Raw genomic sequence first — 72,089 nt, forward strand, 5'->3', positions numbered from 1 at the left:
AATACAATGAGAGAAAATGTCAAGCACTGTACTTATTGATGTTTGTGTTTGACTGATTAATTTTTTTTCAAAATTTTACTATTAATTGGGTTTGGCTCTGAAAATTCTGATCTCTGGAATTTTTTTTTCGCTATATAATGTCTTTGTTAGCTTCCGATTAATTCTCTTGGACTTTCCTGGTAATGTGTGTTTAAATATTTCAGGCTTTAGCTCCTGGTTTGAGTCTCTATAGTTTGGTCTGTGCTGAGGATAGTAGTGGCTAATACAGTGAAATGAGAAACCTCAGGCGATAAGGTGAGTCTCATCTAGAACTTTTCTGACGGGATGTTGCATATCTGCATATAGTTGGCATATAATTTACAGGCGCTTCCTGTCTTTTATGAGATATTCTCAATTTGAGGCTTCTAATGGCTCCCCCTTAGGACACTAATTTTCCTGGTTCTCAATCTTCTACAGTCTTTCTTCTATCTGACTCTATGAGTTGTTAATTTTTTTTTCTGGAGGTGGAGGCAGATTTTATAGATGTATATGTAGTGGGAGGAGAGAGGGGAACAGAGACAGGAGACAGAGGAGAAGCAGTGTGGGGGCAGGATAATCATTTGTGAACATTTAGCCTATTTATTCTAAAGGTTGGATTGTTGTTGTATTTGGGTCTTCAAAATATTCTGGAGCAGAGAATTAGATTTAAAGACAAGTTGGTTTAATGTTAGTCATCGGTAAAGATATGACTCTCTCAATTTGGGACTGTTTAGTAAATGTGAGCTCGTGAGGCAGGGGTTACTGGTGTTTGTCTATTTTCATAAAATTTATTACTAAACATTTATGTTTATATGGAGGCTAATTTCAAGTTTTTGAGACATCTCACTATGGTATTATTGATTACTTTTTCTGGGATGCTAATTCTTGCATTAGTGGTAATAAAGTTTATTGATGTTTAAAGTGTGAAATAGTATAAAATAAAGGAGGTAATAGTTGATCTATCTATACTCATTTAAATTAAGCAAGAAAAAATGAAGGCATGTTATACCACATTTTAATATGTATACCAAGATTATTTAGATAAACTTTCAGGGTGTAAATATAGTTGATTAAACCTTCAGAATATGAAGTAGAGTGCATTGTATAAATCAAATCTGGGACCACCTAGGACATGAAGTGTCGACAAACATCGGACAAGTAAATGTGGATAGTGTTGCTGAGTTCTCTTATTGGTATGTTGAGGCACATATATTTGACAGTGGGCTTTCATTCAAGTTAATTCTCTCATTCTATGTTTCCCTCTCATTGTGAGTGTTCAGCGTTTGAACTTGGTATGTTTGTGCCTGTCTATGGGTTCATATCAGGCTGACTGTTGTGGGTTACTGAAGGACCCTGTTTGGGTTGAGTTTAGTTAAATTACTAGGGTTGGCTGACCAGTATTCTGGTGGTATGACGATGTGGTCGTCATTCTTTCTGTTTTCAGTGAGGAGATGTGAATCACCATGATGGCTGAATACACCTATAAATGACATCAGTTCTATTTGGTAACTAAGAGATGTGAGGAGGGCTAAATGTATTTTGTGTAGGACTTTACATTGTATATGATTCAAATCCGTTGAAATCTTCGCAAAATATTGCTTCTAGCTCTTTTTTGATAATTGTTAGGGTTAGTATTTTGCTTTAATCTGACTGTGTTTGAATTTTAGTTTATTGTCAGCTGCCAGTTTAGAAGAAGATGCTGGAGTGGATAAGGCATAGAGTTGAGAGGGGGCCGGTGCTAGCTGGGCCTGTGAGGTTTCTCGGATTTTACAGGATGTTGGTTGATTGTGGGGGAACTAAGCAAGCACCCACTTTTGGGAGTCGTTCATGCATCAGCATTATCTTCATGAAGATTTATAATGGCTCTTTGTCAAGTTCTTTGAATGTCCTGTATATTAGTCTAAAAAGCCTTCGCTGAAAAGATTCTTTTGTATGAAATGTCTTTCAGAGATGGTGGGTGTGAACTCTGCTCTTCTCTAGTAGCTGTGGACGTGGTGAAAATTTTCTTTCTTATAAGGGGAGGAAATAGCAGGATGTGGCGGACAGGAGGATCGATCTTGAGAATTCTCCAGTTCAAGGTTTTTACAGGAATTTCTCTGGAGGTTGAATTTTGAATAGAATAGGAGAATAACTTGGGACCTATGGTTTCCTTTGCTGACTGGGTAGAGGAAGGTGAAAGAGGCGTTGGGTTCTAGTGGGATTGTATCTGAAAATTGAGCTATTTCGTAGGCTGAATCTGGATAATTTGTTTGGGATTTCCAACTGTAGCTCAGAATTAAAGGACTAAGTAGTAGTATGTGGACGTTTGGATCATACTCTTCATGAAGAGATTAGACTGAACAAAAAAGGGTTTAAGTGGAATTGATCCGGGTTGGGAAGACTCATAAGCAGTGAAATTCTGGGTCTGGGGCTATTATTATAAATATAATATTCCCCTTAGTAGACTCTACCTCAGGAATGTGGGTGAAGGGAAGAGAGTGGAGATGAATATTAGGCATCTGACTCTCAATTTTGTTTGTTCAGGGAATCAACTATGGACTCAATGACTGTGTGAATAAAGGTGAATTGGACAGGGGGCAATTCTCATGGGAACTCATTTTTATTTTAGTTTTTTGTTTGGAAAAATCTTAACTTGTCGAAATAAGAAGGATAATTTGTACACGGCCTTCAACAACAGGAGGAAACAACTAATCCATGTTTCAGATTCTTTCATGCTTGAAATCTCTCTTTCTCTTCTATTCTCTCCTCTCTCTCTCCATATATATATTTGTACATACATGCTGATAAGTTTGTATGATTGATCTATTCTATCTATATATTGTCCATGTTGTATTTTCTCTGGGGCTAGATCAATTTATTTTTACAAGTTTTTCCTTTTTTCATGAAAGTAAATGCCTTATTGTCTTTCATTTCTCATTATAAATGTGTGACAGATATTCTTTGTTGGACTATAAAAGGCATTTAAATTCTTTTTATTCAAGAAGGGCTTATAAACAGTATGTGGCCTATATCTGAAGACAAATGTTTGTTTAGCATTATGTTAACACAAATATTTTTCCTCAGAGTTGCTATTAATGGGCAATTCTTGGTCATTACTTACTTATAACCCCTATAATTATGTCTGTAAAGTAAAAAAAATCATTTTATGTTTAAGCATGTAGGGCGATATCATATATATATTTCAGACCGGCTTTCTCATTTCTGTAGTAATGATTTTCTTTTTTTTGTGGTAGAGAAAGAAAATAGGTAAGGCATTTTTCTTGTAGGGCTTCGTTAATTTGACAATTGTGCTTTGACTCACTAACAACTCGGTTGTCTGTTTGGCTTTTGTTCAAGATCATTTAAGCAGGGACTGTTCCTCGTCTCTATAATGAGGGGACTGCACTAAGTGGTCCTGGGTCCTTCTAATTCTGTGATTTTGTGGAGTGAACGTTTTTTTCAAAGTGCTTTATTTCTGTGATTTGTTGTTCATGTTGCCCAGTAGAAGAGATATAGCTGGCATTTTTACAAATGAGGCTGAACTACGGTGGGGTTGGATTGTTTGTCTCAAGTCACCCTGGATCAGAGCTGACGTTAGGCTATGCACCCTTGTGGTTCAAAGTTGTCCTGGGCTGTTTGGCTTTACTCTAGTTATATCGAAGTTCCTCATCTTGGCTATTTGTTTACTGTTGAGCCCAAGGGCCTGGCGAAAAATTTGGGTGGGATAGCACTTTGTCAGAGATGCTCTGGGGACAGGGAGAAGGATGTAAAACAAACAGATAAGTAACCCTTCCCAATGAAAAATAAAATCTCCAAACAAACAAAGGGACACAAATGACAAAAAAACAAACAAATAACATCCCTAGGTAAGGCAGAGGCTGATCATTGAACATTATTTCCAGCCCTGAAAAGTAAAATAGTGGTGTTAAAGCATCGCTCCTTATCCGTAAGGATTTATCTTACCTGTTGGAGCTGAAACAAACAAATAAACAAAACAAACAGACTTACTCCTGAAAATTCGCTTTGATGAGTTTTCCCAAAGGCTTGAAGACTTTTGATGAAAGCTAGCTTCTCCATGATCAGTTTTTTAGATTATCGGTAACGAAACAGAACGGGTTCCTGTACTGCTGGAGCATCTCCTGTGCATGTGAGGAGACTGCTTTCTGTTGGTGTGTATGCTCTGGAAAGACAAAGCTAAGTTGCTTTTCCATCTTGGTGTTTAGATGTAGTGTGTTTATTGGTCCTTTTGCTTCTTTCTTAGAAGTGAATATTAACCAGAGTCTCGGGGACCAACCTTTGGTTTGGAGGCCTTCAGGGGTAAAAAGTGATTTTATCAAGTGTTTGAACTTTAGTCTTTCATCTGTTTTAGCTCTCTGTAAAGACTTGAGAAACCTCGGACGCGTTGATTTGCATCATCTGAAGTTAGTTCTTATTGTGCTACACGATATGCGTGTCCATCATAAATGTACACAAATGCTTTTTTCTTACTGCTGTTTGATTTTCTCATGGTGACTGTTTGTCATGCCTCTTGACAGGATGACAGTCAGTGACATGTTCGTGTCGCTTTTGTACCCCCTGCTGCCTGAAACTGGATGGAATGAGAATGCATAGACTCAGATAAAATCACTTAAATGATTACTGTCTTAATGGTTTTATCAGATTGCTGTTGTTATTGTTACTCATTACATCGTTAAACACCTTAATGTCTTCTTCTTTTGTTTCTATTGATCCATGTGCATTCCTATTCTTTCGTTTCCATATGTATGAATCATTTCTCCTTCTTCATCCCTAAAGTGTCATTTGAGACACAACAGTGACTGGAAGTGGAGCACTGCAGTGCTGCTGTCCTGGGAGCATTGGGCTCCGACCTCTAATGACAGTCTTCCGTTTTAACTTTTGGTCTAATAGCGGCAATCTATGTGATCAACCTAAAACACATTTTCATTGTGGGCAGGAATCATTTCTTCTTTGTGGCTACTCTGATTTTATTTTCCATTTGAGCTGCATGGTGTGTCCATTGAAATTAAGAGTTTGGTGAATATCTGGACCATCAATGTGGTGGACAGCTAGTGGACCAATCTTAAAGGGCTCCCTCCAAGTATTTCTACAGGAATCAAGAATTTGGGTTTCCTATTGATGGGAAAGCCAATTATGTGAATTCCAAATTCTTTGGTTTTACTGTTGCTTTGTCAAAGTCTGAGCTCTGTTCATTTATTTTTATTCCTTGTGATGGGGTTGTGAGGGGAATTTGGGTGGAAATGAGGTGAGAGTACAAAGATGGTCTTCTTAGTTTTGTTGCATGTTACTGTTTTTAAACTTTAGAATCAACTAGAGCGAATTAAGTTTTTTTTGTAGGTGAACTACTAAGGACACAGAAAGCAAAACTCTGGACACACACATGCATGCTTGAACCACACACACACACACACACACTCTGGGCGTATTGTTAGAAATAGAAAAAACTCCCTGGCCCTTTGGAAAATGAACTCATGCTAACATAGTGAACATCTTGTGCCTTCTTGTTTTGTCTTACAATTCCTCTCTTCTTTCATGTACATGTAAGTACACAAGCTCCTGCAGGTTTGACTCAACTTCAAAAGATAGTATGGACACTGTAAGCTGTTTGGCGATGAGCTTTTAGGCTTTCCATTATAAGTGAAGATGTCCCGGCCCCCAGATCATTACAAGTGTTAGAAAATGCAATTTTCATGGTTATATAGTGGTTCTGAGGTTCTGTAATCTATATAAACTGGCTGTTTGTTTTCTATAGTGACAAGCTCTATGAACAAGGACAGATTAAAAATAGATTTATTTGGGGCTTTTTAACAGGTTCAATGGGAGCCGGTGGTCATTATGGCAGGGGTTTGTGTACATAAATCGAACATGGAGTTGGAGGATGGAGTTTGCATTATGATCCTAGTGAGAGGAAAGAGAGGGGGGGGGGGGGGGGAGAGAGGGATTTAGAGACAGAGACATGAGCAGACAGACAGAGACAGGCGAGAGATGTCATAGAAGGGAGGGAGGGCCTAGCTAACTAGAAATGGCAAGAGTCCTTGAGTCACACCTCCTCCAACAAGGTCACTTCTAATCATTTTAAGCTTATTCCCACAACCTGGGGCAAAACTTTCAAATGCTCTAGAGGCCAGGGGCCATTCTCTTCAAACCACCATAGCTCTAGTCATTTTTTCATCTATTCTGCTTCATCTAAGCTTGCCTTTTCCACTTTCTTTCTCAGCTTCCTTTTCTGCTTTCAGTATGTTATCTACCTTCTAAGCGTTTTCATACACTTCCTGTATTTCAGGATAAATGGTTATTAAGCTCTGGCCTGTCCATTCCTGTGATGTTCCATCTTGAGGCTGAGGGGTTACATCAGCCAAGCTTGGTGTGTGAGTGGAACATTATTGGGGAGGGAGGGCTGATGTAATCTTTGCTCAGCATCCTCCTCCTTAGGGAAACCATTCTGGGCCATAAAGGGCATGCTGGTTTTTGGGGAGGTATGAGGGATGGTTTTTCCTGCGGTGCTATTCTCTTTGCTAAGTTTACTCTCATAGCCTCCTACCTTGATGATCTTTGGCCAGTTGTTTTGTCTTGTTTAGGGGTACGGTCTTAGATGCTGAAGCCAATTACCATCTCCCGTGTTGTCATTCCTACAGGCTCAGTTAAAGATTTCTGCCTGGTCTCCCAAAGTCTTGGAACTTTGTTCTGCCTATTCTTGTCCTATACTGGATATGCTTCTAGTTCTATAGCAAACAACAGAACTGTGCCTTGAGGATCTGATTTTACAAACTTAACAGAACATACCTCAAGATTCAGTGTTCATTGGTTGTAATACGTTAAAGAAACCCATGGATTGATTTTTTATAAAATTGAAATTTGCTAGGCGGAAAACCAACATCACGCGGTGTCTATGAATTCCTTTAAAGTAAATGTCTTCACAGTTCTCCTCTGTCTCCTATGGTTGGTAGGTTGCAATGGACTGGCAGTTAAACCAAAGCGTTTCTTCTTTGGTTGAGAGTTTCTTTGCACTAGAAGCTACTTTTGGTCCCCTTTTGCCCTTACTTTTGGTCCCTGTCTCTTCACTCTCATTCTTTTCCTTTTCATTGGATCAAGAAGATCTGGTATCGTATATACAGTGCTATAGGACTAGCATATAAATTGATAAGGTTATAGGCTCATCTGATCGAAGCAGAACATAGTCACATTTGGGACTGAGGACTCTGCCAGCATTTGTGTTCTATGGTATTGATCTCAGCATTTTATTTTTTATTTGATCCCACATCCAGGTCTTTTATCTCTTCTTGGTATCCTCAGTGTCGACTTTCCTCATCTTTGCCTTTAACATTACTTTGTTTATTGGCTGTTGGGGAATCAACTAGTAGTGGAGGTGGAGACTTTTATTGGGTAGTTATCATTTCTTGAAAGTAACTTGACTAGCTCTCAGTAGGAGGTTTCTGTGTGTGTGTGTGTGTGTGTGTGTGTGTGTGTTTGTGTGTCACAAAGTCACGGAATCTGGAAAATATTTGTAATTTCTCTATCTGAAAGAAAGTTAATCTCTTCTCCTGTTCTGTATGTGCTTTAAGGAAGTTCACAGCCCTCTTCGGTGCTGCCTGTTTGCAACACCTTTAGTGAGTACTTGTCTATCTCTACACAATCCTCACTTCGTAAATCTTGTCCATATGTCCTTTCCTTAATTTCTTGTTAACTTTTCAAACATGTTCTTAGTGCCAACTACCATTCTGTAGTGTGTAATCAGTGAATGTGAAAATTTGTTGGGGAATATGTCCTCATTTTTTCTCTTAACCAATCTGTCTTTTTCTATCAGGCACATCCTTATTTTCCCCTATTCTTCCTGATTGTTTTAGTTCTCAATGCATTTAGTTACTCTAAAATAAGACATGACCTTTGACCCTCTGTCTTGGTAACTTGATTTTTTAAAATTCAGACCAAATTTATTTTCACCTTTCCAACATGACTGCAAATCTTGGTGCCCTTCAATTACTTGATTCCCCCTCCCCAATATTCATATTGGGGTTGACTCCATTAACACATAAGATGGTAATGTTTGAGGTTTAGAATTGTTGCATACTGCTCTTTTCTTTCTTTTTAGTGATATTTTACAAATTTTCCTCAGATATGATGCATTACACTACATGTATTAGTTACTTTCCCTATCAACTGAGACCTGCCACATAAAAGCAGTTTCTGTTAGAAAAAAACCTAATAAATTTTCTGTTGGTTAAGATCCTCCTCCCCTCTCTGAAGTTCCTTATTCGACCACCAACCAAAGAGTGCTACATGGGGGCGGTCCACAGCTCCGTTACATATGTGAGAGGTTGCGCTTATCTGGCATCAATGAAGGGGCTAGGTCCTGTGAAGGTTTGATGACCCAGCGTAGTGGGGTGTTAGAGTGGTGAGGTGAGGCGGGAGTGGGTGAGGGGTTGAGTGGGTGGGGGAGCACCCTCTTAGAGGAAAAGGGAAGGGAAGATGAAATGTGGGGTTGTGGAGAGCGCTGTGAAGGGGGACAACATTTGAAATGTAAATAAATAACAACAACAACAAAACAAGATCTTACAAAGCAGAACTATTTCTTGAGTTGATAAGAACAGGTCACAGCCCTTTAACCCAGATTTATTGGAATTAGAAAAAATGTTCAAGGACTCCATCCCAAATGTCCTCACCTCAGCTCTGCATGGTTGCACTACTGTGAGACATGAGGTTTGTAGCTAAGCGTTGGTCCACGTAAGCAGTATTCCTCTCTTCTCTCTTGGTTCTAAAATTAGAGCGAACAATTGTAAGTTAAAACTCTCAACAATTTCTACACTTTCTGAATTGGGACACCAATAAATTTACAGTTTTCACAAACAACTGAAAAAGGAGAAAAGTAAAGAGAGACTTACTATATAAGAGGAAGCTGGTGTGGCTCTTCTCTCTCTGTATCTCTGTCTCTCCTTCTCTCTCTCTGTCTCTCTCTGTCTCTCTCTGTCTCTCTTTCTCTCTCTGTCTCTCTCTCTCTCTCTCTCTCTCTCTCTCTCTCTCTCTGTTTTTGCTGCCATGATTTGTGGCAGGTGATTACTTCCTTTAGATGTTTTTCTTGGTAGGCTTGAGGCTTTGGTGTCCAGCCAATGAGCTTCTGGTTTTGTTTGCCATGAGGATACCAGAGGAGATACCAGCAACCTCCTGACATCTTAGCCTTTTTTGCCTATCAGAGCTAATTATTGTCTATAAAGGCAGATGACACCAAATAATCAAATAGGACATGCAAGTGCTTAATTTTCATCATTGTCTTTAAATGGGCTCCTTAATATAACTCTAGGTTTAATGGTGCTTAATTGCAAATAGACCATGAGTCTTAGTAGAGTTACCTCGTTCAGGGATAGCGGAGTGATGACTGCATCAGGGTCCAAATAGAGACTTTGGAAGCACTTGAGAAACCTGGTCAGGAATTAGACGACCTCTAGCATCTAGTCATTTTCAGTCTCCGTCTACATGATAGGGGAAAAATGTTGAGGCCCATAGAAGTTAGATGCATGATTGAGGTCTTCACTGTAATTCTTTTGTCTAATTGCCTGATTCCATATTCAGGGTCATGCATGGGTCATGTCCACATCTTATTCAATTAGTCTCATTAATTGCTCATAACTTTCCTAATAATTAGAATCTCATTGCTGCACAGTGTAGCTGCATTGACTAGATCATGTTATAAACAAGAGGATACATGATGACGAGGGTGTTGTGGTTGAGAGTTCTCTGAGGTGAAGTTGGATTGTCTATTTAGAAATTACTTTGCAAGAGTTTTTACAAATGTGTGCCTTGCCTTCAAAGACCATCAAGAATGCTCATTACAAGAAATCCATTGTACAAGTATGTGAAAATATAAGACTTGACTCTGTACTAAATTCACATATTTAAATGAAAATTATTTAAGTAGAGGTTAAAACAGCGGAAAAATCAGAAATAAAGAATAGCTATAATAAATACAGAATTAGTGACATTGGGACCAAAATATGTGAAACATGGAAAGGTTTGAATAAAGGATCGACATCAGGGCTGATTAGGCAGGAAGGTCATCATCATGGGAGTTGGCACACCAAACCTGGTGACCTGGTTTTTGATCCTGGAACCCACTTCGGTGGAAGGAGGGAAGTTCCTGCAAGGCTGTCCTACTTGACTCAAATGGTAACTCTGCAGCGCTGCAGAATGAGCAATTCTGACAAAAAATGACCCAGAATATGTATAATTGGAATTTAGAGAAGTGTGACTAGAGGCAGAAAAAATCATAATGTAAAATTCAAAAACTTAAGGAGAGAAAACCAGAAAGAAGTCTTGAAACACATATTGAAATGTGGCAGCCCAGGAGTGACAATCAGGAACAATTGATGCCACTGACATGATCGCAGTAAATCCTGAGAGAGAAAGACCCTCATTTGCATATCTTAATAAAACAGGAAGTGATTTATAAGAGATAATTAAATATTTATCGCCACTTTTTAGCATGAGAACTCTTTATGCGAGAAGAAAAATAGACACTATATTTAAGGAATTCAAAGAAAGAAAATATGACACAAAGATGGAACCAGAGGAGTACTGGAGCAGGAGTATTCCCGCATGACACTAGCTGCATAGAGTGCGGTCCTCGAATTTTTGCTGAGGAGCTCACTAGAAAGCAAAGCCTCTCGTGGTGAAAAGCGCTCTTGCTGAGAGAGTAAGGATGCTTGGTGAGAACAAACCTAATAAATGTGGAGCTCAAAGGGAAGAAAAAGTCTCTTTGAAACAATATAGTAAATATTTATATATGTTGAAATGTAGATATGAAAATACCAAGCATAAACATGAGGGTGACAAATTAAGGCAAGGATATTTGAAATATAGCCTAAAATTATTTTCTATCAATGGCATGAATGCCAATACATACATTGTTCACAGTTGGGCATGTGGTTTGCAGGAACGTTAATTGACTGTAATCTGTTTATATGTCATCTAACGCAGAACTTTGGTGAAGAAAAAGAAAGATACCAGATACTATATTTAAAGAATTGAATAAAAAGACCTGTTCTCTCTTTTAGAGGGGGAAGAAATTGAGATGGACTTGTGATGATATTTATATATTTATAATATATGCGTGTCTCAATCCCTTCCCATGGGAGGAGCTCTACAAACAATACTTCCACCTATGTGTCCCAAGGACACACACACGCAGCCGGTCATGCAGTAATGTTGAAATAATATTTCATTAAAAGAAACCAGGGGCAGGGAATTTATATAAAACGTGAATCCAGGAGACATGTTGGAAACTCTTACCCAGGAAAGCCATGGCACTCTACAGGAGTGAAGTGAGGAACCTCAGGAACAAACATTGAAAGCATCTTTTGAAAAGAAAGTGCAATGACTCAGTCATATTTACTCAAGAGACTTCCTCAACAGGGAAATTTATTGGTACAATTTAGAAACTTCAAACACTTTTGTAACCGCAATGGAACCCATCCTCTGGACATATTTAGCGTTCCAGTGCATGCATTCCAATTCTACAGTCTTTCCCTCAATACCTCTCTGAGGGCTTTTGCATCAATAGGATTCAACTAATTTCTGAGATTGAAAATATTTTTAAAGAAAACTGTGTCATGACACATATAAAGTTGAGTTTTAAAAGTCGCTATTTTCTAAACAATTTTATTCATAACAACCACTTTATTTACATGTAACACTCGTGTGTGTATCAAGTAAATAACTCCACAAATGGATTAACCTGTCCAGCATGGGTTATATGCAAAATCTGGCAGAGCATTTTATATATAAAAGAATTCTGTCTATTTGATGGATTTTGCACCAAAGTGGCATTCCCTCTGCAACACATCCTTGTATAGAGGATAATAAGGATGATGACCGTGTTTCAAAGAAGCTGGTTACCCTTTCGTAAATTCTGGAGAATCGCTTCATTACTTTGGAAGTAGAAAGGCTGAAAAGAACCAAATATTGATCACATTCTACATGCATTTTACAACATGTAGAAAACCAGGTAATAATTGAGGAATATCTCTTGTTTAAAACTAGCAAACTGCTCACCACGAATGAACAGAAAATAATCGCATAAAAAGTGAACCCTCACTTAATTTTATAAACTTTCTAATGAAAGATTACAAAGATCTCAGATATCTTTGAGTACATCAATCAACTGCTAACATGAAAAGAAAGATATTCAGATATTGTGTGATTTTAGATGCTAGGCCTGGTACTCAATGCATAGCATCTTTTGCAAGAGAGGTAGACTTAGAACCTCACCCCACCTTTGAGATCTAGTGGTACGACTGTAGCTAATACTTGAGGGCAAAAGCAATGAGCCAATTGTACCATGTCAGTCACCAACCTATGGATGACATGAAAAACAAAACAGCAGATCAGCTGCTCGAGATCCTCAACCAAATACATTTGTAACCAAGATGGGAGGAGTTAAAACCTTCGATTAAGGTTGGATGACCCAGGGTGCACATGTGCAGTCTCTAGCCCAGCAGGAAGCTGGAGGCAGGAAAGTCACTGGAATTCGAGCCCTGTCATAACATAGCAACATAGCGCAGCTGTCTCTAAATAACAAAAGAAAGGGAAAAGGAAATCAAAATCAGGCCTACAAGACAATTACTATATCTATGGAAGCCCAGAATGCATTTATGTAGTAGAAACTGTGAAATGTGATATTACTATAAAAACTTGGGCACGCTTAACCATTTGGGAGAAAAGGAGTTATTTGGAGATATGGTGAGAAAACGTAGACAGTATTTCCTAGGACAATGGCAAAGATCTGGTTTAGGTAGAGCTTGTAGGGTGTTCAATTTATAGTTGCACACTAAGCTATGAACATGTTTGTGTTTTTCGTATTTGTGTTAGTTACTTTAACGGTTTTAAAACAATGAAAGGCATGGGAGTTTGAATCTTATTTTTCTCTCAAATGCCAGTTCTGTGGTTCTTCTCATCTCTGTGATCTGAGACCTTATTAAAGTTAAAGACACTTGAGCAGGGGAGGCACACTTTACCCTGAATGTGTGCTCAACTTGGCAGAGAATACCACTGTTGCAAAAACAGACATCATTCCTTCTGCTGTACAGAATTTCTCTACATTTTATTTGCCTCAGGGATAACGTGACACAGGCTTGTTGTCCCTTGTGAGAATTTCTACCACCTGGTGTCAGGGCAGTAATGCCCAGTAGACTAAACCATTGTCCTAAGTGGCTTACTTATAGTCTTCACATGACTCCTTGAATAGCTGCTAAATGTTCACAAAAAGCAGTGCTTTCCAGACACTAGAGTTAATCTTTATTTAATCTAGCCCTCCATTGTGAGAATGTTGTCACCTGGGAATTGTAAGAAGAAAAATGAGTCACCAGGACTTGCATGTTGTGGAGACAAGCCTCCTCATCCCTCTGAGCAGTCTCTGAAAATTAGATCTTTCATTGTGTAGCTTGATTCACTAAGTGTTTAGCGATCACTGGCCACACATTTAGTTAGTTGTCGAATGGATGTTTCTAAAGGAATTATGTCTTCATCTCACGGTGAGGCTCTTTTTATCTTCCAGACACTTCAATTACTGACAGAAAGTGGACACAAGAGGCTAGTGTAGCAGGGTTTCATTCGGATTCCCAGGGTTTGGGGAGGGAGGAGAAGCTGTATTTTCCCTTTTGTGAAATGATTGATGAACCGTTGAGCCTGTTTGGTGGACGCTCACCCAGATTTCTCTCTGTGGTTTAGTAGTAGGTTTTTGGGTGGTATTGGGTGTATGGTGTGTGTACTTGTTAGTGTAGGAGTGAGGTGTGGGTACTTCTGCATGTCAGTACATGTGTGTAGAGATTCCAGGTGACAGTCTCCAGTTTTAGCTTTTGAGACAGGCTCTCTTGTTGGACCTGAAGCTCATGAGGTTTGACTAGGCCACTTGCTAGGTGAGCTTCAAGGATCTCCAGTTATCTGTCCCCATCTCAGGGCTGGGATTATAGGAGAACACTTGGCTTCCATAGGTGGGATCTGGGGATACAAGTTCAGGTATTCATGCTTGCATGGCCAGCATTTTATTGACAGAGTCTCTTTTTATTTTTATGCCAACATCTTATAGGTAGGAGCTGTCTAATGATAGCTATACCGGACAACTTCTAATGCAAAAGCCTATGTCGAGATAAAAGCACTCATATACAATAATCCCAGAGTGACTTGGAAGGGCAGAATGACAATTATTTGCATAAAGCCACCGAATGTGTTTTTAGAAATAATCTGTGTAGATATACCATTACTCGAGATGCTGTGGCGTCGAAAGGGCATTGAAGCATCTCCAGAAGGAAAACTGACCTCGTGACATCTCTCCATGGCTGGAAAAATGTTATGACCTAGGAGTTGATTTTGGTCTATGATGTCAAAATAAAGGTCAGAAGTCATATAGAGAGCTTGCTTGTGTTATTCTTGGATTTGCTTGTATCTTAGCAATGCCACCAGGACAAAGTTAGTGTTCAGAGTGGGCTATATATTTGTACACCTGGGAAAAACAAACAAACAAACAAACAAACAAACAAACCAAAAACCCAATGAACCTCACCCAACCAGTTAAGCACTCATCCACAATGTCACCATAAGCGTGGCTTACATTGCTTTTAATAGCTGTTTTAAAATTAATTTCTGATGATGTCAGCATTGGGATCTCCTGAAAGCTCTTCACAGACTAGACTCAATGTCTGGCAGAGCAGGCTGACTAAGACCCGATGACCTCTCTGGCTAGCTCCATTTTGGCTTGGACCTGATGCACAGTCTTGTTGCCTTTTGACCAAGCTCTCCATAAGACTGGCTCGAGAGGCCCTGAGCATCTGGCCCATGGAACGGAATCCGTGGGCTGGGACTCCATAGAAGCTTGAGCCCAACAGAGTGAAACTGCTGAACTTCTGCGTTTTCTGGTTTGCTTCACTAGAGCAGCCTCAGCTTGAACAGCTGGGGCTAAATTGTGAGACAGAGTGTTTCCTTGAGCGAGCTTCTGCTGGCTTCCCAAATGAGCATGTGGAGTCTGGCCCTCTGTCAGCAGCGCGAAAACACAGCCATCCTATGGTGCCGCAGTGAAATGAGGATGTTTTCATTTTCCTTTCTGAAGTCCATTTCCTGCACAATCAACTCTCCTCCAACCAGGCCCCGCCCTCTTCTGTTTTTAGCAGGAGCTTTGAGGCCAGGAGGTATCTGAAAAGAATTTAGCGTCTCCATGACTTGGAGGGTCTTGATTTCTCCACTGGGTTTCCCAAGTCTGGCTGGAAAGATTTAGGATTTAAAGGGAAAGCATCATTTCCAGCTCGGATTTCAATCTTTTGTGTTTCCACCTTCTTTTCTTCTGGACTTTGGATATTTTAGGGTCGGGGGACAAAAAGGACTTCAGACATGCTTCCATTTCTCCTTCCTGGTCCAAAGCTATTGCAATTGACTCCTTTCTACTCAAGGTACATGCAGATTCAGAGTATTTATTAACATGGCTAATCCAGGGAGAGCTCAGAGGCTGAATCCTATTTTACTACCCTTGCTCCTCAGAGAGACAGTAGAATACGGGGCCCAGGAGCCTGGTTTAGTGGGCCTTGGCTCTGTACTTAGGTGGATGGAGTTAGTGGCGTAATAACTGTTTTTGTCCTATTTCTGACACTTAACTGTTAGTTAACTACAGATATAGGAGCCGTTCAGTTAAATCCATCCAGATATCGTTTCTAAATATATCGGAATTCGTTGTTTATATGCAGGACTCAAACAGTGTAAATTCTTTTGGTAACTGTCTTGCTATGCACGCATGCAGGCTATGAGCAACATAATGTATTATTTACACTCTTCAGTGTTCTGACTTCCTAGAGTTACAGGATTGCTAGGTTGGAGGTGTGTCTTAGGTCAAAGTTACTGCACAGGAAAGAGTCTGTTTGACTTTTTGCTTTTTGTTCTGCCACCAATTTCTCCTGAAAAACATCTTAGGCTGTTGAGCTGTACACACACACACACACACACACACACAGACACACACACACAGACACACACACACAAACACACATACACACAAACACACACACATACACACACACAAACACACACAGACACACAGACACACACACAGACACACATACACACACAGACACACACACAAATACACACACTCACACACACAAACATACAGAAACACACACATACACACACACACACACACACACACACACACACACACACGAATACTAGGTATATTGGTACTAGAGTTGCCACAGTCACTGAGCCCTGGGTTGAGAATCTCATATAATCATGGTGCTTTTAAACTAGTTCAGCAAATCATAGGTGAAGATATATATATATATGTATGTATGTATATATATATGTATGTATACATATGTGTGTGTATATGTATATATATGTGTGTATATGTATTATGTGTGTATGTATATATGTATATATGTATGGTATATATGCATATATATACACATATAAAGTTAGAAAGTTGAATTGGAGAAATAGAATTAAGAATTGTTTTGATAGCAGACTATGCATTTCCTAAACAAATGTTACAAAATCCCAACATTTAATTTGCCTATATAAGTATCAATATATAAGTTCTATGGAAATGAGTGTCCAAAATGGCTTCTTCTGCGAGAGTCCCCCAAACACTCCTGTGGCATCTTGGGGTCCATTAAAACTCACTCAAAAACCGTGAGGCCTGATGTTCTTAGAGACACATTATTTTATGTACACACACACACACTCATACACACACACACACACACACACACACATATATGTAAACCATAGACATATCAGTCTATAATTTTAAGTAGGGAAAGTCTCCTGATCTCTCATTGTCTTGGTCAATGTTCTTATTATTTCAAGGAAACAACTGGGGATTTGTGGTCATGGCTAAGCAAACACAGCCTGCAGCTCGAATAAACGACATTCTTGTTATTTTTTCTTTTAAGAACTAGTCTAGAGAGGACGTCTGAAGTGTCTCTTACAGCCTTGTCTACGGAGCCATCTGTTTCATTAAGCCTCTGATCCTCCATATGCTCTCACTGCAGTAATTCAGGTCTGCAGAAATTGCTGACTGCCCTCTGTGTACCAGGCATGTTGCTGGCACTACAGTTGCCACAGTCACCGAGATGCAGCTCTGGGTCAAGGGTCCCATATAATCATGGTGCTTTTAATCTAGTCTAGCAAATCACAGGTGGTGTTGTGGTGTGTGTGTGTGTGTGTGTGTGTGTGTGTGTACACGATTGTGAGTATGTATACATAAGTACAGGTGCCTGGGGAGCCCACAGGCCTTGCATTTCCTTGGGCTGGGGTTACATGTGGTTTCAAGCCACCTGATATGCATGCTGGTAATGAACTCAGGTCACTTGGAAGGGCAGTAAATACACTTCTGCTATCTATCTCTTCACATTTGGAACTTTTAATTTTGTATTTGAAATAAACAGATTACTGTACGTACTGCAGATTTCTTAGATTAGCACCATTCAACAGGCCAATGGAAACATTTACATAGGACTCAGGGTCCAGTGGTGGCAGCTCTCAGTATATTATGATTTCCTTCCTTCCTTCCTTCCTTCCTTCCTTCCTTCCTTCCTTCCTTCCTTCCTCCCTCCCTCCCTCCCTCCCTCCCTCCCTCTCTCTCTCTTTCTCTTTCTTTCTACAAATCAACAGAACTTTCTTCATGAAAAATAAAAAAAATGCATTAAAAATACATTCAAAAGAAAATGTTTAGAAGTCATATCAATCAATGACATAAAATTTGTCACCTTTTTTTTTAACTTCACAAAATATAACCACCTGATAATTTGCTTCAGGATTTTATTCTGGAGTCAGTTGAATAAATGCCATAAAACTGAACTTCTTTTAAAATGACAGAGGACAAAAGTCGCTAATAAGCTATCATGTTTTAGGTATAGTAATAGGAAAATGGACATTGGTGGACATCTTTAATGTTCTCACTTCTTTTCCTATAATATCGTATAGTATCTACTTTTACACAGTTGCGACTACTTCTGAGGGCAAAGGTTTATTGCAGCTAATGGTTTCAGATGGTTTAGTCCATGGCTGCTTGGCGCCTTGTATTTGAGTGCCATCGTGATGCTTGTGTATGTGGTAGGGGTTGTTAACTTTCGTGAGGTCAGGAAGCAGAGAAAAGGGGAATACAAAAGGTCCAGAATGAGATGTAGCCCCAAGCACCGGCGAATATGGGTCCCCTTTTCTCATTACCAGACTCTCATTTACTCAGGAGCGATTCATTCATACATTAGGGCAAACCCATCAGGATCTCGTAACCTTTGAGAATGGCTTCGCAGACACACCCACGGGTGTGTTTCACTAGTATTTTGGGAATTAGCTTGTTTCAGCTGATCAGCAAGATCACCCATCACAAAGGTTTCTCTTTACTCATCTAGGGAAAATATTGTATAATTCATACATGTGCGTTTTCACCTTTCAGTGCCAGGGTACTTTTGCCTTCCCCATCTCATGCTGTTTTTTAGACACAAAGACTTACCTGTGTGCAACTTATATGTATGTGTCTTATCTAAGGCAAGCATATGGGTGAGTTCTTATGAGGATGCACTCCTTCAGACACCAGCCCTGAAGTGAGTGAAAACCTGTTCGTCTCTCCTTTGGAGTGCCCTGTTAGTGGAGATTTCAAGATAGACACATTGCCAATAGAGTTTTCTTCCTAACCCGTCCTGGAAATCTCAGACATTCATGTGTAAGCACAGAGGGAAGAATTCCTCTGTTCTTTTGGTTCCATGGGGTTCCTTTTGTTTTTTTTCAGAAAGTGAGTGAAGACCGAGGGCAGACAGTGTTTTATTTATGGGGGAAGAGTGAGCTCAAGATAACATCTCACATGAATCATTTTGGTGTGCATTTAAAATACACTGTTAAATAGCCCTGCTTAAAAATTCTAACTAGTATATATCAAGTCACATAGCAAAACTACAGCACAGGAGGCAATAAATGCGAACTGTTTCCCCCCATGAGAGCATTTTAGAGTCAGGTATTGATTAGGACCCTCTGTGAGAATGAAGAGGAAACTAGGGTTGATAAGCTCATTAACCAGTTGATAAGCTCAAATCAATGTCACAAGGACAAGAATGGCAGCTGCCAGAAACATTGGCAGATTCAATGTCATCTGTTCGTCTAACATTGACTTTGGTTACTAAGCTTAGCTTCATCCTGCTTGGTTTTCCATTTCCAGCCTGACTTTTTAGGATAAAATGTCTAGAAAATGGGTTACCCCTCAGATTTTAAAATATAGATGTACAAAAGGACCTGAGTTATCCTTATAAACCCTACTCATTTTCTTGATTGCGTTTGGACTAATAGATATTAGGAAGAAGATCAGATACCCAAATGTCTTTACTTATGATACAGTTGATCTTGGAAGCTGGAGATCTTCTCTCACTGCATATGAATATTGTCATTCTGAAGGCAAGAGCATGCAGCCCACACAGCCAAATGGCCCTGTGCCATTCCCAGTGTAGGGCAAGTATAGCTCAGAGCAGAAAGTGAGTCTCTTTAAGGAATGTAGTAGAGGGAGGAGGGCTAAGGTCTGCCTTTCTTATCCTTTCACACTCACTTGGAAGAGTTTGCTTTTTCTGGAATAACCTGTTGTCCTTGCCGATTCTCTCACTCTGGGAATCACTATGAAGGGAACATTGTTCTCTCAAAAGATAAGTTCTTTCTTTCATGAAGGCTATGCTCTTCCGATGACCAGCTCTATGGTTTAGATGAGTCATTGCATTTCGGAATCTTTGCTTTCATGTCTGTCAGGGTAAGGCAGCACAGACATTCCTACGTGGTTGACTAAGTAAAGTGCATGCATGATATGCTGGGATAGCAGTTGCCTACCTATCCCAACCCATACTCTGTGATTCCAGGCTGATTTTCAATATTCTTTGCTATCTCTTGTAGAGAGATATTGTATATCGTGTATTGTATAGATGCATTATCTGTAAATTAAAAACCCTATGGCCTTTGGTTTAAGCAGAAAATGGGAGGTGGGACATCTGGGAGGAGAAAGGATGCTGGGAGAGAGCCAGCCAGGAGATTTGCCAGGAAGTTATGGCAAGAGGGACACATGGTTCCTGAACACAGGTGACTGACCACATGGCAGAAGGTAGGCTAGAATAAATGGAATATTTGAAGTTATATCTAGTCAGAGAAGAGCCTTGCTATATGGGCAAGGTATTTGTAAACATATTTTGAGTCTGAGTCATATTTCTGGGAGCGTGGGGCTGAGGAAGAACCATGGCCTAACATCATCTGTCTCTCTTCAGTTCCAGGGACATATTGGTTTCTTTCGGTTGTCAGGATTTTGAACACAATGTTCTTTTTATCTGGACATCTCATTATTCCTATTCTGGTTGGTTACTATGTTTTATTGCATTCCAAGGTTTGAAATAGTCTTTGCTTAAGCCATCCTGAAGCTCTTATTTATGTTACAAATACTTTATTTCCTACTCATTTTAAGTATTATGTTAAGAACTTCTTATGCCTAAGTGTTATATTTAGTTAAATATTACTTACTTAACATGTTTTTCCCTGATTAGACATTATACACCCAAGAACAAGTATTTATGTTTATTTTGTTTACAATTATAATTTGCAAGTTTCTCAGAGTAACCATCATAATGGCTTAATAATGTATTTGTGGAGTAAATATATGATCTACTAGTACATTGTGTGCTCTCAATGATTAGTCATCATCTTATAAACTTTGTGCATAGTTCCATATATCCATACTCTAATTACAGAAGAAGAGTACGGCTTATGAATCAGTACTACATATCTTTAGCAGCCACAGTGCTAGTCTACTTACCAGGAAAAGTGCTGTTAAGAAACATATTAAAGAAGTTTGTTTTTATTCATAGTTTCTGTTTACTACAGCTTGTAAGACAGAGTGGGATTCAGGTGGAGCATGTCATAGAAGCTCTTCACAACATGTGAACCAGGAGGGAGCAGCTAGAACTAAGAGCAGGGTGGTCACTTCAAAGGTCTGTTCCACTGATCCAGCATTCTATTTTCCCCAGCTAGGTTCTGCCACAGACAGCACCCCCACCCCCACCCCTCCACATAGTGCCAACTAACCAGCCAGTAAACTCTTCAAATATGATCTGTACTTGGAGACAATTAAGATTCCAAGCATAGCATTACTGAAGAATATTTTTAGAATCTTTGAAATTTAAATCTTTTAATTTAACCCTTCACTAGCTTATCTAGAAATAAGAAACTCTATTCAGAATTGAAAGGTAAGAGAATGTAATTTTAAAATTCAACACAAAGGTACACTGAATGGTTGGTGTGAGGGAACAAGAGGGGCTCAGAGTTCATGGTCAGATACGTCCTTAGTTTGCGGTACTTTTCATATAATTACATTATTTAACATTTAAAACTTACGTTTCTTATTTTGTAATTTTGAGGCTCTCTTAGCTAGGGTTTCTATTACTGTGATGAAAAACAATGACCAAACAGCAAGTTGGAGGGGAAGAAGTTTATTTGAATCATCACTGTTCATCATCAGGAAGTTAGGACATTGACCTCAGTTGAACCAGCACCATTTGCTGAAAATGCTATCTTTTTCCATTGGATGGTTTGGCTCCTTTGTCAAAAATCAAGTGACCATAGGTGTGTGGGTTCATTTCTGGGTCTTCAATTCTATTTCCATTGGTCTATCTGTCTGTCTCTGTACCAATACCATGCAGTTTTTATCACTATTGCTCTGTAATACTGCTTGAGTTCAGGGATAGTGATTCCCAAGAATCCTTTTATTGTTGAGGATAGTTTTAGCTATCCTGGGTTTTTGTTATTCAGATGAATTTGCAAATTGTTCTGTCTAACTCTTTGAAGAATTGGATTGGTATTTTGATGGGATTGCATTGAATCTGTAGATCGCTTTTTGGTAAAATGGCCATTTTACTATATTAATCCTGCCAATCCATGAGCATGGGAGATCTTTCCATCTTCTGAGGTCTTCTTCAATTTCTTTCTTCAGTGTCTTGAAGTTCTTATTGTACAGATCTTTTTACTTGCTTGGTTAAAGTCACACGAGGTACTTTATATTATTTGGGTCTATTATGAAGGGTGTCGTTTCCCTAATTTCTTTCTCGGCTTGTTTCTCTTTTGTGTGAGGAAGGCTACTGATTTTTTGAGTTAATTTTATACCCAGCCACTTTGCTGAAGTTGTTTATCAGCTTTAGTAGTTTCTCTGGTGGAACTTTTGGGATCACTTAAATATACTATCATATCATCTGCAAATAGTGATATTTTGACTTCTTCTTTTCGATCTGTATCCCTTGACCTCCTTTTTGTTGTCTGATTGCTCTGGCTAGAACTTCAAGAACTATATTGAATAAGTAGGGGAGAGAGTGGGCAGCCTTGTCTAGTCCCTGATTTTAGTGGGATTGCTTCAAGTTTCTCTCCATTTAGTTTAATGTTGCAACTGGTTTTTGCTGTATGGCTTTTACTATGTTTAGGTATGGGCCTTGAATTCCTATTCTTTCCAGGACTTTTTATCATGGGTGTTGAATTTTGTCAAATGCTTTCTCAGCATCTAATGAAATGATCATGTGGTTTTGTTCTTTCAGTTTGTTTATATAATGGATCACGTTGATGGTTTTCCGTATATTAAACCATCCCTGCATGCCTGGATGAAGCCATTTGATCATGGTGATGATTGTTTGATGCTCTTAGTTCGTTTGTTGGGAATTTTGTTGAGTATTTTTGCGTCGATGTTCATAAGGGAAATTGGTCTGAAGTTCTCTTTCTTTGTTTGGTCTTTGTGTGGTTTATGTATAAGAGTAATTGTGGCTTCATAGAAGGAATTCGGTAGTGCTCCATCTGTTTCAATTTTGTGGAATAGTTTGGATAGTATTGGTATGAGGTCTTCTATGAAGGTCTGATAGAATTCTGCACTAAACCCATCTGGACCTGGGCTCTTTTTGGTTGGGAGACCTTTAATGACTACTTCTATTTCCTTAGGAGTTATGGGGTTGTTTAACTGGTTTATCTGTTCCTGATTTAACTTCGGTACCTGGTATCTGTCTAGGAAATTGTCCATTTCCTGCAGATTTTCAAGTTTTGTTGAATATAGGCTTTTATAGTAAGATCTGATGATTTTTTTGAATTTCCTCTGAATCTGTAGTTATGTCTCCCTTTTTATTTCTGATTTTGTTAATTTGGACACACTCTCTGTGTCCTCTCACTAGTCTGGCTAAGGGTTTATCTATTTGGTTGATTTTCTCAAAGAACCAACTTTTTTTGGTTCTGTTGATTCTTCTATGGTCCTTTTTGTTTCTACTTGGTTGATTTCAGCTCTGAGTTTGATTATTTCCTGCCTTCTACTCCTCCTGGGTGTATTTGCTTCTTTTTGTTCTAGAGCTTTTTAGGTGTGCTGTCAAGCTGCTGACATATGCTCTTTCCTGTTTCTTTCTGCAGGCACTCAATGCTATGGTTTTCCTCTTAGCACAGCTTTCATTCAGTGTCCCATAAGTTTGGGTATGTTGTACCTTCATTTTCATTAAATTCTAAAAAAGTTTTTAATTTCTTTCTTTATTTCTTCCTTGACCAGGTTATCATTGGGTAGAGCATTGTTCAATTTCCACGATATGTGGGCATTCTTCCCTTATTGTTATTGAAGACCAGCTTTAGGCCGTGGTGGTCCGATATACGCATGGGATTATTTCTATCTTTCTGTACCTGTTGAGGCCCGTTTTTGACAAATTATATGGTCAATTTTGGAGAAAGTACCATGAGGAGCTGAGAAGAAGGTATATACTTTTGCTTTAGGATAGAAGCGTTCTATAAATATCCGTTAAGTCCATTTGGCTCATGACTTCTCTTAGTCTGTCTACGTCTCTGTTTCATTTCTGTTTCCATGATCTGTCCATTGATGAGGTGGGGTGTTGAAGTCTCCTACTATTATTGTGTGAGGTGCAATGTGTGTTTTGAGCTTTAGTAAGGTTTCTTTTTTATGTAGGGTGCCCTTGTATTTGGGGCATAGATATTTAGGATTGAGAGTTCATCTTGGTGGATTTTTCCTTTGATAAATATAAAGTGTCCTTCCTTATCTTTTTTGATGACTTTTAGTTGAAAATTGACTTTATTTGATATTAGAATGGCTACTCCAGCTTGCTTCTTCCGACCATTTGCTTGGAAAGTTGTTTTCCAGCCTTTCACTCTGAGGTAGTGTCTGTCTTTGTCTCTGAGGTGTGTTTCCTGTAGACAGCAGAATGCAGGGTCCTCGTTGCGTATCCAGTTTGTTAATCTATGTCTTTTTATTGGGGAGTTGAGGCCATTGATGTTGAGAGATATTAAGGAATAGTGATTATTGCTTCCTGTTATATTCATATTTGGATGTGAGGGTATGTTTGTGTACTTTTCTTCTCTTTGTTTTGTTGCCAAGACGATTAGTTTCTTGCCTCTTCTAGGGTATAGCTTGCCTCCTTATGTTGGGCTTTACCATTTATTATCCTTTGTAGTGCTGGATTTGTAGAAAGATATTGTGTAAATTTGGTTTTGTCATGGAATATCTTGGTTTCTCCATCTATGTTAATTGAGAGTTTTGCAGGCTACAGTAGCCTGGGCTGGCATTTGTGTTCTCTTAGGGTCTGTATGACATCAGTCCAGGATCTTCTGGCCTTCATAGTTTCTGGCGAAAAGTCTGGTGTGATTCTGATAGGTCTGCCTTTATATGTTACTTGACCTTTTTTCCCTTACTGTTTTTTAATATTCTTTCTTTATTTTGTGCGTTTGGTGTTTTGACTATTATGTGACGGAGGTGTTTCTTTTTCTGGTCCAATCTATTTGGAGTTCTGTAGGCTTCTTGTATGCCTATGGGTATCTCTTTTTTAGGGTTGGGAAGTTTTCTTCATGATTTTGTTGAAGATATGTACTGGTCCTTTGAGCTGGGAGTCTTCACTCTCTTCTATACCTATTATCCTTAGGTTTGATCTTCTCATTGAGTCCTGGATTTCCTGTATGTTTTGGACCAGTAGCTTTTTCCGCTTTACATTATCTTTGACAGTTGAGTCAATGATTTCTATGGAATCTTCTGCTCCTGAGATTCTCTCTTCCATCTCTTGTATTCTGTTGGTAAAGCTTGTATCTACAGCTCCTTGTCTCTTCTTTTGGTTTTCTATATCCAGGGTTGTTTCCATGTGTTCTTTCTTGATTGCTTCTATTTCCATTTTTAATTCCTTCCACTGTTTGATTGTGTTTTCCTGGAATTCTTTCAGGGATTTTTGTGTCTCCTCTCTATGGGCTTCTACTTGTTTATTTATGTTTTCCTGGAATTCTTTCAGGCATTTTTGCGATTCCTCTCTGTAGGCTTCTACTTGTTCTCTAAGGGAGTTCATCATGTCTTTCTTGAAGTTCTCCAGCATCATGGTCAAATATGATTTTGAATCTAGATCTTGCTTTTCTGGTGTGTTTGGATATTCCATGTTTGTTTTGATGGGAGAATTGGGCTCCGATGGTGCCATGTAGTCTTGGTTTCTGTTGCTTGGGTTCCTGCGCTTGCCTCTCGCCATCAAATTATCTCTAGTGTTACTTTGTTCTGCTATTTCTGACAGTGGCTAAACTGTCCTATAGGCCTGTGTGTCAGGAGTGCTGTAGACCTGTTTTCCTCTCTTTCAGTCAGTTATGGGGACAGAGTGTTCTGCTTTCGTGTGTGTAGTTTTTCCTTTCTACAGGTCTTCAGCTGTTCCTGTGGACTTGTGCCTTGAGTTCACCAGGCATGTCACTTGCAGCAGAAAAGTTCGTCTTACCTGTGGTCCCGAGGCTCAAGTTCGCTCGAGGGGTGCTGCCCACGGGCTCTCCGCGGCGGCAGTTACCAGGAAGTTCTGCGCCGCCCCTTCCGGGAGCCTCCGTGCACCAGGGTTCCAGATGGATTCTGGTGCTTTCCTCTGGAATCAGTAATGTGTGCAGAGAGCAGTCTCTTCTGGTTTCGCAGGCGTGTCTGCCTCTCTGAAGGTTTAGCTCTCCCTCCCATGGGATTTGGGTGCAGAGAACTGTTTATCCGGTCTGTTTCCTTCAGGTTCCGGCGGTGTCTCAGGCAGGGCTCCTGCCTCTCCTGGGCCCTCCCCCACAGGAACCCAGAGGCCTTGTACAGTTTCCTCTTGGGCCAGGGATGTGGGCAGGGGTGGGCAGTGTTGGTGGTCTCTTCTGCTCTGCAGCCTCAGGAGTGCCCACCTGACTAAGCGGTAAGGTCTGTCTCCCACGGGCTCTGGGAGCAGCGAGCTGCTGCGGGCCGGGATCCGAGGGTGTGGGACTTCCGGTAAACACAGGACGTGCCCCATCCTAGAGGAATTCTGCCTCTGTTTGTCCCGATTCCACCAGGCAAGTCACTTGCAGCAGATAAGTTAGTCCTACCTGTGGTCCCGAGGCTCAAGTTCGCTCGCGGGGTGCTGCCCACGGGCTCTCCCAGTGCAGTGACCAGGAAGATCTGGCGCGCCCTTCCGGGAGAACCTCCGTGCACCAGGGTTCCAGATGGATTCTGGTGCTTTCCTCTGGAATCAGTAATGTGTGCAGAGAGTAGTCTCTTCTGGTTTCGCAGCCGTGTCTGCCTCTCTCTTTGTTCCCCTTTTTTGTGCATGTATTTTTATGAATGGACTTAGCTGCTCTTCTTTCTTTTTTCCATTTTGTCCTACTCTGTTTTTTTTTTTTTTTTTTTTTTTTAATTTTGTCCCTTTGTTTTTGAGAAAGAGAAAAAGCAGAGGGAACTTGGAATAGGATTGGTAGGGAGAAGAAAAGTATCTAGGCAGAAATAGGGGAAAGGAAATCATAATCAGAATATATTCTTTGAGAATAATGTTTTGTTAATGCGGTATTAAAGGAGAATAGTTCCTATATGTTCACACATTTAAATTCCTGTTCACCAGAAAGTGGAACTACCTGAATTGTTTAGGAGAAAATTTGTCACTGGAAGTGTGCTTTGAGGTTTTCACAAGCTCAAGCCAGCCCTAGTATCTTGTTTTTCCTGTTGTCTTTAAGTCTGAATGTAGAACTCTCAGTTACTTCCCCAGCACCACAACTGTTGGCCTAATGTCACATCCTGTGCCATTATGACAATAGATTAAACCACTGAAACAGTATGCAATCCCAAAGGAAATTATTTCCTCTGCAAGATACACACACACACACACACACACACACACACACACACAAACACACACACACACACTTCAAATCAACAGTTTCATTTCCAGTACCCATTCTTTTTTTTATAAATTGGAGAACGTATACAAAATATAGTTATATCATGAAGACTTTACTAAAATAAACTTCCTTTATTTCCTCAAACCAAAACAGCACTAATAATAAGCAAAAGGAAAATTTTATATTATAGCTCTATTACATGTCACATATGTGTAATAGGGTAGGTGTTTCTACCACCTGAACGTTTTCCTGGAAGTTGTTTTCTTTTACCTTAAAAAAATCTGTAAGGAAAATTCATGTTCTTAATGTTGCACAGAATTCAGAGGAATCAATGTCTTCTAGGCCAAGAGTGTTTCAAAAAGGAACTGGTACTCTGGATGGAAACTACTTAAAGAGAAGTCTTGGAGAGAGTACAGAATATCCTTAATCCTAGCAATTCTATGGTTTTCTGAATTGCTGATAAAACCCACACCCAGGGATTATGAGCCAATCTCTACTCTTTGACATAGACTGGTTTGTAGACTCAACTAGAAACACACTATTGAGTTTATATCATTAGGAAATCTTGTGGTTTGTTCTGGAGTTATCTGTATTTTGATCCTAATTTCACTGTCCCAAGGATGACTGCCTAATAATGTACTCAGGACTCACACGACTTCACCAGAACTTTCTCTGCATTTAATTTGTAAAATGTTGGTGAGAGCAGGTACAGGATAGAAGGATGCTTGTCATTGGATGAGAAGGATGGACTGGCAGGAGAAAAGTTTGAAGAAAGACGAGGAGACTGGAATGGAAAGAGGGAGAGACAGAAAGGACAGAGAGAGTAGCTAGTAGACAACATGGAAGGTAACATTAAGATTTCACTTTGTGTATTCACAGGTTGTTATTAATGTTCTTAAGGGATGGATGGTACTAAGCTTTGCATGTTTAGGTGGGCAATTATATCTTATCAATTGGATCAAAGGTTTTTGTGTTGTGTGCATTTTCACGGGTAGATTTAGGTGTAAGAGAGTATGGGCCACCTGGTCTGGGCCACCACAGAGTTGGAGTGTGTGTTTCTGGCATGGAAAACTACTTCGGGAACTAGATAGGTAGAGAAATTATTGCCAGACTCAGAGAGAGGCCTTTGGTAGTGTGATATGGGATGGAGCAAAGCAGGTGAGAGGCTCTGTTCACTGAGTTTTAAGATATCTATCAGATATCATGGGGTACCAAGGAGATGGATCCTAGGGGGATAAAAGACAGCAATTTATTTTTTATATTTTTACAACAACAAGGAAACTGTTAGGTCTTTAGCTGATGAAAAAGTTTCTGACTTTGACATTAAAAGTTGAGCCAAATGTGGAAAATAAGTGTTTACATTATTACTTACTATTCTATGACTTATAAATTAACCTGTATGGCTTTATATATGCAACCCATAAATGGTAATTGATAAAATATAAAATAAAATAAGATAGAACTGTGGAGATTCAGAAGTGGTAGCAGTTAATACTTTGCAGATTAAACTGTAACAATTTATGAAAAATAGTCATCATTTTAAATATACTTGATTGCATAATATTCAATGAATAAAGAACAAAAAATGTGGTACATCTACACAATTGAGTACTACTCAGCTATGAAAAACAATGACTTCATAAAATTCATAGGCCAATGGATTGCAATAGAAAATATCATCCTGAGTGTGGTAACCCAATCACAGAAAAAAACACATGGTATGCACTCACTGATAAGTGGATATTAGTCACAAAGCTCAGGTTACCCAAGATACAATCCACAGACCACATGAAGTTCAACAAGAAGGATGACCAAAGTATAGATTCTTTACTCCTTCTTAAAAGTGGGAACAAAAATATTCATAGGAGGGGATATGGAAGCAAAGTTGGAGACTGAAGGACAGGACATTAAGAGCCTTCTCCACATGGGTATACAACATATATATATATATATATATATATATATATATATATATATATATATATATATATACCAAAAATAGATAAGGTTGATGAAACTAAAAGTGAGCCGGATATAGCTGTCCTCTGAGAAGCACAGCCAGAGCATGTCAAATACAGAGGCAAATGCTAGCAGCAAGCCATTGAACTGAGAACAGGATTCCTGTTGGAGGAATATAGAGAAAGCACTGAAAGAGCTGAAGGGGCTTGCAACCCTGAAAGAACAACCATTTTAACCAACCAGAGCTTCCAGGGACTAAACCACTACCCAAAGATTATACATGGGCTGACCCATGGCTCCAGCTGCAAATGTGACAGAGGATGGCCTTGTTGAGCACAAATGGAAGGAGAAGCCTTTGGTTCTTCCAAGCCTCCACTGCCCACCTTCTCTCCCCCTCCCAAGTGTAAGAGAATATTGGAGGGGTCTGGAAAAGGGGGTGGTTCAGTTCTTTATTGAAGAAGGAGAGGGCGATGAGATAGTGGGCTTATGGCCCAGAAACTTGGAAAGAAAATAACTTTTGAAATGTAAATAAAAAAGTCCAATAAAAGAATACAAAGAAATACAGGAGCATACAATTGAACAGATGAAGAAAATATATAAAATTCTTCATGATCTGAAAATCAAAATAGAAGAAATAAAGAAAACAAATGGAAAGAATCTTGAAGATGGAAAACCTAGGGATGAAATGGGAACAACAGATGAAAGCATCACCAATAGAATACAGGAGATACAAGAAAGAATCTCGGGCATAGATGATTCCATGGAAGAAATTGATACCCCAGTAAAAGAAAATGTTATGTTTAACAAAATTCTGATACAAAATAGCCAGAACATCTGGAACACCATGAGGATATCTAACCTAAGAATAATAAGAATCGAAGAAAACGAAGAGTTCCAGTTCCCAGGACCAGAAAATATTTTCAACAAAATCATAGAAGAAAGTTTTTCCATCTAAAGAAAGATAATCTTATGAATGTATAAGAAGCTTATAGAACACCCATTAGACTACACAAGAAAAGAAATCCTGCTTCTACATAATAACCAAAAAAAAAGAAAAGAAAAGAAAAGAAAAGAAAATCTACAGAACAAAGAAAGAATTTGAAAGGAATCAAGGGCAAAAGTCCAGGTAACATATAAAGGCAGACATATCAGAATCACACCCAACTACTCACCAGAAGGGCATGTACAGATATTTTGCAACCTCCAAAAAATCAGAGATGCCAACCTAGACTACTATACCTAGCAAAATTCTCAATCACCATAGAAGGAGAAAACTAAAAATTCTAAGACATGTCTAAATTTAAACAATATTTATCCACTACCTACTATCCCTATCGAAAATATCAGAAGAAATCCAACTGGAGTAGATTAACTACATCCAAGAAAGCATAGGAATTAAGTAATTATATTCTAGCAAAAACAAGGGAAACACACACACACATACACACACAGACAGACACACACACGTACAAACACACAAACACCACCTCCATCAAAATAACAGGATGTAACAATCATTGATCATTACTATCAACATCAGTGAACTCAATTCCCCAATAAAGAGATATCTACCAACATATTATCTCAGTTCTACAAAAAGAAACATTGCAAATGCTTAAATTGCACACCAATCGACACATATTAACATTGGGAGACTTCAACACGCAACTCTTAACAATTGACAGATCATTCAAAAAACAAAAACAAACAACAAACAAAAACAGACATTATGAATCAAAAGGACCTAAAAGACATCTATAGAATATTTTATTAAAACACAAAAGGAATATAACTTCTCAGAATCTCATGGATCCTTCTCCAAAACTAACAACATTCAGTCCGTATCATCACCTCAAACTATTTCCTAAAATAGAAACAGAAGGAACATTACCTAATCCATTCTATTAAGCCCCAGTTACTCTGACACCTAATCCATACAAAGACTCAACCAAGAATGAGAACTTCAGGCCAATTTTGCTTATAAACATCAATGGAAAACACTCAATAAAATACTCCCAAAACAAATCCACGAACACATCAAAACAATCATTTAGTCAAGTAGGCTCATCCCAGGGATGCAAGGATTGGTTAATAAATGAAAAATACATCAATGTAATCTACTAATTAGAGAAAAATCAAAAAAATCATATGATTGTCTCATTAGAGGTAGAAAAAAAACCTTTGACACAATCCAACATTAAAAGTTCCCTCCAAATGTTCCCTCATGTTAAAAGTCTTTGTGAGATCAGAAATATAAGGAACATATCTAAACATAATAAAAGACATGTACAGCAAGCAATACCCAATATCAAGTTAAATGGAGAGAAATTTAATGTGATTTCCCATAAAATCTATACAAAATCTATATAAATGAATAAATAGTATATATATATATATATATCACTATCTTCAATATAGTAATTGAAGCCCTAGCATAAGTGGTAATATAAGTAAAGGCTATCAAGGAGAAACAAATTGGAAAAGAAGAAGCCAACATATTGCTATTTGTGGATGATATGATAGTATACATAAGCAAGCCCAAAAATTTGACCAGAGAATGCCTACAACTGATAAGCACCTTCAGGAAAGTGGCAGAATACAAAATTAAGTCAAATATATCAGTATCCCTCCTTTATAAAAAGGACAAACAGGCTGAGAAAGAAAACAGTGAAACAACCTACTTTACAATAGCCACAAGTAACATAAAATGTCTTTGCAAAACTCAAAGCAAGTAAAAGAGCTATATGACAAAAGCTGCAATTTCCGGAAGAAAGAAATTTTAGAAGATATCAGAATATGGAAAGATTTTAATGCTCATGAATAAGGTTGGATTAGAACAGTGAAAATGGTTATCTTACCAAAAGGATTCTGCAGACTCAATGCAATCTCCATCAAAATTTCAACACATTTTTTATAAAGCTGGGAAAAACAGTTCTCAACTTTATATGGAATAAACAAAAATCTCAGGTTAGCCAAACAATCCTGAGTAATAAAAGGACTTTAGGCAGAATCATTATCCCTAACCTAAAGCTGTACTACAGAGCATAAATCTACTACAGTGATTAAAAACAGCATGATGTTGGTACAGAAACAGACAGGTTGAATAATGGAACTGAATTGAAGTCCCAGAAATAAATCCACACCCCTACGGAAAATTGGTTTTTGATAAAGAAGTCAAAAACATACTACAGAGAAAAGAAAATATCTTTAGCAAATGGTGCTGGAGTAACTGGAAGTCTACATGTACAAGAATGGAAATATATCCACATTTATTACCCTTTATTAAAGTCAAATCCTAGAGGATTAAGGTTTGCACATAATAGCTGGTTCAGTAAATCTAATAGAAGAGAAACTGGGAAATACTCTTGATCACATGGTACCAAATGCAATTTCCTGAATAGAACACTGAATAGATCTCAGGCTCTAATATCAACAATTCATAAAAAGGATCTCATGGAACTGCAACACTTCTCTAAGGCAAAGGACAGGCAGTATTAATATAGCAAAAATTGGCCATCTTGCCAAAACACATCTACAGATTCATTGCAATCTCTATCAAAATTCCAACTTAATTCTTCATAGAATTAGAGAAAGTACTTTGCAAATTCATTTGGAATAACAACAACCAAAAAATACCCAGGATTGCCAAAACTATCCTCAACAAAGAAAGAATTTCTGAGGGAATTACCACCTCTGATGTCATGCTGTATTACAGAGCAATCATGATACAAAAAGTGTATGGTAGTTTTACAGAGACAGGCAGGTAGATCAGTTTAATAGAATTAAGAGCCAGAAATGAACCCACAACTTATGGTCACTTGATCTTTGACAAAGGAACTAAAATCATCCACTGGAAAAAAAAGATAGCATTTTCAACAAATGGTGCTGGTTCAAACGGTGGTCAGCACATTCAAGAATGCAAATCAACCCATTCTTATTGCTCGGTACAAAGTATAAGTCCAAGTGGATCAAGAACATCCACATAAAATGAGATACAAACAAGCCAATAGAAGAAAAAGTGGTGAAGAGCTTCAAACACATGGGCACTGGAGAAAATTTCCTGAACAGAACACCAGTGGTTTATTCTCTAAGATTAATAGTCAATAAATGGGATTTAATAAAATTTCAAAAAGGCAAAGGACACTGTCCATAGGATAAAATGGCAATCAACAGATTGGGAACAGAGCATTACCAACCCCACAGCCAATAGATGCCTAATATCCAAAATACACGAAGAACTGAAGAAGTTAGACTCCAGAGTAATAATCAATTAACCATATTAAAAAATGGAGTACAGAGCTAAAGAAAGAAAGAAAAATATTGAATGGCTGAGAAGTACCTTAAGAAATGTTCAACAACCTTAGTAATCAGGGAAATGCAAATAAAAATAACCCTTCAACAAAAATGTGGTAGTTTTACACAATAGAGTACTGCTGAGCTATTAAAAACAATGACTTCATGCAATTCTTAGGCAAATGGACGGAATTAGAAAATATCATGCTGAGTGTGGTAACCTAATCTTCAAAGGACACAAATGGTATGCACTCGCTGAAAAGTGGATATTGGCCCAAAAATTTCAAAATGAAATGACTTTTCATTTTACCAACTACAAAGTTGATTAAATATCACACAGTAGAATAACAATGTTCTAGCTTAACTATCTTCTCTGTATAACAGCTTTTTTGGTAGAAGAATATAAAATGACTCAAATTCCATTTTTTCCTTGAAACTTTCTCAAATTTTTGCTTCACTACTCCCCAAAAAATAAAAAAATTAAAACCATTCCCTAGTCAAGTTGCAGAAAATGTAATATACATCAAAACAAAATCTGAAATTTCTAACAGCTACAAGTATAATTTGTTAGCTTATTACATACACACATATACACAGATATGTACACATATACACATACACACAGACACACACATATTATGTATTATTAAATATATATATTAATATAAATATATTATATATTTATATATAGATATATAAGTACATATTATATGAATGATAGAATCCATGAACTGGGGCCTAACCTGAAACTTATTGTCTATAAATTCTTATTTAAAAAAGACAAAACCAAATAGCAACAGATGGAATGGAATGGACATCAATGGAATTATACAGTTAAGAAGTTGACCTCATATACCTAAGCCAAGACATAATTAAATTTTTCTCAAAAATTTAATAAAATTTTTCTCAAAAAATGTTTATTGAAAGTATGAAAAATCATAGTAATAAAATTATGTTTAAGGTTAAATAAAATGACTACAAACAGAAACTTAAAAATCTTTAGAAATATTGCATGACTTTGAGAAATGACTTTTAAAGATCTTTGTAGTTACTGTAAATGTTTAATATGAACATGTGAATATCACTTTCTGAAAAGTACTCAATTCTTCACAGTTCAAACAGGCTAAAGTTAAAAGTTCCAAGTTACTTTATTTCAAGATGTATAGCATTGCTTCCCTTCCACTCTCTGTTACTACAGACTGATATGGCAGCTTGTTACCATATGTGGATCTCAAGCCCCTGAAATGGAATTTGCATGACTGAAAAAAATGGCTTAACAATATATTTAATTTCAATTAAGTTAAACTTAAGTATGCTCCTGTGTCCAGTGCTACAACAAACAATGAGGCTTTTATGTAGTTTATTATGCATTAATTCTCCACAAAAATGAACCAAACTCTGCTTTGGAGTGAAACATTTGTTGTCGTACAAAAGCTTAAATGGTAATTTAGTGGCCCTGTCCTGAAGCAGCTAAAGGAGGAGAATCACACATTGAAAGGTATGTCTGCACTGTAGTGAAATTTCAGGAATAGCACAGAACATGTAAGACACTGACTCAAAATTTCGAACAAGTGAAAATAAAGAGGAGCTGCGTATCTAGCTCAGTGGCAGAGATTTCACCATATCTCCCAGGGAACTCATATTTTACACTTATATATAAGTTCCTAGATTCAACATAGTACCGTGCCTAAGGAGGTTGATGAGTGATATTTGAAACCAACCACTAGATACTCTACTTGTCTTGTAACAATGCATCTGTATTTAAAGTATATTGTATAGATAAATGATACGAAAAAAATAAAAGATTGCAGAAATAGCTTAGCAAATAAATTATTTCATGCACAAGCATGAGGACCTGAGTTTGGATAACAACACGAAATTAAGTATGTACAGTATACTCAGTGTGAATCTGCAATCCTTGCACTATGAAAGTTGAGAAGCATCTCTCAATCCCAAAGATCAGTTAGTCTTGCAAAATTTGTCAACTCGATTTTCAGAGAAAGACCTCTGTCCAGAAATAAAAACCCACAGAAGGAAATATATGATGCTGAACACTTGACTCCAGATACATATGTATATATATATATATATATGCATGCACACCTGTACACACATATATTATACATACTAAATAAGATAAAAACAAATTTCTATTTTATTGCTATTTTACATATTTACCATTCACAAAGAATGTCTTCATTTTAGAAGAAAGAACACTGACCTCTTAGCGGCCTAATAAAGCTGAGTCACTTTCTGGCTTTAACATAATATTTTCTCAATCCACATTTTCAACACTATTTTAACTTATCATATTCACAGAATATGCACAAGAATACAAATGCTTTAAATTACAAGTATGTATTGGCACACAATATTTAAATTACAGATTTTAGAGTGGTTCATAGAAAAAATGGTCCCAAAATAGCTTTATTTATAATACTGCTAATTAGACTAAACTACTAGACTATTCTTTAATTGCAAAATTAATTATTAGTTTTGCTTCGTTTTTAATAGTTTTACACCATTGTGTAAATAGATTGTGCATCTGTTGCATACTTTCTTTTCCACATATCTATTTAAAAATGTTTGATGTCAATGAAGGGTCTTAATAGCACAGATGTTCATAATACTTCATTAAGTAGCTAACACCTAAAAGGTTGGACAAAAGTTTTCATATTTTGGATGGAATTCACATATTTCCATCTAAAGTACCACACTCTTTCAATTAGTGGAACATGGATAAGTTATATTACTAAAACAAAACAAAGATCTAATAAAAATTCTAAAAATTATGGAACAGTATTGCAATTTAGTTAACAAAAACTTGAATGTAGTTGTAAAGTTTAATTTGTTTTGGTGGGATGTCTTGGTATTTTATTTATAAATGCATTTTAATATTCAATTATGCTCCCACTGTATACACACAAATTCAAATTTTTATTTTAAACCATAAATGATCAATATTAAAGAAATAATTTGTTGATAATAAAATTTTTATTTTCCTCGGAAAGTGATTTTCCAATTCTTAGGTAAAGATTTGAAGTATTTAGAACTATTTGTGGCCACCTGTAGGCCTGAAGAAAGAAATTCAGATTCTGTCCCTTTTTCCCAGTTTCATCTCTTTCCTACATGTAACTTCTTGTTAATTTAAATATATTTCCTGCCTAGATTTCCAGGTAGCATCCTTTTCACTCATATCTGCAAGATATATAACGTTCTTTCTGTTTCATTTTTAATTCATTGAAAAGTTTCCTTTAATATGGTTTTCCAATTACCACACTTTATATTTCATTACCCCAAATTCAGTCCTCTGTAACTTTCTCTTGCTATACCTTACTACCAAGTGTACATGGATTCATTTCATCTGTCAGTCTATATTGAACTGATGTGTTGATTGCCCAAATAACATCACTTATCTATATGACATATTTAAGACATATTTTCTACTGTCCAGCTTATTCTAAATACATCATTTGTAGTTAACAAATGTCTTTAAATGTATGTACTGTGGGATGACCAAGCACTTGCACACTTAAAAGTAACAGGAAAATACTTGAAATATATTTTGAAGTACCAAAATATTTCAATAATGACTAATTACTCTCAATAATACTTTAATGGAAAAATAGAAAACTTAACATATCACTGTATAATTTGAAACAGACATACATAATTTTAAAAAGGGGAGATTGTGATTTGTGTACATTTAGAATTATACCAAGATATGTTCATTCTTTATAGATTAGATATTTTAAAGCAACAAAAGGTTTTAAAATGTACTTTGTCATAGTTCTGGAGGATATAATTACAAAACTAAAGATCAATCAGGGTGATGATCTGCTTACAATCTCCAGTCAAAAATCTGTTTTTTGTTTTTTGTTTTTTTTTTTTCTTTTTTTTTGCCTTCATCTTTCCTCAATTCTCGATATGTAATCCTTTGTGATTTCATAGGGACCAGAATACAGTCCTGACCTCCATAGTCATGAGGTTATCCATGTGTGTTTTTGTGAGACACAAAATCCTAACTACCCAAATTTTAATGAGCCTCTCTTTATTGGATTCTATCTACAAAGAGCACATTTCCTTATAAAATATTTTATGCAGAGAATAAAATGGAAATTTGTTACTTAACGAGTGTTCATTAAGAGAAAATGAATATCAAAAAGTAATCTTATTTTCTTCATTTTCTCAGAAATGTCAAGGAAATTGTGTTCTTTGATTTAACACATTTAATATAGTCATTGTGAGTTAAAGTGACACAGAACTATCACCTAGTTTAAATGAGCAAAGCTAATTAGTAAAATCTCCAGTGGGTTACATATTGCATATTTTACATGTTAGAAGATTTGTGCTCTAGCACAGGATACTATAAAGTCCTCTTTGAAGTTCTATATGCTACCAGAATAATTTAATTATATTTAAATTATTTGCAGAAAAATAAAATAAAGATTTGGTAGTTTAAAAAAGAGGAGAATGGGCGTAGGAATGGTAGTACACACCTGTAATCTCAGCCCATGTGAGACTCAACCAATGGAGTCGTAGGTGAGAAGCTGGCCTGGTCTACGCAGCAAGAAATGTCGCAAAACCAATACAGTAGCAAATAACCATAAATAAATGAAAGAAGACAGTTTTAAGTATTTCTATGAAAAAAAGCTATGTTATAGCAAAACTAAATATAATTTATTTGACCAAGAATAAATATAAAATTGTACTTGCTATTTCAAACTACTGAAATGAAGAGAAGGAATTGAAACAAACTTAAAAATCTAAGTTCAAACATTTATGTACATATGACAACACACACACAAAAAATAAGAGGTCATACATTTAAAAATTAACCATTGGAAGGCAGAATAGAATTTCTAGGTAGGAGAAGAGGAAGGAAAATAATGTAAATACACATGTTCAAGTAAAAAATTCTCAGAAAATTAATTAAAAATAAATTCATTCCTATGCACATTGAGTGAGAACCATAAATAATTCTTATGATTTACTAGATCACAAGGTCAGGTATCCCTGAATACTCAGAAGAAATCAGTAAAAATAAGATCACATCACAATCAAGGTATAAGCAAACACTGATACTTAAGACATTGTTCACACTCAGAAATACACACACATGCACACACACAAACAAACACACATACACCCCCAGACATTTATTATTATTACACAATACCCAACTCTCTGGCTTTTACAGTATTTCCATCTGTTCTTATTCAATGTTTCCTGAGCCTTAAGCATGATTAGTAATTCCTTTATCATAGAGTATCTTTGAGCTTTATTTTAGACTCAAGTTCATTTTGCATACATAGGAGAATTAATATACAAGCATTTCAGAATACTTCAGAATAAATGGAAGATATTTCCATATAGTATGTAGATCTATGAAATGTACTACTGGTTCAGGAATGTTTACTAAACACTTGATGTGTGAAAAATGTTGCATTAGACACTCAGAGTTTACTTTTTAAAAAGCAATATTTCTTCTGCATCACTGTGTGCATATGTGTTTTTTTAAGATTTCTTTTTTTTCTTCCATGTAGCTTTTGTATTCTGTGTGTTAAGAAGTGGACTGTGTTATGGGCAATACTCTGGTAATTTAATCAACTACATTCAAAGAAATCTTTTTCTAAATGATCAGTGATCAAATGAAATATAAAAAGCTAACAATCTGTCAGGGTAAGATTTAGAGAAAAATACCCTTTTCTCACTATGCAACCCTCTTGTCTCCCCACACATACATAAACATATACATTTTCTACAAGTTATGTATAAGGAAGAATCAGGGGTGGTGGAGACTACAGGATGTTTGGAAAGATGTAAAGAAAAAAAAAAGAAAATCCTGCAATTGTCCATATATGATCACTACATGAGAAAAGATGAATTCATAAAGTATGCCAAGAAGGAACAAGCAGCTTTTAAAAAACAAAAGCAAGAATAAAGTCAAGACATCAAAGAACTGATACATAAAGGGAGAACTAACAACCATAGTTAATATTTATGAATAGAGATGCTTGATGATAACTAACAGACATCCTAAAGATTATTGATAGCAACATGAAAAAGTACTTACTAGTATCTATGACTTATGCCTTTTTAAAATTAATGAGAGGTCATGCCATACTGCCTTATTCTTACTCGTGTTTCATGGTCAGAGTAAATATTTTGCCCAGATTAGAACTTAATAATGAAATATCACTTGAGGTTTCAACTAGAAATTATTTTTGTGTTTTCCAATAGAATGCATAATTCAATCCATGATTTAATCACTGACTCCATTGCTGCCACATCACATCATAGAAATCTTTAAAACAAGGCTATTTCCCTAGGAAAAGAGTAGAAGAACTAGAGTTTCAGGGAATAAAAATTATAAAGTATATCCTTGAATAATTATTGAATCAGTTCAAAATATCATAATATACGTCATTACTGAAATACAAGTTCCATTTCCCCTGTATAGCCATAATGTTTAGCAGGACATTGTTTTTATAAAGTACATTGGTGATAAACAAAGACACTTAAATTGTGTGACTTTCTTCTCCAGTGGCTGTGTTAAAATGGTAGTTAAGTTATAAACACTTCACATTGCTACTGCGGGAGAGTGATTGTTAAGTAAATTTATTGATTCCATTTATATTTAATAGACAACATTACATTACAAAAATGATGTATTCCAGTAGGAAAGTGATACAGTAACATGTGTAAGAAAACAAATGATCTCTGAGGCTGACCAAATCCAACCTCTTCAGTGAGCAAAAGGAAAACCATTGTATTCATTGCTGGGGCTGCTAGCAAATAAGTTCAAACAATATTTGAATTGATTTTCAGTTCTCTGTTCTAGTAAAACCATGCCACTACTCTTCTTTTATACATAGATCTGAAAAATTAATGAATGCCAATGCCATCTTCAGTATTAAGCTATACAATTCAATCTCTCAAATTATGAATGGACATAAGATCCTCTTCCTATTTATCTTAGAAATACTATGTGATGTATATGAGAATTTGAATGCAAATTAACTTTGTATGAATTCTGAAAGCTTTATACAAATGCAAGACTGTGATAATTACAGATATGATAACCTAAGTCAAAATCCTTATACAATCACACAGTCAGACAAGCTGTGCTGATTGTTATGTTATAGAAATCAATAGCCAAGAACATACCAACTATTCATTTAAATACCTATAGATTTTCTAGAAAGAATTATTGAAGAGCATAAAGCATTTTCAGTTATTTAAGGCATGGCTAGTTCTCACACTGTGTTTGTTTTACTTCTTGTTCATAGAGAGTTACCATATACATCAAGTAAATCACCAGCCAGAAGAGGTGATTTTTATGCTTGAATCACCCTAGATACATAGAACACATGAAACTCAAGATGGATGACCAAAATGTGAATGCTTCACTCCTTCTTTAAAAGGGGAATAAGAATACACTTGGGAGGGAATAGGGAGGCAAAGTTTAGAACAGAGGCAGAAGGAACACCCAATCAAAGCCTGCCCTACATGTGGCCCATACATATACAGCCACCCAACTAGATAAGATGGATGAAGCAAAGAATTTAAATTCAACAGGAACCGGATGTAGATCTCTCCTAAGAGACACAGTCAGAATACAGCAAATACATAGGTGAGTGCCAGCAGCAAACCTCTGAACTTAGAACGGGACCCCCGTTGAAGGAATCTTAGAAAGAATTCATAGAGCTTGAAGGGCCTTGAGACCCCATATGAACAAAAATGCCAACCAACCAGAGCTTCCAGGGACTAGGCCACTACCCAAAGACTTTACATGGACTGACCCTGGGCTCCAACTGCATACATAGCAATGAATTTCCTAGTAAGAGACCAGTGGAAGGGGAAGCCCTTGGTCCTACCAAGACTGAACCCCCAGTGAAAGTGATTGTTGTGGTGACTGCAGTAATGAGGGGATGATGGGGAGGGGAACACCTGTAGAGTAGGGGAGGTGGAGGGGTTAGGGGGATGTTGGCCCAGAAACCTGGAAGGGGAATAACAATAGAAATGTAAATAATGAATAATCATGTCAATAAAGATGGAAAAAAAGGAACTAAATGAATTCTCCCTCATATAGGAAAGGGAACTCCAATACCTGGAGCCCCTACATTTTACCCTGATGCCAGTAAGTCAGGAAAGCAAGGATATAAATCAGAAGAAGTAAGTAAGGTGGCTGAAAGTCCCTATAGGTCAGTTCAAATGTCTGAATTATATGTGATACAAGCATCAACAACAGAATACAAGAGATAGAAGAGAGAATCTCAGGAGCAGAAGATTCCATAGAAATCATTGACACAACTGTCATATATAATGTATAACAGAAAAAAGATACTGGCCCATAAACAGACAAGAAGCCTACAGAACTTCAAATAGATTGGACCAGAAAAGAAACTCATCTCCTCACATAATAGTCAAAACACAAAATGCAAAAAACAGAGAAAGAATATTAAAAGTAGTATGGGAAAAATGTCAAGTAACATATAAAGGCAGACCTATCGGAATTACACAAGACTTCTCAGCAGAGAGTATGAAAGCCAGAAGATCCTGGACAGATGTCTTACAGACGCTAAGAGAACACAAATGCCATCCCAGGTTACTGTATCCGCAAAACTGTCAATTATCATAGAGGGAGGAATCAAGATATTACATGACAAAACCAAAATTTATACAAAGCCTTACTAAGGATAAGAAACAGTAAAGCCCAACATAAAGAGTCAAGTAGTACACTAAAAAAAAACAAGAAACTAATAGTCTTGGCAACAAAACAAACAGAAGAAAAGCACACAAACATAATTTCACATCCAAATACGAATATAACAGGAAGCAACAATCAATATTGCTTAATATCTCTCAGCATCAATGGATTCAATTTCCCCAATAAAAAGACATAGATTAACAAATGGATATGCAATGAGGACCCTGCATTCTGCTGCCTACAGGAAACACACCTCAGAGACAGAGACAGACAATACCTCAGAGTGAAAGGTTGGAAAACAACTTTCTAAGCAAATGGTCTGAACAAGGAAGATGTAGTAGCCATTCTAATATTGAATAAAATTGATTTTCATAAAAGTCATCAAAAAGATAAGGAAGGACACTTCATATTCATCAAGGGAAAAATCCACCAAGAAGAACTCTCAATCCTAAATATCTATGCTCCAAATACAAGGGCACCTACATAAATAAAAGAAACCTTACTAAAGCTCAAAGCACACATTGCACCTCACACAGTAATAGTAGGAGATCTCAACACCCCACTCTCATCAATGGACAGATCATGGAAACAAATTATACAGAGACATAGACAGACTAACAAAAGTCATGAACCAAATGGACTTAACAGATATTTGTAGAACGTCCCATCCCAAAACATAGGATATATCTTCTTCTTACCACCTCACCGTACTTTCTCCAAAATTGACCATAAAATCGGTCATAAAACAGGCCTCAACACATACATAAAGACAGAAATAATCCCATGTGTCCTATCAGATCACCACAGGCTAAAGCTGCCTTTCAATAACAATAAGGGAAGTACACACAAATATACATGGAAGTTGAAAAATGCTGTACTCAATGATAACCAGGTCAAGGAAGAAATAAAGAAAGAAATTAAGAGTTCTTAGAATTTAATTAAAAAGGAAGGTCTCAAAATTATGGGACATAATGGGAGCTGTGCTAAGAGGAAAACTCATAGCTCTGAGTGTCTGCAGAAAGGAACAAGGGAGAAGACATACCATCAGTTTGACAGCACACCTAAAAGCTCTAGAACAAAAAGAAACAAATACACCCAGGAGGAGTGGAAGGCAGGAAATAATCAAACTCAGAGCTGAAATCAACCAAGTAGAAACAAAAGGAACTATACAAAGAATCAACAGAACCAAAAGTTGGTTCTTTGAGAAAATCAACAAGATAGAGAAACCCTTAGGCAGACTAACCAGAGGAATAAGAGAGTGTGTCCAAATAAACAAAATCAGAAATGAAAAGGGACACATAACTACAGAATCAGAGGAAATTCAAAAAATTATCAGATCCTACTACAAAAGCCGGTATTCATCAAAACTTGAAAATCTGGAGGAAATGGACAATTTCCTAGACAAGGTACCGAAGTTAAATCAGGAACAGATAAACCATTTAAACCACCCCATAATTCCTAAAGTAATAGACGCCGTCATTAAAGGTCCCAAAACAAAAAGAGACTAGGTCAGATGGCTTCAGTGCAGAATTCTATCAGACAATCATAGAAGTCCTCATACCAATACTATCCAAACTATTCCACAAAATTCAAACAGATGTAGTGGTACCAAATTCCTTCTATGAAGCCACAATTATGCTTATACCTAAACCTCACAAAGACCCAACATAAAAAGAGAATTTCAGACCAATTTCCATTTTGAACATCGATGCAATAATACTCAATAAAATTCTTGCCAATCTGAATCCAAGAGCACATCAAAACAATCTTCCATCATTATCAAATAGGCTTCATCCCAGACATGTAGGGATGGTTTAATATATGGAAAACCATCAACGTAATCTACTATATAAACAAAGATAAAAGCAACATGATTATTTCAATAGATGCTGAGAAAGCATTTGAGAAAATTCAACACCCCTTCACGATAAAAGTCCTGGAACGAATAGCAATTCAAGGCCCATACCTAAACATAAAAGCCATATACAGCAAACCAGTAGCTAATATTAAACTAAATGGAGATGAACTTGAAGCAATACCACTAAAATCAGGAACTAGACAAGGCTGCCAACTCTCTCCCTACTTATTTAATATAGTTTGTCAAGTTCTAGCAAGAACAATCAGATAACAAAAGGAGATCAAAGGGATACAAATTGGAAAAGAAGAAGTCAAAATATCACTATTTGCAGATGATATGATAGTATATTTAAGTGATCCCAAATGTTCCAACAGAGAACTACTAAACCTGATATACACCTTCAGCAAAGGGATTGGGTATAAAATTAACTCAAATAAATCAGTAGCCTTCTTCTACACAAGAGAGAAACAAGCTGAGAAAAAAAATTAAAATAAACCACACCCTTCTAATAGTCCCAAATAATATAAAATACCTCAATTTGACTTTAACCAACAAGTGAAAAGATCTGTATGATAAGAACTTGGGGTTGGGGATTTAGCTCAGTGGTAGTGCGCTTGCCTAGAAAGCACAAGGCCCTGGGTTCGGTCCCCAGCTCCGAAAAAAGAAAAAAGAAAAAAAAAAATAAAGCCTTTGAAGAAAGAAATTGAGGAATAGCTCAGGAGATGGAACGATCTCCCATGCTCATGGATTGGCAGGATTAATATAGTAAAAACAGCCATTTTACCAAAAGTGATCTACAGATTCAATGCAATCCCCATCAAAATACAATTACAATTCTCCAGAGAGTTTGACAGAACAATTTGCAAATTCATCTGGAATAACAAAAAACCCCAGAGAGCTAAAACTATCCTCAACAATAAAAAGCGTTCTGGGGGAATCACTATCCCTGAACTCAAGTAGTATTACAGAGCAATATTGATAAAAACTTCAAGGTATTGGCAGAGAGACAGACAGAAAGACCAGTTGAATAGAATTGAAAACCCAGAAATGTACCCACATGCCTATGGGCACTTGATTTTTGAAAAAGCAGCGAAAACCATCCAATGGAAAAAAGATATCATTTTCAGCAAATGGTGCTGGTTCAACGGGAGGTCAGCATGTAGAAGAATGCAGATCGATCAATGCTTTTCACCCTGTACAAAGCTTATGTACAAGTAGTGATGGACCTCCATATCAATCCAGATTCTCTCATACTAATAGAAAAAAAAAAAGTGGGGAAGAATCTTAAATACATGGGCACTGTTGAAACGTTCCTGAACAAAACACCAATGGCTTATGCTCTAAGATCAAGAATTGACAAATGGGGATCTCATAAAACTGCAAAGCTTCTGAAAGGCAAAGGACACTGTTGTTAGGACAAAAACGGCAATCAACTGACTGGGAAAAGATCTTTACCAATCGTACAACTGATAGAGGGCTTATATTCAAAATATACAAAGAACTCAAGAAATTAGACCACAGGGAGACAAATAACCTATTAAAAAATGGGGTTTAGAGCTAAACAAAGAATTCACAGCTGAGGAATGCTGAATGGCTGAGAAACACCTAAAGAAATGTTCAACATCTTTAGTCATAAGGGAAATTCAAATCAAAACAACTCTGAGATTTCACCTCACACCAGTGAAAATGACTAAGATCAAAAACACAGGTGACAGCAGGTGCTGGCGAGGATATGGAGAAAGTGGAACAATCCTCCATTGTTGGTGGGATTGCAGCCCGGTACAATCATTCTGGAATTCAGTTTGGAGGTTCCTCAGAAATTTGGACATTGAACTACCTGAGGACCAGCTATACCTCTCTTGGTAATATACCCAAAAGATGCCTAAACATATAACAAAGACACATGCTCCATTATGTTCATAGCAACCTTATTTATAATAGCCGGAAGCTGTAAAGAACCCAAATGCCCTTCAACAGAGGAATGGATACAGAATGTGTGGTATATCTACACAATAGAATATTACTCAGCTATCAAAAACAATGACTTTATGTAATTCAAAGGAAAATGGATGGAACTGGAAAATATCATCCTGAGTGAGGTCACCCTATCAGAAAACCACACATGATATTCACTCATTGATAAGCGGCTATTAGCCTAAATGCTTGAATTACCCTAGATACACAGAACAAATGAAACTCAAGAAGGATGACCAAATTGTGAATGCTTCACTCTTTCTTTAAAAGGGGAATAAGAATACACTTGGGAGGGAATAGGGGGGCAAAGTTTAGAACAGAGGCAGAAGGAACACCCAATCAAAGCCTGCCCTACATGTGGCCCATACATATACAGCCACCAAACTAGAGAAGATGGATGAAGCAAAGAAGTGTAGGCTGACAGGAACCAGATGTAGATCTCTCCTGAGAGGCACACCCAGAATACAGCAAATACATAGGCAATTCCATCATTAAACACTGAACTTAGAACGGGACCCTGGTTGAAGGACATGGAGAAAGGAATGAAAGAGCTTGAAGGGGCTTGAGACCCCATATGAAGAAAAATGCCAACCAACCAGAGCTTCCAGGGATTAAGCCACTACCCAAAGACTATACATGGACTGACCGTGGCCTCCAACCTCATAGGTAGCAATGAATAGCCTAGTAAGAGTATCAGTGGAAGGGGAAGCTCTTGGTCCTGCCAAGACTGAACCCCCAGTGAATGTGATTGTTGGGGTGAGGGTGGTAATGTGGGGAGGATGGGGAAGGAATCACCTATAGAGAAGTGGAGGGGATGGGTTAGGGGGATGTTGGCCTGGAAACAGGGAAGGGGATTAACAGTCAAAATGTAAATAAGAAATACCTAAGTTAATAAGATGAAAAAAAGGAATAAAAAATCATAAGTAGAACCTGAAAAAAATTAAAAAAAAAACAAACAGGCAAGATAACACCAGAAACAATCAAATGGCAAGAGGCAAGTGCAGGAACCTAAGCAACAGAAAACAAAATAACTGAATATCTTCAGAGATCCATTATTCCACCAATGCAAATATTGGATAACCAAACACAGGAAAAGCAAGATTTAGATTTGTAATCGCATTTTATGACAATTTTGGTGTACTTTAAGAAGGAAATAAATAACTCCTTTAAAGAAATGTAGTACAATACCAGTAAACAAGTAGAAGTTCTTTAGAAGGAAACAAAAATCCCTTAAAGAATTACAGGAAATCACAACCAAACAGGAAAAGATATTGAGAAAAACAGTCCGGGATTTAAAATTTAAAATAGAAAAAGGAAGAAAAAAGGGTGACAACACTAGGGATAGAAAACCTAGAGAAGAGATCAGGAGTCAGAAATGTAAGCATCACCAACAGAATAGAAGAGATAGAAGAGAGAATCTCAGGGCCAGAAGATACCATAGAGAACACTGACAAAAGTCTTGAAGATAATAATAAAATGGAAAGAGCTCCTAGCCCAAAATATCCAGGAAACCCAGGACACAAGAACATCAAACCTAGGGATAATAAGGTATAGAAGAGAGTGAAGATTCCCAACTTAAAGGACCAGAAAATATCTTCAACAAAATTATAGAAGAAAACTTCCATAACCTAAGTAAAGAGATGAGCATAAACATACAAGAACCCTACAGGAACCCCAAATAGATGGAACCAGAAGAGAAATTCCTGCCGTCGCATAATAGGTAAAACACCAAATGCACAAAACAAAGAAAGAATATTAAAAACAGTAATGGAAAAAGGTCAAGTGGCATATTAAGCAGCCCTATGAGAATTATTCCAGACTACTCACCAGAGACAATGAAATCCAGAAGATGCTAGGCAGATGTCATAAAGACTCTAAGAGAAAACAAATGCCAGCACAGGCTATGATATTCAGCAAAACTCTCAATTAACATAGATAGAGAAAGCAAGATATTCCATGAGAAGACTAAATTTACACAAATGCATCCCTACAAAGGATGAAAAGATGGATAGATGGAAAACTCCAAAACAAGGAGGGAAATTACACCCTAGAAAAAGCAATAAAGTTATCTCATTGCAACGAAACCAAAAGAAGAGAGATACACAAGCACAATTCCACCTATAATAATGAAAATAACAGGAATCAACAATCACTATTTAATATCTCTCAATATCATTGGACTCAGTTCCCCAATTAAAAGACATAGACTAACAGACTGTAAATATAAAGATGACCCAGCATTTTGTTGCATACAGGAAACACACCTCAATAACAAGGAAAGGCACTAGCTTAGAGTAAAAAGCCGAAAAACAAGTTTCCAAGAAAATGGTCTGAAGAAACAAGCTGCAGTAGCCATTCTAATATCGAATAAAATCTACTTTCAACCAAAAGTCATCAAAAAAGATAAGGAACGACACTTCATATTCATCAAAGGAAAAATCCACCAAGATGAACTTTTAATCCTAAATATCTATGCTCCAAATGCATAGGCACCTACATTCTTAAAAGAAACCACACTAAAGCTCAAAGCACACATCACACTTCACACAATAATAGTAGGAGATTTCAACACCTCACTCTTATCAATGGACAGATCACAGAAATAGAAATTAAACAGAGACATAGAGAAACTAACAAGTTATGAACCAAATGAATTTAAGAGATATTTAGAGAACATTCCAACCGAAAACAAAAGGACATACCTTCTTCTCAGCACCTCATGGTACCTTCTGAAAAATTGATCATATAATCAGTCACAAAACAGGACTCAAGAGATTCAAGAAGATAGAAATTATCCTGTGCATTCTATCAGATCACAACAGACTAAACTTGATGTTCAATAACAACAATAATGATTACATTCCCACATATACATGAAAGATGAACAGTCTCTACTTAATGACAACTTGGTCAAGGGAGAAATAAAGAAAGAAATTAAAGACTTCTTAGAAATTAATGAAAATGAACATACCCAACATACCCAAGCTTATGGGACCCAATGAAAGCAGTGCTAAGAGGAAAACTCATACCTCTGCCTGCAAAAAGAAAAAGGGGAGAGCATATATCAACAGCTTGGCAGCACACCTAAGAGCTATAGAACAAAAAGAAAGAAATACAGCTAAGAGGAGAGGAAGTCAGTAAATAATCAAACTCAGGTCTGAAATCAACCAAGTAGAAACACAAAGAATTATAAAAAGAATCAACAAACCAGGATCAGATTCTTTGACATAATTGACAAGATAGATAAACCCTTAGCCACACTAACTAGAGGGCACAGAGAATGTACCAAATTAATAAAATCAGAAATGAAATGGGAGATATAACATCAGAATCTGAGAAAATTCAAAAAATCATTGGATCCTACTACAAAAGCCCATGTTTAAGAAAATTGGAAAATCTGGAGGAAATGAACAATTTTCTAGACAAATACCAGGTATCAAAGTTAAATCAGGAACAGATAAACCATCTAAACAACCCCATAATTCCTAAAGAAATAGAAGTAGTTATTCAAAGTCTCCCTACCCAAAAAGAGCCCAGGACAAGAAGGGTTTAGGGCAGAATTCTATCAGAACTTCATAGAAGACATCATACCAATACTGTCCAAACTATTCCACAAAATAGAAACAGACAGGGCACTACAAAATTTCTTCTGTGAAGCCACAATTATGCTTATACCTAAACCATACAGAGACCCAACAATAAAAGAGAACTTCAGACCAATTTCTCTTATGAATATTGAGGTAAAAATACTCAATAAAAATTCTTGCAAACTGAATCCAAGAACACATCAAAAAGATCATGCATCATGATCAAGTGGGCCTCATCCCATGGATGCAGGGATGGTTCAATATACAGAAATCCATCAACATAATTCACTATATAAACAAACTCAAATATAAAAATCACTTGATCATTTCATTAGATGAGAAATCACTTGACAAAATTCAATGCCCCTTCATGATAAAAGTCCTGGAAAGAACAGGAATTCAAGGTCCATACCTAAACACATAAAGGCAATATAAAGCAAACAAGTAACTAACAAAAAACTAAATGAAGAGAAACTTGAAGCAATCCCAATGAAATCAGGGACTAGGCAAGTTGCCCACTCTCTCCCTACTTATTCAATATAGTACTCAAAGTCATAGCCAGATCAATAAGACAACTAAAGAAGGTCAAAGGGATACAAATTGGAAATGAAGGAGTCAAAAATTGCTATTTGCATATGATATGGTAGTATACTTAAGCAACCACAAATATTTCACCAGAGAAATACAAAACCTGATAAACAACTTCAACAAAGTAACTGGGTATAAAATGGACTCAAACAAATCAGTAGCCTTCCTCTATTCAAAGGATAAAAAGGCTGAGAAAAAGATTTTCTCAAGTAATATAAAATACCTTGGTGTGACTCAAAGCAAGCAAGTGAAAATCTGTATGATGAGAACTTCAAGTCTCTGAAGAAAAAATTGAAGAACATCTCAGAAGATGGAAAGATCTCCCATGCTCCTAGACTGGCAGGATTAATATAGTAGAATAGACCATTTGGCTAAAAGCAATCTACAGAATCAATGCAATCCCTATCAAAATTCCAACTCCATTCGTCATAGAGTTAGAAAGAGCAATTTGCAAAATCATTTACAATAACAATAAAAGCCAGGACAGGGAAAACTATCCTCAACAATAAAACATCTTCTGGGAAAATCATCATCCCTAACCTCGAGTAGTATTACAGAGCAATAGTGATAAAAACTGTATGGAATTGGTACAGATACAAGCAAATAGATGAGTGGAATAGAATTGAAGACCCAGAAATGACCCCACACACCTTTGGTCATTTGATCTTGGACAAAGGAGCTACAATCACCCAATGAAAAAAACGATACTATTTTCAACAAATTGCCCTGGTTCAACTGGAGGTAAAGACGTAGAAGAATGCAAATCGACCCATTCTTATCACCCTGTACAAAGCTTAAGTCCAAGTGGATCAAAGATGTCCACAACAAACCAGATACACTCAAACTAATAGAAGAAAACTTGGGGAAGCCTCTTGATCACATGGGCACTGGGGAAATTTTTTCTGAACAAAGCATCAATGGCTTATTCTCCAAGATCAAGAATTCACAAATGGGTCCTCATAAGACTACAAAGAGTCTGTAAGGCAAAGGACACTGTCATTAGGACAAAATGGCAAGCAACAGATTGGGAAAAGATCTTTACCCATTCTATAACTGATAGAGAGCTAATATCCAAAATATACAAAGAACTCAAGAAGTTAGACTCTAGAGAGTCAAGTAATCCTATTACAAATGGGGTACAGAGCTAAACAAAGATTTCTCAGGTGAGGAATATCCAATGGACAACAAGCATATAAAGAAATGGTCAATACCCTTAGTCATCAAGGAAATGCAAATCAAAACAAACCTGGGGTTCCACCTCACACCAGTCAGAATGCCTAAGATCAAAAACTCAGGCTATAGCAGATGCTGGCAAAGATGTGGAGAAAGAGGAAAACCCCTCCATTTCTGATGGGATTGCATATTGGTACAACCACTGTGGAAATCTGTCTGGAGTTTCCTCAGAAAATTGGATATTGCATTACCGGAGGACGCAGCTATACCTCTCCTGTGCATATACCTAAAAGATGCTCTGACATACAATAAAGACACATTCTCCACTATGGTCATAGCAGCCTTATTTATACTAACCAGGACATGGAAAGAACCCAGATGCCCTTCAACCAAGGAATGGATTCAGAGAATGTGGAACCTCTACACAACAGAGTTCTACTCAGCTATCAAAAACAAAATAACTTCTTGAAAGTCATAGACAAATGAATTGAACTAGAAAATAACATCCTGAGTGAGGTAAACCAATAACAGAAAAACACACATGGTATACTCACCGATAAGTGGATATTAGCCCAAAAGCTTAAATTACCTAAGATGCAATCCATAGACCACATGAAGCTCAAGAAGAAGGATGACCAAAATCTGGATAATTCCTTCTTAAAGGGGGAACAAAAATACCCATAGGAGGGGTTATGGAGGCAAAGATGGAGTAGTGACTGAAGGAATGGCCATTCAGAGCCTGTCCCACATGTGCCCCATATATGTTCAGTAACCAAGACTAGATAAGATTGATGAATCAAGAAGGGCATGCTGACAGGAACCGGATATAGATGTCTCCTGAGAGACAGAGCTGGAGCATGTAAAATACAGAGGTGAATGCTAGCAGCAACCATTGAACTGAAAACAGGATCCCCATTGGAGGAATTAGAGAAAGGATTGAAAGAGCTGAAGGAGCTTGCAACTCCATAAGAACAACAATGCCAACCAACTGGAGCTGCCAGGAACTATACCACTACCCAAAGACTATACATGAACTGACGCCTGGCCCCAGCTGCATATGTAGCAGTGGATGGCCTCGTTGAACACCAGTGGAAGGAGAAGCCCTTGATCCTGCCAAGGTTGGACCTCCAGTGCAGGCAAATGTCGGGGATGGTGGTAAGGGGTGGTAGATGGAAGGAACATCCTTACGGGGGAGGTGGAAGGGATAGGGGGCTTATGGACAGGAAACCGGGAAAGGAAACAACATTGGAAATGTAAATAAAAAAGTATATCCAATTAAAAAAAGAAAAGATGACTCATAACCCTATCTGCCATGGGATTAATTAACATAGCAATGACTCTAATGCCAAACTCCCTGTCTTAGTCATTTCTGACTTGAGTAACAAATAATCATGGACTGAGTTCCTTAAGCAATTCTTTTGCATAGAAATAGATAAAAGTACCATGTCAGAGTGTTAGCATGGTGAGGGTAAAGTGAGGACTCTCACATTAGATTAGACACTTTTCATTAATTTCTCCTCTGCCAACACAGCTCTGATTAGTTTTCTAGGACAGTAATTCTATTGGATCAGGTCTTTATCAACTGACTACATTTAACTTTAATTGCCTCCATAACGACCTTATTTAAAATGCTATGGAACGTTGGAGATTAAAGATAAATTTGGATAGAGAGAACTCTATATGCTATACACATCTTGAAGAAAATTAGGTCCAACAGATACTGCTAGCTAAAACAGAGTTTTAAGTAGGCCAATATCCATTGTCCTAGGAATTTGTGAGATGAAACTAGTGTAAAGAAATTGCTAAATAAATCTAGCCACATAATTTTCAAGAAAATGTAAACAGAGCTCTAAATTCATTAGACAAAATTACAGTTAAATACATTGAAAAACTGCATATATATATATATATATATATATACGCAATACAAATGTAGTAGACAGTTCAAAATCAGATACTAAAAGCATCATTAAAAGAATTTAGGAAAATGACAGCTATGTGTCTCAAATTTTAAAGAAAGTAAGGAAATATTCACACTAGCAAGTATATTGTCAATTAATCCTTTTATTACTGAGGTGTAAATGGGTAATTATCAGCTATAGTGGAACTCAAAAGGTTCATCAGCAGATTTACTTAGAATAAGAGTAAGAAACACATGTCTCTAAATAATTTAAATAGATAAATATATGGCATGACAGCATTTATATAAATGTGAAAACACACAATATGTTACAGATTTAAAAGGGATATACCACAGGTTATATAAGAAAGTGAGTATGTGATTTGGTCAATTAATATGCTGTCTTTGTTACCAAATTTTCTCAGGAAGCTACTTAAAGGAGAAACAGCTTATTTTGGCTTATACATTAAGAAACCCTAAGTGTATGTTCATAGCAGACTTATTTATAATAGCCAGAAGTTGGAAAGAACCCAGATGCCCTTCAACAGAGGAATGTATACAGAAAATGTGGTACATCTACACAATGGAATATTACTCAGTTATCAAGAACAATGACTTTATGAAATTCATAGGCAAATGGATGGAACTGGAAAATATCATCCTGAGTGAGGAAACCCAATCACAGAAAAACACACATGGTATGCACTCATCGATAAGTGGCTATTAGCCCAAATGCTTGAATTACCCTAGATGCACAGAAGAAATGAAACTCAAGAAGGATGACCAAAATGTGAATGCTTCACTCCTTCTTTAAATGGGGAACAAGAATATCCTTGGGAGGGAATAGGGAGGCAAAGTTTAGAACGGAGGCAGAAGGAACACCCATTCAGAGCCTGCCCCACATGTGGCCCATACATATACAGCCACCAAATTAGATAAGATGGATGAAGCAAAGAAGTGCAGGTCGACAGGAACCGGATGTAGATCTCTCCTGAGATGCCACCCAGAATACAGCAAATACATGGGCAAATGCCAACAGCAAACCACTGAACTGAGAATGGGACCCCTGTTGAAGGAATCAGAGAAAGGACTGGAAGACCTTGAAGGGGCTTGAGACTCCATATGAACAACAATGCCAACCAAGCAGAGCTTCCAGGGACTAAGCCACTACCAAAGACTATACATGGACTGACCCTGGCCTTCAACCTCATAGGTAGCAATGAATAGCCTAGTAAGAGCACCAGTGGAAGGGGAAGCCCTTGGTCCTGCCAAGACTGAACACCCGGTGAACGTGATGTTGGGGGTAGGGTGGTAATGAGGGGAAGATGGGGAGGGATAGCCCATATAGAAGGGGAGGGGTAGGGGTTAGGGGGATGTTGACCAGGAAACCAGGAAGAGGAATGACAGAAATTAAAGACTTTTTAGAATTTAATGAAAATGAAGATACAACATACCCAAACTTATGGGACACAATGAAAGCTGCGCTAAGAGGAAAACTCATAGCGCTGAGTGCCTGCAGAAGGAAACAGGAAAGAGCATATGTCAGCAGCTTGACAGCACACCTAAAAGCTCTAGAACAAAAAGAAGCAAATACACACAGGAGGAGTAGAAGGCAGGAAATATTCAAACTCAGAGCCGAAATCAACCAAGTAGAAACAAAAAGGACCATAGAAAGAATCAACAGAACCAAAAGTTGGTTCTTTGAGAAAATCAACAAGATAGATAAACCCTTGGCCAGACTAACGAGAGGACACAGAGAGTGTGTCCAAATTAACAAAATCAGAAATGAAAAGGGAGACATAACTACAGATTCAGAGGAAATTCAAAAAATCATCAGATCTTACTATAAAAGCCTATATTCAACAAAACTTGACAATCTGCAGGAAATGGACAATTTCCTAGACAGATACCAGGTACCGAAGTTAAATCAGGAACAGATAAACCAGTTAAACAACCCCATAACTCCTAAGGAAATAGAAGAAGTCATTAAAAGTCTCCCAACCAAAAAGAGCCCAGGTCCAGACGGGTTTAGTGCAGAATTCTATCAGACCTTCATAGAAGACCTCGTACCAATATTATCCAAACTATTCCACAAAATTGAAACAGATGGAGCACTACCAAATTCCTTCTATGAAGCCACAATTACTCTTATACCTAAACCACACAAAGACCCAACAAAGAAAGAGAACTTCAGACCAATTTCCCTTATGAATATCGATGCAAAATACTCAATAAAATTCTGGCAAACCAATCCAAGAGCACATCAAAACAATCATCCACCATGATCAAGTAGGCTTCATCCCAGGCATGCAGGGATGGTTCAATATCTGGAAAACCATCAACGTGATCCATTATATAAACAAACTGAAAGAACAAAACCACATGATCATTTCATTAGATGCTGAGAAAGCATTTGACAAAAATTCAACACCCCTTCATGATAAAAGTCCTGGAAAGAATAGGAATTCAAGGCCCATACCTAAACATAGTAAAAGCCATATACAGCAAACCAGTGGCTAACATTAAACTAAATGGAGAGAAACTTGAAGCAATCCCACTAAAATCAGGGACTAGACAAGGCTGCCCACTCTCTCCCTACTTATTCAATATAGTTCTTGAAGTTCTAGCCAGAGCAATAAGACAACAAAAGGAGGTCAAGGGGATACAGATCGGAAAAGAAGAAGTCAAAATATCACTATTTGCAGATGATATGATAGTATATTTAAGTGATCCCAAAAATTCCACCAGAGAACTACTAAAGCTGATAAACAACTTCAGCAAAGTGGCTGGGTATAAAATTAACTCAAATAAATCAGTAGCCTTCCTCTACACAAAAGAGAAACAGGCCGAGAAAGAAATTAGGGAAATGACACCCTTCATAATAGACCCAAATAATATAAAGTACCTCGGTGTGACTTTAACCAAGCAAGGGAAAGATCTGTACAATAAGAACTTCAAGACTCTGAAGAAAGAAATTGAAGAAGATCTCAGAAGATGGAAAGATCTCCCATGCTCATGGATTGGCAGGATTAATATAGTAAAAATGGCCATTCTACCAAAAGCGATCTACAGATTCAATGCAATCCCCATCAAAATACCAATCCAATTCTTCAAAGAGTTAGACAGAACAATTTGCAAATTCATCTGGAATAACAAAAAACCCAGGATAGCTAAAACTATCCTCAACAATAAAAGGACTTAAGGGGGAATCACTATCCCAGATCTCAAGCAGTATTACAGAGCAATAGTGATAAAAACTGCATGGTATTGGTACAGAGACAGACAGATAGACCAATGGAACAGAATTGAAGACCCAGAAATGAACCCACACACCTATGGGCACTTGATTTTTGACAAAGGAGCCAAAACCATCCAATGGAAAAAAAGATAGCATTTTCAGCAAATGGTGCTGGTTCAACTGGAGGTCAACATGTAGAAGAATGCAGATCGATCCATGCTTATCACCCTGTACAAAGCTTAAGTCCAAGTGGATCAAGGACCTCCACATCAAACCAGATACACTCAAACTAATAGAAGAAAAACTAGGGAAGCATTTGGAACACATGGGCACTGGAAAAAATTTCCTGAACAAAACACCCATGGCTTATGCTCTAAGATCAAGAATCGACAAATGGGATCTCATAAAACTGCAAAGCTTCTGTAAGGCAAAGGACACAGTGGTTAGGACAAAACGGCAACCAACAGATTGGGAAAAGATCTTTACCAATCCTACAACAGATAGAGGGCTTATATCCAAAATATACAAAGAACTGAAGAAGTTAGACAGCAGGGAGGCAAATAACCCTATTAAAAATGGGGTTCAGAGCTAAACAGAGAATTCACAGCTGAGGAATGCGAATGGCTGAGAAACACCTAAAGAAATGTTCAACATCGTTAGTCATAAGGGAAATGCAAATCAAAACAACCTGAGATTTCACCTCACACCAGTGAGAATGGCTAAGATCAAAAACTCAGGTGACAGCAAATGCTGGCGAGGATGTGGAGAAAGGAACACTCCTCCCATTGTTGGTGGGGTTGCAGACTGCTACAACCATTCTGGAAATCAGTCTGGAGGTTCCTCAGAAAATTGGACATTGAACTGCCTGAGGATCCAGCTATACCTCTCCTGGGCATATACCCAAAAGATGCCCCAACATATAAAAAAGACACGTGCTCCACTATGTTCATCTTGAGCCTTATTTATAATAGCCAGAAGCTGGAAAGAACCCAGATGCCCTTCAACAGAGGAATGGATACAGAAAATGTGGTACATCTACACAATGGAATATTACTCAGCTATCAAAAACAATGACTTTTGAAGAAATTAAATAGGCAAATGGTTGGAACTGGAAACTATCATCCTGGTGAAGCTAACCCAATCACAGAAAAGACATACATGGTATGTACTCATTGATAAGTGGCTATTAGCCCAAATGCTTGAATTACCCTAGATGCCTAGAACAAATGAAACTCAAGACGGATGATCAAAATGTGAATGCAGATCGCTCATGAGAGAACACAGCCAGAATACAGCAAATACAGAGGCGTATGCCAGCAGGAAACCACTGAACTGAGAACAGGACCCCTGTTGAAGGAATCAGAGAAAGAACTGGAAGAGCTTGAAGGAGCTCGAGACCCCATATGTACAGCAATGCCAACCAACCAGAGTTTCCAGGGACTAAGCCACTACCCAAAGCCTATACATGGACGGACCCGGGACTCTGCCCTCGTGGGTTGCAATGAATATCCTAGTAAGAGCACCAGTGGAAGGGGAAGCCCGGGGTCCTGCTAAGACGGAACCCCTAGTGAACTAGACGGTGGGGGGGGGGGGGGCAAGGGGGGGAGGGGGGGGGGGGGAACACCCATAAGGAGGGGGAGGGGGAGGGGTTAGGGGGATGTTGGCCCGGAAACCGGGAAAGGGAATAACATTCGAAATGTATATAAGAAATACTCAAGTTAATTAATAAAAAAAAAAAAGAAAAAGAAATGTAAATAAGAAATAACTCATGTTAATAAAGATAAAAAAAAGAAAGAAATAAAAAAGAAAGTCTAAGTGTGGTGACATTTGCCTTTGGTAGTTGGTCATATGACATTTGTAGTCAAGAAGCAGAGAGCCAAAGGGAAAGCATGTTGTATTGGGCTGTGAAACCTGATAACACTTGCCTTTAATACCAGAATTCAGAAATAGGTGGATCTCTGTGAATTTGAGGCCAGCATGGTCAACAGAGAAAGCTCCAAGAAAACCAGAGCTATGCAGAGAAATTCTGTCTCAAGATAAAAAACAACAGACAACAAACCAGAATGTTCACCTAGTGACTTACTCCCTTTTCTAAACATTCTATACCCTTCCCAAACAGTGCTTGCTACCAGTTGGAGACCAGGAGTTCACATATGTAAGTTCATAGGACATTTCATAGTCAAGCAATGGGATCAAGTGAAAAAGTAACAACTGTAGAAGAGAATAAAGAAAAAAGAAAATCTTCCACAGAATTTCTCAGACGAAGAATTCTATTAATTTAATCTCATAGAACAAATTTCAAAGAGATAGAAGAATATATGAGTAGAGAAATAAGAAATGGTTTAAACTCTGCTCTGTGTGCTTGTGTGTACATATCTGTGTAACTGTGTTTGTTGTCATATGAATATATATTAAATATGCACTTTCAGGTTCTATTATGTTCTTTCATCGTATAGGCACAAGATTATAGTTCATTTGCTTACTTTCATTAATGTGAATATGTGTCCAAAACTTATATAATGTAGGACGTATGTCTTTCTCAGTTCTCACCCATAAATTGCCCTGTAAAGTACTTTATTCCTTTTATAAGAAGAGAACACAAAGACAAGTCAAGTTATGGAACATTCTGGATCACACAATGATTTCAGAGTAGACTATATTATTTTCTCCAACAAGATACACCTACATTAGCACATGGGTACGTTTACATTGAAACTACCACAGAGTGCTGGGAAATGTTCTCTGAGAAACACTTCAATTTTGGTAAGTAGTCACCTGCAATGGTTATATTTTACAGCATTATTACCTATACTAGCCAATAGAGGGAAGAGAACTTATCCTAAAGAATCAGCTAGTTGTCTGAGTGTGATGACCATTATTGGATGATTCCTTGTTGTCTATGAAAACTGAAGTTTCCTACAGGGCTTCCCCTTTTAAGATGGAGATATGGATGTCTAGCATACTCTTAAAGTTTAACAAGTATTTGTTAAAGCAAACAAAAAATAGAGCACAGAGTAGAAATTAGGGCTCAAGAGAAGAAATCCAAACTCTGAAAAACAGACATCAAATACAGGAACACATGCTGCACAACAGAAAACTTTACTACCCTGTAGGGTTAGATTTTTCAAAGCCTATTTTTAATAAGGGTACTTATTAAATGCTTATCCTCTCTTCTAGCCTACCACACACCAGAGGTAGTAGAATGGAAGGATTGATAGAATATAGACCTGTTTAGCAAGAATGCAGTGTGCATTGTAAGGATGCCAGTAGTTTAGTTCAGACACCTCAGCAGCAGTAGCTCAATCTACCCTCAAACACCATTGATGAATCAGCAAAGACAGTTTGATCCAGAAGAAAATCCAAATCTTTTGACAATGGGCCCAAGTCTGTGAAAGTGGCAAAAAGTCACCAAAGTACCACCAGATGATCTTTGTTGCATTTCTCTCTATGAAGTCACAGCAAACAATGACCAGCAAAGAGTGGCCAAATGAACCAATATCACAGTGTTTTCCACTGTTTGTTGGGTCATATTCATACTCTTTCCAAACATCACATGTTCTCTCAAGAATGTGCTGTAGCAAAGCAACTTATGCCCTTTGTCCAGGCTACTTCCAGAAAAATACCATATGTCTGTTCTCAGCAACATATGCTCCCATGTGTCTGCTTCAACAGGAACATCTTCCCTTAAGATAGTTTCCAGAAAAACAAAACAAAACAAAAAATGGCATGACACAACTGACTTTCCAAAGAAACTAGAAATTTGCACTTCACTACCCAGAAATATCAATCTTAAAATATATACTGCATATAAAAAATGTAAAATTGCCTCTGAATTCAAACATTTCCTTCCTGATGCTCTTTAGACTTGTAGAACTAAAAGCTCAATAGCCTAATGAAAGTAAAAATGTTTACAGACTGCTTTCAGCAATGTTGCACAGTAGTAAGCTTTATCAACTCTACACAGAGCTTCAGAGGTAGCAATAGTGGGACCTTAGCTCTGCTAAAGTTGCTTTTATGTTAACCTATACTCCTGTAAGTAATCACAGTAATCTCATTGGTTCACCAAACTAGGCTTGTGTGGAATTTCAAATTAAATAAAGTTAAATTCTTGATAATCTATTAAAACAGAAGAAAGCACAAAAATAGCCCCAAACCATGAATTATGTTATATCTACTGAAGATACTTTTTCTCCAGACTCACCATCAGCAATGAAAAATATTGTGCATTATAGATCCACTTTCTCCTCTAAGGAAGTATAAATTAACAATAAAGAAAGTTCAGAGGCTGCAGCTCTACATCCAGTATTCCACAGATTTGATAATATCCTTCAGATACCCAACATTAGTTTTGTATGCAAATTATAGTTTGTAACCACTGAAGTATGAAATGGTTCAAAGTTCCACAGAAAGATGTCTAGATTTATATGTGACACCTAATCCATTTGTTCTACTATCAAGAATGACTTTACATGTCTTCAGATAAACATAGAACTATATTTTTCAAGGTCTTGTTTTAAAAAAAAAACTTTTAAAAAGATGTATCTGTAAAATTAGCTTGAGAACCTAGAGGCTTCAAAAATAAAGTTTGAAATTATATCATATAATCATTTAGATTATATTTTGATAACAAAATAATAATATATTTTAAAATTTGGATATCTAAAGTAATTACTTGATTCTAAATAGTTGTTTTAATAGTTAAATCCATATAGATTAGATATTAAGAACTAGATATTTACTGTTCAGAATCCTGAATATGAATTCATAGTAGCAAGACATTTGCATTCTAAAGTCCCCTATCTTGTCTTTTCATAGCCAGCAAACCAATTGTCAGAGGAAAACAAAAAATGCATTTTACACTTTGTCTCATTTGAACTCACTTCATACGTTCTATCACTCATTTTAGCTCACAAATACACATTATACCAAATTCCACATTGACACCAATCCTTTTACCTCTTACCAAAAATATATTCTCAGAAATGTACTAAATTTTCTCTAAAATCTTTCTTACTAAAGTACAAAAAAAAATGGGTTATTGAAAATACTACTAAAATAATCTTGAGATATAACTTTAAAAACAATTTCTGACAAGCCCAAAGATCCATTTGTATGCAACTTTGCTTTTGCATTTATGTTATGTTCTCTTGTTTAAAAGAATGTTCTCGGGGTTGGGGATTTAGCCCAGTGGTAGAGCACTTGCCCCGCAAGTGCAAGGCCCTGGGTTCGGGCCCTAGCTCTTAAAAAAAAAAAAGTAAAAAAAAAAAAAAAAAAAAAAAAGAATGTTCTCATTCCTAGTACTCTAACTAAACACCAATTATAGCCTCTTCTCATCCCTATTCATGCTTCTTGTGGATTGAACAGACAATACCATCCTCTAGTAACTCCTCCTACTCTTTTTAGGTTCATACTAGCCCCTGAGTAGGGCAAACATCCCCTGCTCTACCACAGGTCAAGCAGCCAGATGACCATGGAGCCTGCCTATTATCCTTATCTACTTTCTCTTTTCCCCTAGACACAACTCTAAAGGTCAACACTAATATTGAAACAGACTATGTCCCACTGTCTTCCTATCTCCTTAGTTTCTGTCGCACACAATACTCCTCATGCACACACCAGTCTTGCATGTGAAAAACAAAAAAAAAAAAAAAAAAGAAGGCAAAACAGCCAACATTCTCTTTGAAAATACAGAGAGGAAACAGAACCCAGCAGCAAAAAAGCAAAAAACAAAACGTCAAACCAGAAAAGACAAACCTAGAAATTGGCACCTAGACCTATAATCACCCAAACACAGATGCCTAGATGCCAGGATAAGAATACAACCAATAGTAGAAGCTAAGGCAATAAATCACCACCAGAACTAAAATATCCTACCTAAGTAGGTCGTACGTACTTCAGAATGGTTGAAGCACCAGACAAAAAAACCTTAAAATCAATTATATGGAGATAATAGAAGTCCTTAAGGAAAAGAAGAAAACTCACTTCAAATCAAAAAAAAAAAAAAAAAAAAAACCCACACACAAACACATAAACAATTGGAGTGAATGAGTAAATCTCCCAAAAAGAGCCAAATAAAACAAAACAGCAGAACACCAAGAAAACAAAACAAAGCAACAACAATAAAAGTAGCAAACAAACAAACAAGAAAAAGAAACAATTGAAGGAAAGGTATATAATTGTTTATTATGTGAAAATGTAAATAGAAGTAATAAACAAACAAGGTTAGGAAATTCTGATAATGGAAAATGTAGGTAAGTGAACAGAAACTAAAGAGGCAAGTTCACGGACAGTGACATATGTAAGAGAATTTCACACACTGAAGACATGATACAAGAAGTACATACCTTGGTGAAAAAAAGTGGAACATCTAAAAATATTATGAAACAAAACATCTAGGAAATCTAGGACATTATGAAAAGACTACACCTAAGATAATGAAATAAAAATAAAGAAAAGAATCTCTGCTCAAAGGCTCAGAAAATATTTTCAACAAAATCATAGAAGAAAAATTTCCTCACCTAACGAAGATGCCTATAAAGGTACAAGAAGCTTACAGAACACCAAACAGATTAGGCCAGAAAGGAAAGTCTCATCTCCACATCATAATTAAAACTCTAAATATATAAAACATAGATATGAAAAAGAAGACCAAGATCTATTATAGTACAAATAACTTCTCTGTACTGTTAGATACAGGACTTGCTTTGGTAGGGTAATTGTGTTCTGATGATGCCAATTGGCCTTGGTTTCTGTTGCTTAAGTCTCTCACCATCTGCTTATCTTTGGTGTTAGCTGGTTGCTGTCTCTGAAAGAGGCTTGACTCTTCTGTTTACCTATGTGTCAGCACTTCTGAGAGACCAGCTATGTCCCATCAGGATCTGGGTACAAAGAACAGTGGCACAGGATCAGCTCAGGGTGCAGACAGAAACTGGAAAGATCCTGTCCCAGTCTCCTCCTTGATCCCTGTGTGCTGAGTGCTCCAGATGGGTCCCTCAGAGTGGAAGTGGTGGTCTTCCCTGTGCTCTCAGGTGTGTCAGCACTCCTGGAAGACCAGCTTTCTCCCAGCAGGATATGGGTACAGAGTGCTTTGGCACAGGGTTAGCTCCAGGCACAGATGGGTACTTAGTTTTATACTGCTCATTTATATGGGTAAATGAACTGGGTATTATGAGTAACAATTCTTTCTGCCTCTCTAGACTTAGAAACAATGGATTAACAGAAGGACTTCTATGAGCACAGCATTTTTCATTCCTATATCTTTGTAAAGTTGAAACACATAAGAAAACTCAGAAACTATAATACATAAAAGACCTAATTAAAATGAACTCAGATCAACACAAAACCAGTAAGCTGCCATTCTGCCCAAGAAATTCTCCATAACCTCTGTTCACTTCCCAAAGACCCTAAACACTACCACTCCTAAGTTGCTTGCCCACCTCAGTTCTCCCTGTACTGCTTTGTCCCTGCCCTCATCACTAGCAGATATCTCCTGCTAATATGCAGATCATGTCAGTAAGAAAAACAGGTAGGTGAACACTGGCAAAGTACTTACAGGTATACCACACAACACACTGGCCACCAGAAACTCAGATATGCTGCCCACCTGCAGACCTCTTGTGTTCATTAATTTCTCCCCCAACACACAGTATCTCCAATTCTTCCGTCACTTCTCATCTCCCAACTGAAGTTGGGAGTTGCAGCTCCAAACTGGAGACTCCCTGTTGGACCAGAGGCCAAGCAGTCTGCCAGAACTCATGGATACTCAGACCAGAAGAACAGAGAGGAAACTAAACCAAGATTAAAAGAAAAAAAACACCCACCCAACTAAGACAAAGGTCTGCACATAAAGCATAATCATCCCAAACACAGATATTTGGATACCAGCATAAGAACAGAGTTAATAAGAGTCAGGACAACACGTCAGTACTGGTGCCCACCTATCTTATTGCAAAAAGCTCTGAAATTTTCAACATAGCTTAACCACAAGAAACAGCTTAAACTAAACTTCATGAAAATGATAGAGGTTTATAAGGATAAATGAATAAATTCCTTAAAGAAAGTCAAGAAACAAACAAATAAACATGTGAAGGAAACAAACAAACCTGCTGAAGATGTAAAAATGAAAATATAAGCAGGAAAGAAAATAGAAACTGAGGGAATATGGGAAATAATATCTCTAGGTGAGCTCTATAGATGCCTACAATACCAACACAATGTAAGAGGTGGAAAATAAAACCTCAGGTGTTGAATACATGATATAAAATGGATACACCAATAAAAATTTTAAAACTAAAAATGTTACTGGCACAAACATCTGGGATATCCTGAAAACTATAAAAAAGCCAAGAATAATAAGAGTAGAAAAGGGAAAAGTATACCAAGTTCAAAGGACTAGAAAATGTTTTAATCAAAATAGTAGAAGAATTTGTTTTCTAATCTAATAAAGAAAATCCTATAAAGTTACAGGAAGCATAGAAAACACCAAATACATTGGCCCCCTTTCCATATAAGGAAACTATCTAACATATAGAACATAACATCAAAAGGATATTAAAAGCTACAAGGGAAAAAGAGCAAGGAACATATAAAGGTAAACATATTAGAATTATACCCAACTTCTCAATGGAAGCTCTAAATGCCAAAAGGATGTGCATAGATGTTCTGCAGACTCTAAGACACCACAAAACCCAGTTCAAACCACTATATCTAACATAAAATTCAATTCCCATACATGGAGAAAAATATTCTATAGAATAGCATATATCATACAATTCAAATACAATTCACTACAAATCCAGCCCTACAGAAGACACTATGAGGAAACTTCCAACCTTCCACCCAATAAATTTAACTACACCTGCACTATCACAGAAAATAGGTAATTTCACAACAATAAAACTGAAACAAGGGAAGCATACACACACAGACACACACATACCATTAACAACACCATCAACAATTATGAAATAACAGAAATTAATAATACCGATATTTCTTAATATCAATGAGTTATCCAACAAAATGACACAGACTAACAAAATGCGTATTAAAACAGGATCCATTCTTTTGCTGCCTATTGAAAAACAAACAAAAATGAAACCAACAACAACAAATACTTTAAATATCAAAGACAGACATTACTTTTGAAAGATTTGGAAGAAAATTTTACCAGCAATTTAGGTCCTACATAAAAAGCCATTCTAAAATCTACTGGAAAGGACTTCACACCAACATTACTTAAAAGAGACAGAGAACACTTAAAACTTCTCAAAGGAAAAAAAAATCAACTTGTAAATGTTGCTTTTATTGCCCCACATTGGGCATCAGATCTAATTATAAGAGACTTAATGCTGAATAAACTCATCTTTTCTAGTTCTTTCTGAGCTCTTACTTAATGGTTCAACTCAGCAATTCTGTTCCAAACTCCTCTCTAAGTTGATTGATTCAATCTGGCTTCTTCTGGCTTCTGAACAATTGCTGTCCTTGGGCTTAAAATAACTCTGGCAATCTGTTCTAGTTTTCTGACTCCTTCTCATTCTCTGCTCACTCTATCTTCACCTGTAACTTTTCTCTGTAAAAATCCCCCAATAAAATTATCTGTTATCTGTGAGCCTGTATATTGGAGGCTTTCCAGGGCAATCTATGGCCTGGCCAGGTGTAAGGGTTCTGGCAAAGGGAAGAGAAGTTGAGCTGGAAGAGGGAATAGCCTCTGGTGCCTTCACTGCTGGTGCTGCTCCACCTCCATCTCTGCCACTGCTGCTTCAGTTGCTCTAAGATATCTTGAGGGCTAAGCTAGCAGGAGGCTGACTAGCCATCAAAGGGTGCAGGGAAGCTTCTGGTAGTGATTTCAGGATAGCAGATCTCTTCCCCAAGAGGCAGTGTTACAGTTCTTAAACAGAAGTTCTCAGATGATGGAGTGTTTCTTGCACACCTTTATTCCTTCTGCATAGGATTCTTATATACAGTTTTTGGAAGGTCAGGGTCTGACAGTGGGTATTTCCTATTAGCTTTGTCTGAGAGCTTGGGGATACCTTATAAACACGTGGGGCTTGGGGTACACAGGGGTTATGGGAGGCTGTAGCTACATGACAGGGGCCTGGTTTCTTGGGAGTTTAGGGAAATACCTACCATCCCTTAGGGTCATCAGGGTTTTAAACCTTAGCTCAACCAAGAGGATACCTTTCAAAGTCCATCGTTCCACAGTTCTCTCTCTTTCAAATCATATGGACCTAAAACGATTTGAATGTGATCTCTTGCCAGAGTAGCAATGTTCTTGGATTAATATTTCTCTATATTGTCAAGCAGGATTCCATTTTAATTCTTAGCATCTATACACCAAACACAAAGACACCCATGCTTATGAAAGAAACATTACTAAACTTAAATCACATGTTGACCCTCACACATTAATATTGAAACACTTCAATAACACACTCTCATCAATAGTCAGGCTATACAAAGAAAAACCAAATAGAGGCGTACTGGAGCTGACAGACATTATGAACCAGAAAAACAAACAAACAAACAAACAAACAAAACAACAACAACAACAACAAAAACTTAACAAGTAGCTACAGAGCATTTTACTCTAACACAAAAGAAATAACTTTTTTCAGCACCTGGGGGACTTTCTGCAAAATTGAGCAGATAATTAGATACAAAGCAAGTCTCAACAGATACAAGAGATTTAAAATTCTACATTGTATCAGACCATCAAATTCATTGGACAAAATGAAAGCTGTGTTAAGAGGAAATTCCATAGCAATAAGTGCCTACTTTAAAAAAATTGGAGAGATATCCTGCTAATAACTCAAAAGCACACGTGAAAGCTCTGGAAAATATGAACCAGGTATACAAAATAATCAGAGAGCTGAAATTGTTCACATAGGAACAAAGAAAAAAATATGAAGAATCAATAAAACAAAGTTGATTCTTAGACCAAATTAACCAAGTAGGCAAACACTTAATCCAAACTAATTAAAAAATAGTGAGAGAATATTCAAATTAGTAAAATTAGAAATGAAAGGAGGGACATAACAATAGATATCAAGGAAAGCCAAAGAAACCACACAAAGACTCAACAAAGAGAATTACAGACCAATTTCCCTTCTGAATTCTGATGCAAAAATACTCAATAAAATACTTGCAAACTAAATCCAAGAACACGTGATAATTATCATTCACCATGGCCTATATGTTTTAACCCAGAGATTCATGGTTGATTTAACATACAGAAACCTAAAACAAACAAACATACAAACAAAAATCGCCTTCTCAATACATGTTGAAAAAGCTTTTGACTGTCTTACCCCACTTCATGCTAAGTGTCTTGGAGAGATTACGGATAGAAAGTACATACCTAAACACAATAAAGGCAATACACAGCAAGTCTATAATCAACATTCAATTAAATGGATAGGATGTCAAAGCAATTTTTACTACAATCGGGAAGAAAAAAAATTGCTGACCACTCTCTTCATATACATTGAAATATATATTGAAAGTTCTAGCTAGAGCAATAAGAAAACTAAAAGAAATTAAGGGGATAGAAATTAAATGAAAGAAGTCAAAGAATTGTTATTTGTAGCTGATTCCAAAAGTTCTAAGGAAAACCTTACAATTGATAAACCCTTTTAGTGAAATGGCGGCATACTAGATTGACTAAAAAAAAAAAAAAAAAAAAAAAAAAGAATCAGCAGCCATCCTATATATCAACCACATCATTCTGAGCAAGAAATCAGAGAAACAACACACTTTGTAGTAGTCTTTGTAGTAGTAATATAAAATATCTTGGTGTAACTCTAGGCATGAGGAAAGTTGTATTAAACAATTTCAGTTTATTTTAGAAAAATATGAAATAAAATATCAAAACATGGAAACATATCCCATCATCATTGACAGTAAATTTAATATCATTGAAATGACCATCTTTCCAAAAGTAATCTACAGATTCAATGCAATCACCATCTAAATTTCATCAAAATTATTTGTAAAACTTAAAAGAACAATACTCAACTTTTTATGGAAAAGTAGATAACTCAGGGTAGCTAACATAATACTGTAAAATAAAAAGAATTTCTGGAATTATCATTATCACTGATTTCACACTGTAGAGTTTGAAAATACTATAAACTATAGTAATAAAAAATGAAGAACAACAGTATCAACTGACCAGATCCTGAAGAGCTTCCAGAGACTAAACAACCAACTAAGGAGTACAGATGGAGGGATCTGTGCTCTAGACACATATGTAGCAAAGAATGGCCTTATTGAGCATTGATGAGAGGAGAGGTCCTTGGCCCTGTGAAGGCTCAATGCTCCTGTGCGGGGGAAAGCTAGGGTGGGGAGATGGGAGGGAGTGTGTGTGGGTACGTGGCAAAACACTCCCATAGAGGCAGGGATAGGAGGGAAGGGATAGGGGCACTCCAGAAGGGAAAAAAAAAAAAGAAAGTGGATAACATTTGAAGTAAAGAAAATATCCAATAAGATCAAAAACTCAGGTGACAACAGATGGTGGCCAGGATGTGGAGAAAGAGGAACATTCCTCCATTGTTGGTAAGATCGCAAGATGGTACAACCACTCTGGAAATGAATCTGGAGGGTCCTCAGAAAATTGGACATTGTACTATATGAGGACCCAGATACACCACTCCTGGGCATATAGTCAAGAAATACTCCAACATATAACAAGGACACATGCTGTACTATATTCATAGCAGCCTTACTTATAAGAGCCAGAAGCTGTCAAGAACCCAGATGCCCTTCAACAGAGGAATGGATACAGAAATTATGGTACATCCACACAATGGAGTACTACTCAGCTATCAAAAACAATGACTTCATGAAATTCATAGGAAAAATGGATGGAACTAAAATATATCATCCTGAGTGAGGTAACCTAATCACAAAAAAAAAAAAAAAGAAAAGAAAAACACATGGTATACACTCACTGATAAGTGGATATTAGCCCAAAAGCTCAAATTACCCAAAATACAATCCACAGACCACATGAAGCTCAAGAATCAGGATGACCAAAGTGTGGATGCTTCAGTCTTTCTTTAAAGGGGGAACAAAAATATTCATAGGAGGGGATATGGAGACAAAGGTTGGAGCAGAGACCAAAGGAATGGCCATTCAGGGCCTGCCCCACATGTGGCCCATTTATATACCGCCACCAAACCTAGACAATATCAATGAAGCCAAAAAGTGCATGCTGACAGGAGCCTGATATAACTGTCTCCTGAGAGGCTCTGCCAGTGCATGAAGTATACAGAGGTGATTGGTTGTTGCCAACAATTTAAGTGAGAATGAGGTCCCCATTGGAAGAGTCAGAGAAAGGATTGAAGAAGCTGAAGTGGCTTGCAACCCCACAAGAAGAACAATACCAACCAACCACAACTCCCAGGGACTAAACCAAAAAGTACACATGAACAGACCCATGGCTCCAGCTGCATATGTAGCAGAAGATAGCCTTGTTGGCACCGATGGGAGAAGAAGCCCTTGGTTCTACCAAGACTGGACCCCCTGTGTAGGGGAATGTCAGGGCAGGGAGGCAGAAGTGAGGGTGGTTTGGGAAGGCAAACACCCTTATAGACAAAGAGGGATGGGGATGGGATAGGGGGCTTATGTTTCAGAAACTGGGAAAGGGAATAATATTTGAAATGTACATTAAAATACCCAATAAAAATGCAGAATACTGACATAAAAACAGAAACGTTGATTGATGGAATTAAAAAAAAACCCAGGCATAAATTCACACTTAAGGATACTTAACTTTTGATAAAGAACCCAGAACTATGCAATGAAAATAAGGAAGCATCTTCAATAAATATAGTTGGTCTGACTGATGTCCAGTTGCAGAACAAAGCAAATCCTATCTATCACGCTGCACAAACTTCAGATCCAATTTGTTCAGAGACCTCAACATAAAACCAGATACATAAATCCTGATAATAAAAGAAAGTGGGAGTTAGCTTTGAATGCATTGGCACAAGAGACAACATCCTGAGGAGAACACCAATAGCACAGGAACTGTGATTGACAATCAATAAAGGAGACTTCATGAACCTGGAAAGCTAGAGGAAACAGCCCACTGAATCAACCAAACAGGACTCATAAGGGCTCATAGACCCTGTATACATGCTGCTGTTTTTCAGCTAGGACTTTTTGTTGGATTCCTAACAGTGGGTATGGTGGTATCTCTGAGTCTTTTGCTTGCTATTTGGGCCCTTTTCTTTTTACTGGGTTGCCTTATCCAGCCTTGATATAAGGAGCTGTGCCAAGTCTTATTGTAGCTTGTTATGAGGAGTGGTTCTAGGAAAAAGGGGAAAGGGGATAATTTTATTCAACAGGGGGAATAAGATTTGTTTACTAATAACTACCCAAGGTGAAAAATCATTATCATATATGTGTAAAGTGATGGTTCTTATTTACTGACTATATCTCAGAGTAGATTGCAGAAAATAATACCTATCTCATTTGTGGTGAATATCAATGTAAATAATAAACAGGTATTCCTGTAGCTCTCTCAATGTGTATTCTCAAATAATGACTACCTTCATGTGAGAGTCCACAAGACCCCTTCTACACTCCTGTTTAAATTAAAACTAGTTAAACAGGGTGGATCATACTTTAATTAGAGTAAAATGTAATTTTCATGGAAAGAAACAAAATGTTTTAGTTAAGTTTATATAGGTAAGTAGGCAGTTCTTATAACAGGGTTCCATCCTAAAACATTTTTTACAAGACTTTGTAGGCTGAGTATACTTTTCCACATGAAAGGCAAAACATTAAATTCAAAAGTCATTATAAAAATAAAACATAGTGATGATGTAAAATGACAACTATCAAACCAGAAACAGCAATGCTATGACTATATTGATTTCTAAATATTACTTCAGTAGGGTGTACTCAGAATTTAAAGTGTTGCTCTAGGAATTAACTGGTAATAAGAAAAGCAATACCATTTGGGCTCTCCTGTATCAATTCATCTTAGCAAGAAAAAGCTATTTCAGGAAAAAAAATCATTGCATATAGTAGAAATCACTATGTAGAAAAGTAGAACCTGAAGACTGAGCTACCTCTATACAGATTCAAAGATTTTGCTGCATTGATTTGTATTAAAGATGAAATGTTAACACCAAAGAACAGTAGCCACAAATAAAGGTAAGAAAAGGGCACTTCAGCCCAAATAAGCAACATATTTCCAAGGTCCTGTGAAAAAACAGAAGGAAGTAGATAAATCATAAAATAAAAAGTGAGGAGGCAGTAGGGCTATGACAGAGGTAGACAGAAGAGAAAGGGTCTTAAGCAAAGAGCAAACAACTCTGTATACCAAAGCTGTATTTATTTGCATAGGATGTAGTGTCTCAGCATATAAACCACATTACTTCTCTTCAACGTTATTATCTTAAAATATCATAACTAATCTTAAAATCAGTTAGACATTCAGTAGAAATAGTGAGTTGCTTAGGTAAAAGCAGAGAAGACTGGTTTCTTTTCCTGATAAAATACTGAAGCAAAGGCAATTTAAGGAACCTTATTTCAGGCCAAAGTTTAAGTTACTGTCCATCAAGGGAATAGTCAAGGCAGAGACCTAAAGCAGCTGGCCATATAGCATCATATGACTTTTCAGCATACAGAGTTGA

This window comes from Rattus rattus, chromosome 8 (genome assembly GCF_011064425.1).
Source record: "Rattus rattus isolate New Zealand chromosome 8, Rrattus_CSIRO_v1, whole genome shotgun sequence".
Lineage (NCBI taxonomy): Eukaryota > Metazoa > Chordata > Mammalia > Rodentia > Muridae > Rattus > Rattus rattus.